At 43.4% G+C, this 72,089-nt stretch overlaps 2 protein-coding genes across 2 annotated transcripts in view; both read right to left on the reverse strand.

Moving 5' to 3' along the window:
• Positions 1 to 22,968: 22,968 nt before the first annotated feature.
• Positions 22,969 to 52,000, reverse strand: KCNA5 (potassium voltage-gated channel subfamily A member 5). The gene is made up of 3 exons (XM_075901710.1): positions 48,499 to 52,000; positions 26,561 to 26,692; positions 22,969 to 24,681 (listed from the first exon to the last, which is right to left on the reverse strand). Exon 1 carries the CDS (start codon positions 51,745 to 51,747, stop codon positions 49,936 to 49,938), a length of 1,812 nt encoding a protein of 603 aa, XP_075757825.1. The 5' UTR covers positions 51,748 to 52,000; the 3' UTR covers positions 22,969 to 24,681; positions 26,561 to 26,692; positions 48,499 to 49,935.
• A 16,216-nt stretch (positions 52,001 to 68,216) lies between these two features.
• LOC102463304 (very long chain fatty acid elongase 4-like) overlaps positions 68,217 to 72,089 on the reverse strand; it is a 12,927-nt gene continuing 9,054 nt past the window's right edge. Inside the window, exons 6-8 of the mRNA XM_014570270.3 lie at positions 71,764 to 71,878; positions 70,468 to 70,595; positions 68,217 to 68,635 (exon numbers count right to left, since the gene is read on the reverse strand). Coding sequence (XP_014425756.2) covers positions 68,465 to 68,635; positions 70,468 to 70,595; positions 71,764 to 71,878 — 414 coding nt within the window. The 3' untranslated portion in view covers positions 68,217 to 68,464. The remainder of the gene's footprint in view (positions 68,636 to 70,467; positions 70,596 to 71,763; positions 71,879 to 72,089) is intronic.

Consider the following 72,089-nt stretch of genomic DNA (forward strand, 5'->3'; position numbering starts at 1 on the left):
TCATATGTGTATTTTCTAGAAAGGGAGAATACTGTACAAAATCTCTGGCACATCTTTTCATCCTTTCCATCACAAGATAGAGTACTGTAAATCTTTAATTTTATGGCCCTTGGCTCCAGAATATCAGAGCAATTCACAAACAACATATTTAGCCTCACAAAGAAAGTCTGTATGGATCCAGGACCTGATTTGACTCCCGTTCATGTCATATGGTCTCTGGGCTGGTAAAAACCCTGGATCACATTTCACCTAAAGCTCCCACAGTTTGGGATAGGGAAGGGAGTCAAATAAATGTCTCTGGTTTTGGCTCATCTCCAGTTTTGTGATTGTTTCACCACTATGATGAAGATCTGTGGATAAATAATTCACAAAGAAGGATAACAAGACTGAAGTTTAATGAGCACCCCGGCCAGGTTTACAGACCCCATTCAGATGCCAACGCTAGCTTTCATCTTTCAGATAATACATATTCCATTTCATTTGCCAGCCTGTTATGTGACATAGGAGCTACGGGTTACATTGAAGTTAATTTATTAAATCACTTAGCTGAAATCCAACACCAGCATTTGGCTTGTACCTCTCCAGGATTAGCCAACTGTATCATGTATCTCTCCAAATGCATTTAGTCAGAAACAGCAGTAATAATTGAGTACCGAGCAATACAAAGGGTTGATTTTAGGATCTGGAAGGATGCCAGTGAAGTTTATTTTAAAGGCCTTAAAACCATGTTGTACTATCACAAAGAGAAATCACCAGTCACCACATTGACATCTTTATATTATGCCCTAGCTTCAAGATCATGCCGCTGCTGCCTCATCCCATAATATATTAATGAAACATGATCAGATTACAATGCCGCATCATAACAATGTCATATCAGAGGGTGCATCTAAACTGGCAAGATTTTGTGGAAAAGCAGCCACTTTTGCTCAAAAACTTGCCAGCTGTCTACACTGGCCGCTTGAATTTGCGCAAGAGCACTGACTTTGTAATGTACAAAATCAGTGCTTCTTCCTCAAATAGTTTCCTGCTCCCGCTCGGGAAAAAGCCCTTTTGCACAAGAATACTTGCTCAAGAGGGCCAGTGTAGACAGGGAAGAATTGTTTTGCTCAAAAAAACCCCCGATGGCTAAAATGGCGATCGGGGCTTTCTTGCGCAAAATCGCGTCTAGACTGGCCACAAATGCTTTTGTGCAAAAGCAGATCTTTTGTGCAAAGGCACTTGCCAATCTAGATGCGCTTTTGCGGAAATACTTTTAACAGAAAAACTTTTCCGTTAAAAGTATTTCTGCAAAATCATGCCAGTCTAGACGCAGTCACAGTGTCTGAATTTACCATTGCCTTTTCTCTCTCACTTTCACTAAGAGTGGGAGGGCATGATTTTTAGATGGAGTTTCTCACCTCACCCTTCAGGATCACTACATACTGAAACTAAATTTGCACGGGTTCACTGCAATTGGCAAGGTATAAATACACAGATTTTTTTTTAAATAACTACACATTGCCATAAAAGCATATACTTCCTCAGAATTCTCTTATGTTACAACTAAAACAAACCTACATAACCCTAGTGTAAAAAAAATAAAATAAAAAGGAACATGACAAAATATATTGGATCTAGCTCATTATCGGGGCAGGGAGCGAGGAGAGGAGGGAAGGGTGTTTTTCCAAGCAAAAACTTTGGTATATTTCAGTATGGTGAGTAACCATGGGTTTCCAATATTTAACTGTAATTTTCCATTCTTTATGTGGAATTTGTTCAAAAATTTTCCCTTCTTTTTCAATATTTCCTATAGCCTATACATTGTTAAGTTCCTATAGCACTATGCTTTTCTAGAAAGGAACAATCCATGCCAAGGAGCAAAAAATGACTTTCCTTTTCATTCTTCTATTGGGTAGGTTGTCTCCTCCAGAAAGAGGCTGAAGTCATGTCTTAACTATAAAAAGTACATTTTTATAGTAAAATAACTAATCGTATTAGTATGTCCACTTGAAAATCTTAGTGGAGAAAAGGCACAGGTAGTTTTTATTGTGATGTAGGAAGATGAGTCAGCATCCACAGGTCAAGAGTATAGTGTAGACTTTGCCCAATGACATTGTGAGACAAACTAGCTAAACCTTATTTCCACTGGAGTTTGCAGCAGCAGAATAGCTAATGTGTGTAACAACAAACCAAACCAGCAGACCCCCCTTTTTGAAAACCAAAGCCCTAGAGTCTCACCCCTACAAATATGCAGCTCCAATAAGGTCCAGGCAAACTCTCCATGATGTGTGAGAGGCAAGATGAGTCTCTGCCAAAGTCATTAGTTTCCTCTCTGCTGCTTTACAGCTCTGGGCAGTACAGCTGCTTCTGCTCAGGAGACATGATCTCCACAGTACCGATGTAGACATTGTTTCACTGAAAAGAGCGAAGCTGAATACAAGTGTCATGTTCCTGGGTGTCTCACCACTTGTCCCATAACCTTGGGTGTCTCACAATATTTCTGTGCTATAAGCCCCAGCAAGGGCCACTCACAAATAGCTGCATCCAGGGTATGACTTGCATGTCTACATATAGCTGCATACCTGATCCAGGAACGCTAACCCCCGCAGCCTGCCAAATATAATGCAACTCTAACTCAGGTGGTGGGAAAAGAAAAGGAATAAGAATAAATCCAACTCATTAGATAAAAATGTGTTTCCCTTGCCCCAAAATGAAGAACATTTGGCACCAAAACACAATAGACCTTGCTGGTTATTTGGAAGCCAAGAGAAGTTGCTTGGACACATTGGCTGTGTCTAGACTACACCTCTCTGTCAACAGAGAGATGTAGATTAGGCATGTCGAAATTGCTAATGAAACAGGGCTTTAAATATCCCATGCTTCATTTGTATAAACATGGCCGCCGCTTTTTTTCAAAATGGAGCTTTTTCGAAAAAAATGGCAGTCTAGACGCGGCTCTGTTGAAAATAAAGCCTTTTTCAACAGATCCTGTATTCCTCAAAAAATGAGGTTTACAGGATCTGTCGAAAAACGGTTTATTTTCAACAGATCCGTGTCTAGACTGCCGTTTTTTTTAAAAGCTCCGTTTCGAAAAAAAGGGCAGCCATGTTCATGCTAATGAAGCGCGGGATACTTAAATCCCTGCTTCATTAGCAATTTCGACATGCCTAATCTTCATCTCTCTGTCGACAGAGAGGTGTAGTCTAGGCACAGCCATTGTGGTGTCCCATCTGAAAGCAGGAACAGCATGAGAGGGGAGGGATGTGAAGAGGCTGCGTTGTAGAGAGCTATTGAAACAAGCTGTTAATTGTCTGGAAAATTGGGCAACATGCCTGTGGCTTCTAACCCATAACAATCCAAAGCAATTTTGCTTTATGTTGTTTTAAGTAATTTTTCTGTGTCATTTCTCCGTTGAGAGAAAAAAGCAAAACAAAACACCCAAACCTTAATTTTCTGGAGTGTACGGGAAGATTAGTGCATAAAGGAGAGAACATCTGTTTTCCTTCATCAGTAAACTAACGATGGCTTTCACTTCAGAGAAGATTGAAACCTTTATGATGCTGAGCTTATGTTTGTTATTTGAATGAAGGCGAAGCCTAGCAAAATATTATTTCCCTTTAAAGTGAAGGAATGAAATCACATTGAGCTGTCTTCCCCCCAAAGGCAGTGGTTATTGTAAACCTTGACCAATTTCAGTATGAGGTCTGCTCATAGAAATCTTCTCCCGTGTGTATGATCAACAGTCTCCAGATTTAATATTGATGGTTTCTTTTTTTTAAACACATTGTATCTTGGATCAGATCACAACCTTGATATTTTTCTAGTCCATGACCATATCAATGCACCTATCTCTAGGACCCGCCTATTTATAAGCAGGTGGCACTCGCACCTTGCTCCTATAAAAAATGTCTACACACACTGCATATTATCAGATCACTCCCTGCTTGGGTTTTGGCTTTGTTAACAAGGTAGTTCATAACAATAATTGGCTCGTCTAAGCAGATATCAAAGCACATTATTATCACTACCACAGGGAGATAGGGAAATATTATTCCTATTTCACAGATGAGTAATTGAGGTACAAAGAGGCCAAGTGAGTTGCCCACAGTCACAGAGGATGTTTGTGACAGAGTTTAAAACTGAACCCTTATCTCTGAAGTCCTGGACTAGTGCCCTAGCAGCTGACTTCCTTCTATACAAATGCAAGACCAGATCTCACTTTGGTTTTTTGGTTCTTGTGTGTTAGGGTTCCAAATTCTAAAAAATAAAACAAAATTCCAGGAAAATATTTTGTTTTTCAATCTACCTTCTCTGTGGGTATGACATAAACATGATGCTCCTGAAGTCTGAATTTTCCTAGGGTTCACAGTAATTATCAATCCAAGCATTCAAAAATCACTAGATTAGCTTAAAAATAATGCATTTGAGGATGGGGGGAGGGGCTGCCTTATGTTTGAGCCTTTAAGGTGCACTCTGGATCTATTTTCAAGCTTTCTTCTACAATTATGAGAGCTTCATAGTATTTGGGCTAGCAACCTAGAGCAAAATAGGACTCATGGAAAGGTCCCTGCTCCTCTACTAGAATGTCTAGCTTTTTGGACAAAGTGCTTTCCTTTCTATTGAACTTTGTTATCAGACTCTAGTGCACTAACCACATAGTCAGGGTGATCCACTTTTTGCAAGGCCTATCCTGCACAATGCTCAAGCCCTACTATTTATACACTAAAAACATATGCATGGTATCCGGAGCAATAGAACTTCACCAGAGGAATTATGGGTAAGCAACATTATAGATAGTTCATGTAAGCAAATCTGGCTTGACCTGGCTTTTCCTTTTCTTCCCTGTAGAGAAAGCAGGGGATTTCCATCCCTCAAAATCTTCTGTCTCTGGAGTTTACATCAGATTGTACTGCATTAGCAATTACAGGACTCAGGGTATGTCTACACTACCCCGCTAGTTCGAACTAGCGGGGTAATGTATGCATACCGCACTTGCTAATGAAGCCCGGGATTTGAATTTCCCGGGCTTCATTAGCATAAGCGGGGAGCCGCCATTTTTAAAACCCCGCTGCTTCGAACCCCGTGCAACGCGGCTACACGGGGCTCTAACTAGGTAGTTCGGACTAGGTTCCTATTCCAAACTACCGTTACTCCTCGTGAAATTCAAATCCCGGGCTTCATTAGCAAGTGTGGTATGCATACATTACCCCGCTAGTTCGAACTAGCGGGGTAGTGTAGACATACCCTCAGAGAGTAATCCTTATTCAGGACTGAAACCAGTATTTGTTCTATTTCCCTCCCTTCACATCATAAAAGCTGGGAACAAGTTCTTCTGAAGAAGAAAAAAAGTGGGGATGTAATTTAAAAAACAGTGCCCAGTGAACAATCAAATGTACATTCCTAGCTTCTCTATCTAGACTCTAATCCAGCTTCTTTGGAAGTGACTTTACATTTCAGCATTCCCCTGTGGCATGAGAATTGCAGTTTTAGTTCTTTACGTTCCATACAATCTCTTCTCTGAGGCTTCGTCTATACTGCAGGGTTTTTTCACAAGAAGCCTTTTGCAGAAGAGATCTTCCACAAAAGCTGCTTGCACAAAAGCTCATCCAGACCTCAAAGCGCATCGCAAAAGTGATATGCTTCTGCCCAAGAGAGCATCCACACTGCATGGACACTCTTGCACAAGAAAGCACTGATGGCCATTCACAGAATGGCCATCAGAGCACCTGTGCTTTTGCTGATAGGGGTTTCTTGCACAAAAACACCTCCCGAGTGTCCACAGCTGCCTTTTTGCGCAAGAGCAGTAGTGCAAAAAGGGGTTATTCCTCGTGGGGAGAGGAATAACTCTACCAGCAAAAGCCATCTGTTCTGCTGATTTACTTGCGGAAAAATGCATTTGAGGCGTAGATGCTCCACGGGTTTTTGGCCAAAAACCTTGCAGTGTAGACATAGTCTGAGGGTACGTCTACACTGCAACACTATTTCAGAGTATACCGAAATAGCTATCCCGCATCTTCACAGCAAACCCATTATTTCGGGCTCGCTATGCCGACATCCCTGTAAACCTCATTCCATGATGTTTCAGAATAGCACTTTATTTCAAAATTTATGACAAAATAAGCTGTTTTGAAATAGCATCAAAATAGCTAAAATTGCATATCTTATTTTGAATTATGGTGCACCCTGATTAACTGATGTAGTGCATCCCAGGACTTCAATGTATCACATGAGGGCTACGTCTACATTGGCATCCCTTTCCGGAAAAGGGATGCTAATGAGACGAGTCGGAATTGCAAATCCACGGGGAATTTAAATATCCCCCGCGGCATTTGCATTTACATGGCTGCCGCTTTTTTCCGGCTTGGGGATAAGCTGGAGAAAAGCGCCAGTCTAGACGCGATTCTCCGGAAAATAAAGCCCTTTTCCGGAGGATTTCTTATTCCTACTTTCAAGTAGGGCTTATTTTCCGGAGAATCGCGTCTAGACTGGCACTTTTCTCCGGCTTATCCCCAAGCCAGAAAAAAGCGGCAGCCATGTAAATGCAAATGCCGCGGGGGATATTTAAATCCCCCGCGGATTTGCAATTCCGAAGTGTCTAATCTGCATCCCTTTTCCAGAAAAGGGATACAGTGTAGACACAGCCCAGATGTAACCCAGCTGCAGAGAACAGCACACAGACAAGAATGGGGGCACGAGGTACCTGAACTACAATTCCCATGAGAAACAACTGACCGTTCATAAGAACACAGATGAATATTGAACCAATCAAAACACTGACATTTCTGAATTGATTTTTTTCCCCCACGGGATGTCCCAGTAAGGGTCAATTTTGAAATACAGTATTGGAATTTCATGAAGGATGGAATTTTGACTGTTGACCAGCTCTCGTTACAATGATTGAGTTCCTTTCTACAAGTGACAGCCTTCAACATCTCACATAAACAAGAGAAACCTAATGAGTCATGCCTATTACAACAGAAAGTAATGTACCATAACATTCACCTATGTAGTCACCCTTCCCCTAGGCCAGGGGTGTCCAAACTTTTTTCAAAGAGGGCCAGATTTGAAGAAGTGAACATGCGTGAGGGCCGTCCCCGCACTCTCAGCCCCAAGGCGGAGGGCCCGCAGGGTCGGAGGCAGGCGGAGAGCGCAGGGCACGCCGGCCTCACGGCGGCCCGGGGGCAGGGCGAACCCGCAGCCGAGCAAGGGAACGGGGCTGCGGACGTGCCCTACAGGGCAGGCTCTAGGACCACGAAGGCCATGGGCGGTGGCGGCGCGGCCGGAAGCGGCGCGCTGGGCGTGCCAGTTCAAAAGAGCGCCGGGGAGCCAGGAGAGGGGAAGGAAGCAGGGGCCGTATTAAATCGGAACACGGGCCGCAATTGGCCCGCGGGCCGGACTTTGGACATGCCTGCCCTAGGCTGTAGAGCTGTATGGAAAACATCACAGCAGTTCAACACAGAAAAGGCACATCCAGTAGCATAGTGGGTCTTCAGGTGTGAAATTTAATTGATTCTACTTAAGAGAGCAGATGAGCCTTTAATATACTGTTCTCCTCCCAAGTCCATATTGTAAGGCAAACCAATGGGCTTCACAGGATGAAATTTTTTTGGAGCATGAGGAAAGAAAGAATTTGGGAGAGGTGCCAAATTATCTTCCATAGTAAATGAATTCTTCTATTATCTCTACAAGTAGAGCAGCAATAAGAGATTTCCCCATGCTCTTCTACAGTAAGGTATTGCACCTTGGCACGAGAGTCAGGCCGACACTGTAATTTAGACATAGGTTTCCCTTATGGTTGCAGGTCTTTTAAATGGAAGTGTTTCGAAAATCTGAAGACAGGAGGGACACCCATAAAATATGTCTGCATTCTTTATATCTGTGGCTTCCAAACTGTGATTCATTGCGTTTTCTACTCACATCATGTCAGGTCATCTTCCATGGCAGATTGAATTAAAAGAAGCTAATATCACTTTTCCATGCTAAGCAACCACTAATGTTTCCCCAGGCATGTTAATATAATTGCAAATGTGGGTATATGCAATTACAAAGAGCAGGAATGGAGTTAACAGGATGAGAGAAGATTGAAAAGTTGTCAGTGTAACAGTTTTCCATCAGAAAATGCTGCTTTGTTAAAACTGAAATGTTTCCTGGGAACATACTGATTTTATGAAAATGGTAGATGGAAAAAAAATAGAACAATTTAAATCTAATTGGTGTGTTGCTTTGCAACTCATATTTGTGTTACAATGATACAAATATTAAGCATACCAAATATTGTATTATGTTAAATATTAAAGTTGACATTTCAATCAGTTCATTTTAATGTCTCCAAAGTGAAATATTTCAGAGTTACTGCTGTGAGAAATGTCAAGATTAAGGTTGACTCAGGACAAAAAATAGCACAGTCAACATGTCCTAAGGCAGATCAGCTGTGATGCAGCTCAACTAATGAAAAAAAATCTCAGTATCTTAATATTAGTGTGCGGCTGGCCTCATTTCTAATCTCTTGCTTAAAAGATGGCTCCATTAATAACGGGGTAGCCCCACGCACACTTGGAGACCAGTTCTTGATGACATCTTTTGGATGAAATCACAAAAAAGCCCTGGATAAGGTGGTTGCTTATCCACTTCAGGGAATGGAGAAAAGGAAACTTCCCGTGTCTGAATACCACTTTTTCCCTTGAGAGATTATCAGGAGAGTCTAGTTAAAAAACACAGATCGGGGTAAGGAACCTTTTTTGGGCTGGAGATCTTTGACTCACAGAAAAATCAATCATGGGCCGCACACAAATGAGAGGCGCAAAAAAACAAAACAAAAACAAAACAAAAAAACCCCCTACAAACTCTGACATGGCCTCCAACTGAGAAAGAGAAAGACACTCCTCACATTCCCCTCACACACCAGAGCCTAGGGGGGCCCAGGCTAGTAGATCTTGTGTGCTCCAGCCTCACAGGGAGATAGCGAGGGGTGGAGCCACAACACGGGCTCCCTAATGCTGGGGATCCAGATCCAGGCAAGCTGGGGGTCAGATGTGGCCCCCAGGCCTTAGGTACCCCACCCCTGACACAGATACTTGGCCTACCTGTGAGAAAGAATAAGCTGATAAAATCTGCCCATCTCGTGTTAAAAAGATAAAGCTGCATCAGTTTTAGCCCCTGAATTTACAGAGATTAATTTATTGCCTGCCACTTTTCTCCTGACAGCTGTTACTTCAAACCATTCTAGGATTTATTTTCTTTTAGCTAATGGCTCCCTGTCTGCCCCTTCCTCACTGGAGTCCTCTCCATTGGGTAAATCTACAGGGGCCATGCACCCATACTTATCAAGTGGGAAGAAACCTAGCCTTTTCCTTGCAGCAGACTCATAAGATTTTCATCTGAAATGAACTCCCCCCTCTTTTTTATTTCTCCTAAACACATCTGGTCCCATTGGTAGAATTAGTGGCATTGTTATGATATTTGGAGATATACCTATCTCCTAGAATTGGAAGGGACCTTGAGAAGTCATTGAGACCAGTCCCCTGCCTTCACAGCAGGACCAAATTCCATCCCTGAAAGATTTACCCCAGATCCCTAATGGCCCCCTTCAAGGATTGAGCTCACAACCCTAGGTTTAGCAGGCCAATGCGCAAACCACTGAGCTATCCCTCCCCCAAAAACTAGAGATCTGTGAGTGTAGCTCATGTTTACTAGCTTTTTACAATGACTTCAGCTGCTGCATGCAACTGAGAATGTATTCCCTAGTCCAGCAATTGGATCCATTCAGGCAGACCTTGTACCTATTTGGCAGAGGTTCTGCTCAAGGGGCTCCCATTTCAGATCAGCTCTTTGGACCTAATATTAAAAAACGTAATGTGAATAATTCACTGGAAAAAAAACATATTTTCCATTCCAGCTATTCGTACTGGGCACCTATTAGTGAGATTATTGTTTAAAACTTAAGAACAAAAGACACCTAAGAAATTAAAAAGAGATATATAGAGATTCAATTTTTCATTATAGATTCCTTTCCCACACTCAACCTGAATCTCTCAGGGTATGTCTACACTACCCCGCTAGTTCGAACTAGGGTGGTAATGTAGGCATACCGCACTTGCAAATGAAGCCCGGGATTTGAATTTCCCGGGCTTCATTTGCATAAGCCGGCCGGCGCCATTTTTAAATGCCGGCTTGTTCGAACCCCGTGCCGCGCGGCTACACGCGGCACGGGCTAGATAGTTCGAACGAGGCGTTCAGATAGTTCAGAATGGCTTGCTAGTTCGAACTATCTAGCCCGTGCCGCGTGTAGCCGCGCGGCACGGGGTTCGAACAAGCCGGCATTTAAAAATGGCGCCGGCCGGCCGGCTTATGCAAATGAAGCCCGGGAAATTCAAATCCCGGGCTTCATTTGCAAGTGCGGTATGCCTACATTACCACCCTAGTTCGAACTAGCGGGGTAGTGTAGACATACCCTCATTTACAGCCTAGACCAAGAATAATAACTCAGATAAGGGCTGATAGCTAAATTAGAATAACAAGTTTCATATCATTTTCAAATGAATTATTCAAGATTAAAAAATATTCTTCCTGCCCTAGTTAACGAATGACAATAGGAGACTGGCCGAAGAGGTCAGTGAATAGGAAGCTTTCAATGTACCTTGTATCTTTTGTGTGAAGAAAGAGGGCTTTAGAGTCTCTAGGGCAGTCTGTCTAGTTGGCTTCCATAGGGGAAATTCTCTGGAACTCATGGGGCCCACCTCTATTCCCTCATTGATTCATGCATCGTACCATAGTTCTTCTGGGTAGTGTCCACTGACTCCTTAGGTTCCCTTTGAGGAGAAGCAGGTACTGTCTGGAGTCCCTTGCTTCGTGTTCACTGGTTTCAAAATGGACACATTTCACTGGTTTTTCATTAGCTGTCATGTTATCTGTTTTTAAAATCCTGTAAACCCACTCCTTCAGTTAGGGGAACAGCCAATGGTCCCTGCTCACCCTTCTCAGAATTCAGAAACTTGTTTGTACCCTTGGGACAGTGTGGGGGTCGAATTCTCTGTGACATCAGGGCCCTTAAGGATACCATAGGAATAGTAAAAACCCAAATGTAGTATCACTATTACATGCCACTGTGTTTTGGACCAGTATTCCAGAGCAGAATTGTATTTTTTCTTAAGGGAAAAATGCTAGAAATCTTAAAGGAGCTAGATCCTCTGCTGGTGGAGTTAGCAGCACTGAAGTTACTGAAGCTAGGCTGGGTTATACCATCTGGTCCTCCCTTTCCAGTGCATTGAAATAATCAGAGAAAGAGGGCCTGATTACCAACTGCGCTGCATCTTGTGCAGTCATTTACACATGTGCGGAATGAGAGCAAATGTTTACTATCGTTACTCTATCTGCACAGTTATAAGTACACGGAGTGCACAGTAATGAAGAATCCAGTGGTTGGGATTATTCTGTGGAAAGCTTTCTTTGATGGAAAATTCCGTTTCTAAAATAAAACTCTGAGAAAAATCAAAATGAATTTTCTAATTTTGATGTGACTGTATCCTTGCTGCTGTTTTTCCCCCCGCTCCCTCAGCAGGGATTCGAGGCAGCACCACAACCCCTTGGCTGGCCCAGCTAACTTGCATGTGCCTTTTGAAGTTGTTAGGATGAACCGAGAGTTACATGAGGCCGGTTACTAACAGGGACTTGTCCCCCTAGTCACCATGAACCAAGTTCCATAGGAACAATATTGGAAATTTGACATTGGATGTGTGTTTTTCTGCAGCACTCCTGCTACCACAGCCCCATACTTGTCAGGTGCAAATACCTGAGCATGCTTCTGCACCAGGATGAACCTGTCCAATAGTCAAACAATGGCTGAGGTATAGTTGTTACTACTACTAAAAGCATGTGCACTAGGATTAGCATTTTCAGAGTGTGAGCAGGCATCTACACTCAATAAATGAGGCACATGTGTTTGAGCAAACCTGTAGGTGCTCATTACACATGAAAGCCCAGGAGAGGCACTTTTGAAAGTATAGGGTTGCACTTCTACAAACCGAAACTCTCTGGTCCTTCTGGACCATGGATGTTCCAGGATCCTGGTGCTATGTGGGGGAAGGGTGACACATGGCACAGCTGGACTGAGGGGGTGAGGAGATGGGAGCCAGTGTGTGGCTCAACTGGAATGTGGTGGGGGGGGGGGGGGGAGGAAGCTGGCGCCCAGCTCAGCTGGGCTGTGGGGTCTGGGAGGCTATTCATGGGACTGCGGGGAAAGCCAGGAAGCCATGGGGGGGGGAGGGGAACAAGAGGGGCAGCAACAGGGGGGCCAAAAATGACCTTCCCTGGTCTGGAAAAATCCCTCATGCGACACCAGTCAGATCCCGAGGGTGTTGGACCAGGGAGGTCCAACTGGTATATCCCTTTAAGTCTTGGAACACTTAGACACCCATGACATCCTAAATAAATTCCAAGTTTTATTTCCAAGCTTGGTGTTGAGGAGCAGATCTTCTGTATGTTTCTGAGCTCAGTTTTAGTTGGGTATGCTCTTCTATGAGTAATAATGGGCCAGATTCTCAGGTGGAATAAATCAGTGAGGATCCCTTTAACTCTGTGGAGTTGCTCTAATTTACACCATGATTATGCCTACACAGAAGCTGGGCGGTGTAATTTCTAGCTCACGTTGACATACACATGCTAGCTGTGCTTGTACTCCTATGTCAAAAAACAATAGCGTAGCTGCGGCAGCATGGACTAGCTGCCCAAGTACATACCTCGAATCTTGGACACATTTGCACTTGGACAGCTAACCCATCACATTGCACATGACATTTCAGCCACACTGCTATTTTTAATCCACTAGCTTAATCTGTGCTAGCTACCCAGGCTCAAAGATACACCTGCCAGCTACAGTGTAGATGTACCCTTAAGGGAGACGCTGACCCAATGTGTTTCATGGCAGTGATAATTAGAGGCAATGTGATGCGTAATGTAGATTAAAATAGATATGTGATACAAAATGTGTAATAACATCCCCAGAGGGTTTGAACTTGCAACCTTCAAGCCACAAGACAGATGTATGCACCAAACAGAATATGTCAAAAAAAAAAATAACACTCAGTTTTTTCAAGTAAAAACATCAAACCACCAGAGGGAGTTCATTCCATCCTATGACTGTGCCAAGGATATTGAACTACGGTGGAACAATGAATAGAGAATGAAAAAGTTCAGTGTGTTCACCAGTTCTTTTCAAGTTCTGCTTGTACACAAAGCTAGTGGGGGGAAAACACAGAGTTGTTTGTTTTTTGTGCGGGTTTTCTTGTTGGTTTTATTTGTTTTTGCCTCTTTGACATCACAATTAGAGTTTCCTTCCTTTTGTTGTTGTTGTTGTTCTTGTTGTTGGAAGTGTTGGTTTTCCAAAACAGGTCTTGTATCAGATTCAGCTATAATTTCTGGAGAAATGTCCAGGATGGACTTTCTGGTCAAAACTAGAGACATAGATGCACCCCAAAAGGCCAGGATACCCAACCAGGAGGTAGGAGAACCAGGCTCAACCTATGTCTACATTACACTCATGTATTGGAAAAAGGTACGCACATTGTGCCCCCACAATTTGTGTACTTTTTTCCGATATTTTTTTCAGAAGAGGCTTTCCAAAATTTGACCCATCTACACTGGGCCAAATTTCAGAAAAGCCTTCTCTTTCAGAAGAGCCCTTCTTCCTCATGGAAGGAGGAAGACAGAGCTCCAGAAAGAGCACGTCTGCTCTTCTGCAAAAAAAAGCGGAAGAGCAGACATGTTCCCTGTATGCAGTGGTTTTTTTCTGGAAAAACCCCATAGTGTAGACATAGCCCCAAATCATTGCTCTACCTGATTCAGGAATTTGAAGCTGGGTGTTCCAAATCTTAGATAAATGATCTAATCACTGGGATATAGGCTATTATGAGTGCTCTCTCACTTGCTTTTAAGGCTTTTCTTCACTATGGGCTGGATCAACAGTCAGTGATTGATCCATCAGGGAACAATTTATCACATAACATATAGATCCACAAGGAATCCATTTTGAAGCACTTGGAAGAGAGAAAAGTGACCAGGAATAGTCAACATGGATTCATTGAGGACAAGACATTCCCAACCAACCTTATTTCCTTCTATGACCAGGTAACTGGCTCTGTGGACATGGGGAAGATGGCAGATGTTGAGATACCTTGACTTTAGCAAAGCTTTTGATACGGTCCCCCACACTGTTCTTGCCAGCAAGCTAAAGAAGCATGGATTGGATAAATGGACTGTAAGGTGGAGAGAAAGCTGGCTAGATCGTTGGGCTCAACTGGTAGAGATTAATGACTCAATGTCTGGTTGGCGGTTGGTGTGGAGTGTTCCAAGGGTTCATTCTGGAGCTGGTTTTGTTCACCATCTTTATTAATGATCTGGATGAGGGGATGGGCTGCACCCCCTGAAAAACAAAAACAAAACACTGAAGGGTAGGAATGGGGTTCAGAGTGACCTAGACAAATTGGAGGTTTGGGCCAAATCTGATGAGGTTTACAAGGACAACTGCAGAGCCCTGCACTTGGGATGGAAGAATCCCAAACATTGTTACAGGCTGGGTACTGACTGGCTAAACAGAAGTTTAGCAGCAAAGGACCTGGGGATTACAGTGGCTGAGAAACTGGATATGAGTTAGCAGTGCACCCTTGTGGCCAAGAAGACTAATGGCATATTGGGGTGCATTGGTGAGGCCACATCTGGAGTATTGTGTCTAATTCAGGGCCCACCATTACAGAAGGGATGTGGATGCATTGGAGAGGATCCGGGGAGGGCAACAAAAATGATGAGGGGGCTGGAGCACATGACCTACGAGGAAAGGTGAAGGAATTTGGGCTTATTTAGTCTTCAGAAGAGGAGAGTGACGGGGGATTTGATAGCAGCCTTTAACTACTTGAAGGTGGGTGGCAGGAACGCAGGCTCTGGACATGAGGCTTGAGGCTTTAGGCTCCAGCCCTGGGCTCTTGATACACAGTGGCAGTCCCCATGCTCCGTTCATGGGGCTTTGGGTTCTGGTTGTGCGGCTTTGGCCTCTGGTCCCCCTGTCTCTCCTGGTCTCCCATGCCAGGCTCAGTTTATCCCCTGGCTTGGAGGGCTGAGTAAGTCTGCTGTGAAAAATGATATTTGTATGTTTGTTAATGTCACTTTTCCCAACTAGCTCACAATAAGTAAATTATGATGATTTGGATGTGTGTGCATATTTATTTGGTTTTCCTAAAGCTAATTAAGGAGTTTAGGAAAAAGTGTGAGAGTGATCACCAGCAAGAGTTGGTGGCTGCACTCTGAGGCCACCAAAAAATGTGTCCTGAGAACCACTGCACTAAACAGTGAGTGCCAGATTGAACCTGCATTCTTCATTCTAAAGAAATAGAGACAAGTAGGAGAAAATTTGATCCTCGTTATCTAGATGTATTTGCTTGTTACCCTCCATATTTAGTTAGCAAATTTCAATAGGGAGAAAAAGGCTTTTAGTGTGCTGATGAAATAATAGCAAGAGTGCAGAGAAACCATGTAAACAGTAAGCAACACAGTAGTTCCCACAGGACTGGCACTGAACCTGGGAATTCTCTACCTGCACAATCAGGCACTGCTGAGAAGGCTCAGGTGTGCACTGTATGGGAAGAAGAATGTGACACTGTGAGGCTGTTAAAGCTGATATGCTGCCATGTTTTTAATCTGGAATTAAAAGCTTTGGTATTATACATTTTTTTAATATGTGCCAGAAAAATAGAGAAGGAAGAGAAAGCTATAAAAGAGCAGAGAGTGGAGAATTTGTTCCAGCAAACAATTTAAATAAGAAATGTAACCTCATTTTCTAAGAGTTATAATCAGATTTTTAACAGTTTGTTGTGACTTGTAACTTTTGATGTGAGATCCATACAAATATATTTCAGCCTAAAGTGACTAAGTGATTCACTATGTGTAATTGTTGTTAAGAGCAGCTAGTAGTTGTAATTCAGTGTTCAAATTATGTGCAGCCATCTAAGTCTCATGGTAGCATTGCCACTCTGATTGGAGGACTCCTAAATCCTCAAATACCTTTTGGGAGTTCATAGTCACAAATTGTCGCAACCTTTACTCTGTCTACTCAATTTGAGTCACACAAATGTTCATGAAAAGAAAATTAGAAGAGAGTAAAAATGAATTGCTGGGACATTTTTCCCTTCCATACTTTCCATAATGGCTATATGACCATGTTTGGCAGCATTGAGGGAACAAGGGGTGTTCAGCGCAAGAAGAGATGAGCATTCTAGACAGGTTAGATAGCGAATTAATATGCTTGCAGAAATTAGCTCGGCTCTTTCCTTTCATGAGTTGCTGTGTTCATTTCAGCTGTGATGGTGGTCTGACACTATACCCCAGTATCGAAAGTAAGCATCTTTATCTGGACATGTTTCAAAAGGCATTTCCCATCTTTCAAGATCTTAGAGGCCAGCTCCTCCATATGATGTGGTCATATCACATCTCATTTTCTCAAAGTAGCCTCTTGTTTAAAAGAAGCCCATTTACTAGATAGTCTTCTATGGCTCCATAACCTCTACACAGAGGAGGAATTATGCCTTTGATCCAATTAACAAAAAGCTATCAGCTAACCCTCTTGTGACTGCTACCCCTACAGCCCATAAAATCTGTAAGTGAGATTCTGCTCTCCCTTGGGCTCATTTTCTTCTGACCTCCCTGGAATTACTCCTCAGTTAACCAGTGAGACAGACAGCAGAATTAGGCCTGATGTTTCATGGAACAGGAAAATTTATGAACCCACTTCTCAGACTGGGAGAGTGTGATTCTAGAGATGACAAAGCACAAAAACAGTAACCCGTCTGTCCTTTAAAAACGCAGCCTGGGAAGTAACGATTCATGTTTTACTAACTGCTGGAGCATACACCATTTTTAATGGAGGGAGATAAAGGCAAATCATGCATACTTCGAATAGGTACTACATTTCAGAGCATTCTGTCTCTGCACTGCAATGGGTTATGACAGATTTCAGTGCAGAAGAATGTGATTACACTGAGAAATTCACTGTCATATTTTTTTCAATTTAAAAATAACCCCCAAACTATTGACACATTAAGGGGCAGCTCTGATGTCCAGGATCTGGATGTTCCAGGGGCCAGGAAGTGAAATCTGGTCAGAGGAAAGGCCTTGGATCCAGCAGCTTGAAGCTCTTTGGGGGTTGTTTGCTCTTGGCAGCACCTGCTGAAGAACATGGATGGGAGAAAAGTGTTTATTAGCGGTCCCACCCTCCTCTTCATTAGCATAGGCTCTTGTGGAAGAGGGAAGCGGTGTAGACATAGCCTAAGAGAAAACCAAAGAGCGTTCTCCTGAGCTCTCTACAGCACTCTGTATTCTCCCACATAGGCAGAGTTTCTCCAGGCCTGCCTGAGCTGCACGCTCCCTGCAGTGTGGATAATGTGCTTAGTAGCACCATTTCAGCCTAGTAATCTTGTTTACTCATGTCTTTGCTATGTTTTGTTTTCTACATGCCTGTGCTGTAATCTTGTTTTCTCACGATTTCATCCCAAATGGTAAAACAATTGATGAACTTAAAGGAATGTGTTTACCTCTCACGTTGACAACACTATGTTGTTTGACTGCTGCCCATCCCCAGAGCCTCTTAGCATTCCCTTAAGTCCACAATTTTTTTTCAAATGGGCAGAAAAGAGTAACAGGATTTGTCGTGCAACAGTGGAAAAATACAGTTACCTGACACAAATGTCAGAATAACAGCGATGGCTTTGCAGTGTTTGGCAAGACTTCCACCTACACTTGCATGTGTGTGTAATGTACTGTATACCTGCAGCTGCCCTTCTCTAGCCCCATCTGTTGGAAATTGGTGCTCCTTTTGCTCATGTTGCCTTCTTAAAACATGAATTTAGTGTTCAGTAGATAGAGCTGGCAGTGATTTTATTCAGGCTCATTGTGGACATGAGCCATGCAAGCTTTCTTTACCACAAACACACACAGGCCTGTGAATTATAACCCCAAATTACAACATCCCTTGATATTCAAGCCCTGGCATCACACAGAGCTCTGCCAGTGTACATCATTCCTTACTGAAGCATCCCCTTCTATTCAGACTCTAAGCTAATACACAGTACTGTCAGTACACTTACTCCCCATTCCTGACCTGCGTCCCTTCCCCAACCCAACTTTCAAGCTTTTTGAGCCTACACACAACACTACTGATTACAGCCAATTGAGAATTTACCGATAACGTATTTTCTCATCTGGAAATGACAACGTATTTTCTCATTTGGTCAAAACCAAAACTGATCACTAGAAAGGTTCAGTTTCAATGAATTTCCTGTTATCCTTACTTCCTCCTGTTATCCTTAATTCCCTCCAAAGTTGTGAATGAATCTCATTCTGACATTTTCAAAAAAAAAAAATTCAACTTTTTGGGATAAAATGATTTGTTTTAAAAATTAATGAAATATAGTTTAAAAAAAGAGTAACAGATACTAAAATCAAAACCAGAAGCAATCCGTTGTTTTCAGTGGAGGGAAAATTTGTAATTTTTTGTCCAAATTTGGGAAAGGAAAGGTTTTTGAAATCTCAAAAACTCTCCAGGAATAGGAAAACCCATTTCCTCCTAAGCTCTGTGAATAATGCTGTTTTATCCTGATTTGCAATACCACCATAATTTCAATCCCAACACATAAATCTCTGTCTTTCTTTGTTCATTGCTCCTACTGCTACAATGTACCCTACCCTGCTCAGTTTGCAACTGCTCAAAAATAGCTGCTTTTCTTCTTGTCCTCTGCAGTATGCTGGAACCAATCATTGCCATAAGGGATTCAAAGTATGCTGGATTCTGCTCTAGTTTTGGATTAATATCCAGTGTGTGCTTTGATTTCTTTATTGCATCTATAATGGGTTGAAAGTCCTTGGTTTTAATTGAACAATATTATGCAGTTGCATGCATTTGTCAGGAGTCTACAAAAGTTGCAGTAGCAAATTAATTATGAAGAAAAGTGTCCTCTTTGGATTGCTCAAGAGTACATGAGATGGCAGTTGGGTTCACAGCATGCATTAGATTAAAGGAAATATAAAGGAATCAAGATGCCGGTAGCAGTGCCTAATAATAGCAGTTTGTTAAGAGGAGCAAGTTCATGGGGAAGCCAGAATGGCTTTCTGCTCTCTAATAATTATGATCAGTTAGAAAGGGGAAATGGCAATAGAGAAATGAGTTCATCCAAACCAAAGAACTCATCATATAATGGTAATTCTAATTAAAGTAAACTGCCCCAACTACTTGTTTACATGGATGCCTCAAGCTACGTATTGGACATTTCTAGAGATGTGTGTTCTCAATGTGCAAAACTCCATGGGAGTCAAGTAGTCGCCATACAGGCCGAAGTAGATTAAAATATATTGGGGCCTTGGGGTTGCCATGCCCCTAGCTCCTCCCCCTGCTCCAAGTCCCTGCCTTGGGTTACCAGGCAACCAGTTTATGACTTGAACACCCAGTCGAAAAGGGATGCTAATGGCTCCAGTCAGCAACAATGACCAGGACATTAAAGTCTGGTCGGTCCCAGGCAGACTGGAACATTGGAGCAGGAGGGTTGGGGTGTGGACTTGGGGCAGTGCTCACCTCAGGCATCTCCTGGAAGGCAGCAACATGTATTTGTGGCTTCTAGGCACAGGGGTGGTCAGGGAGGCTTTTATTGCTGCCCGTGAGTGTGGTCTCTGTCCCCACAGCTCCCTTGGCTGCAGTTCTGGGCAAGAGTATTTGGTTTTCTGTAAATAGAAAGTTGGCAACCCTAGACCTGCCTCTTGGCCTGACCAGAAGCTAGGTCATGATAAGAGTTGTCTGGGGAGTATGGACCACTGTGGGGAACCCCTCAAGACCCTCCATCTGCCTGGTGTGGAGCACCCTGGGGGGTTGGGACAAGGTCTGGAAGCTGCTCAGATACACCTCCTCCCTTGCCCCCCCATCCAGAGCCAGCGCTCCCCACAGCTGCTCAGTGTCCATGGGCAGCTCTTACCACAGCTTAGCACAATGATCCCCAGGCTGTGGGGCACATACTCCTAGGGGGCACTGAGGACTGTTTGGGGTGCACAGCAGGACCCATTCCTGCATCCGGCTCCACCCCAGCACAGACCCCTCTCCCAGCTGTGGCTCTGCCAAGCGACTGGGCAGCTAAAAGTCCAGTTGGTCACATCCAGAGCTGACAATGTGAGAAGAGGTGCGGGGGAGGGGGAAGAGGCGACAGAAAGGTCACATGCCATGCCCCAAACATTGGAGGCAGGGAAGGGCCCAGGAGGGAAGAGGTGGAGCCAGAGCATCTCCTCTGCCAGGCACTCTCTCAGCCTAGGCAGCCTCCAGCCCACGCTGCTGCAGGAGTGACTTACTGGAGCCTCATACCAGGGGGACTGGATGGAACCAGCAGCAGACCAGGACAGAGTGCCCCCCTGCTGGGTAATATAGTATTGGGAGGGGACAGGGAGAGCATGGGGGCCCTGGAGAAGGGGGGCAAAAGTCACATGGGGCGGCCATGCAGGAGGACTACATCGCCCACCCCTTTAGCTGGTGTCCCCTCTGTGTCCCTCCCCATTAATCACCACAGTGGCCAGCTCTGCATGGCTCTCAGAAGCAGCTGGATCCTAGGCACAAGGGTGACCCGCCAGAGAGGTTCTGCATGCTGCCCACACCCAAAGTGCTGGCTCCACAGCTCCCATTTAGTAGGAACTGCTGCCAAAAGGAGCTGTGGAGACAGCACCTGTGGATAGGGGTAGCGTACAGAGCCCCCCGGCTACTCAGCCAGGGGGTGGCTGAGGTAAGCATCACCCAAAGCCTGTGCCCCAAACCCCTCATCTCTGGGACCACCGCAGACACCACATGCCCAGCCCTGGGCCCTCTCCCACATCCAAACTTCTCATCCCTGGCCCCACCATAGAGCCTGTATCTCCTCCTAACCCCAACCCTCTGCCTCAGGCCTGAGCCCCTTTGGATACCCCTCAGTGCCTCTGCCAAGCCCATAGCCACCTCCCACACCCAAAACCCTCATCCCCATCCCTGCCCCAAAGGCCACATCCCCAGCCTGCCTTTTTCCAGTACCGCAGAAGACTATATTCAATTCAAAAAGCAACACAGAGTTAACTGAAGAAAAATATTGTACTCGCCCAAGCTTTTCAGAATCATCCATCCATTAAAACCTTTCTTGTATCTTCTTCTCTAGCTCCTCTCCCGGTGAGTAGCATGCCTTTGGACAGAACAGAAGCAACCCACTCTCTCTGAGCAGAGGCTAGGAGGCTAAGTCTTTTTTCATCCCACAGTAACAAAAGAGTTCTCTGCTTCTAATTTAAAGTGGATGCATCTTGTTAATGCCCTGCTGGTGTCCTTTGTTCCCCATATTTGTATTTTAGATATCTAGGTAGGTATTTATATGGCTCCCATTACAGTAGCCTCTGATCATCTCACAATCCTTAATGTCTTTTTCTCATAACATTCTTGTGAGCTAGAGAACTACTATTGTCCCCATTGTACAGAGAGGGAAATCTGACTTGCCCATGGTCATACAATAGGTCTCCAGCAGAGAAAGGATCTAAGCCTACTCTTCCAATTCACTGACTACTGCCTTATCCACTAGACCATCCTTCTTCTCTTCTGAGGGAGGCTGTGGTATAGTAGTAGCCCAAAAAGTTTCCTCCTAAGATCTCTGAACGACATGTACAGCCTCAAGAGCAGGACAAATGATTTTTTGTAGTTGTATAGTCAGGGCTGTGCCCAGGACCCTAAGCTACGGGGAGCCCTGCAAAAAGATTTCCCTTCTGCTAAAAATCCAGTGGCACAGCACAGGGGACAAGAAGTCTGCCTGCGTGCTGTGGCCCTACACTGTTCCCAGAAATGGCTGGTTGCTGGCATGTCTCTGCAACCCCTACTGGAGGGGAGGGAGGGAGATGGCTTCACAGGCTGCAATTATCCCTGGTTGGGCTGGATCTGGGAGCGCTGGCTTGTGATCAGGGAAGTTCCAGTGCTGACCTCACCTGCAGGTGCTGCCCCCACAGCTCCATTGGTCAGGAATTGTCGCTAATGGGAACTGTGGGGGTGGCATCTGCAGGCAAGGGCAGCATGTGAAGCCACCTGCCTGCCCCTCACCCCCACCCCGAGGTTGCAGCCAGGTTTACGCTGGCAGCTTCTGAGAGTTGTGTGGGGCCAAGGAAGGCAGGGATTCTGCCTCGTACTGTTGTACTATGAAATAGGAGCTGCCTGAGGTAAGTGCCCCACACTCCAAGTCTCAGCCCTGAGCCTTCCTCCTGCATCCTAATTCCCTCCCATACCCTGCACCCCAACCCCCTGCCCCAGCCCTGAGCCTATCTCAACATCCTAACTCCTGCCCAAACTCTACACCCAACCTCCTGCCCAGAGCCACCTCCTGCAATCCAAACCCCTTATCCTCAGCCCCATCCCAGAGCCTGCACCATCACCCCCAAAACACCAATCTTCTACCCAGCTTGGAGCCCCCTCCCACACGCTGAATCCCTCATATTTGTGTCCACCCCAGAGCACAGGGGAAGACCTGAAGCTGTGCCTCCCCCTACATGTGATTATAGGAGAAAGAGTTGTGGGGGGGGGGGCACAAAATCTGATAGTTCTAGGCCTCCAGCAGAGTTAATCTGGCCCAGTATATATTCACCACTGCGCTGGAATAACATATGATATACACATGAGGCCAAATTAGACTTAGGGTAAATGGGCTCAACACCATTGATTTGCATCTGCTTATATTAGCTCTGAATATAGCCCGTGGTGTACAATATTTTAAGAAACAGATGCCTTTGAAAAAATCTTTTCAACATAAGCAATATGATATAGTTATTGTTGTAGGAATTAATTTACCCCTTCACTGATATAGTTGCACCCTCTCAAATACCACATCAGAAGAACACCTACTCATGGCAGATATATTCAGTGCGCACCTACAAAGATTTTGTTTCTATACTATGTAAATAACATACTTCTGAGGAAAACATTTTTTATTGAATTACGAGATGGGACAAAAGGCAGAAGAAATACAGGCAGTGCATATTTCCCAAAATACCAATATTAACAGAAAGAAAGTTGGGAATGTATTCAAGTCAAAGCCACACAAAAACTAAGACTACCCTTCAGATGGGTACTAGACCTGTATGCACAGTATTTTGAGCTAAGATTTAACATAGTAAACCCAGAGACTTCACATCTTAAAAATACAAAATAACAGAAAATGAATGTCAAAAAAGGCAGAAATAAATGATACTTCAATAATCTCCCTACACTATGCAAGACTTTGACAAAGAACAGCACTAGTGGAAGGAAAACAAAGAATTAGAGACAATCATTCACATATTTCCATACAAAATCCAAAATAGCAGTCACTGACGTGTTTCTCTATATCTGAGAATGAGATCAAAAGTGGCTCTTCAGACTCCTGTCTTCTTCTAATGCAGAAAAGCTTCTCTGTAAGAGCACGTCTACATGGAAGAGCTAAATTTATTTCAACTTTTGGCGCTTATTTAGACTTTTGTCTACACTGCAGTTATTTCGAGAAAAAGCACTCTTCCCCCAACTTCACTTACTCCTCTTACAACGAGGTTACAGGGGTCAGAGTAAGCAGCCCTCCAGCTTAAAATGATTTAGACATTATATACGAAATAACTGCTTATGTGTAGACACCGACTATATTATTTTGGAATAATGTCAGTTATTCTGAAATAATGCTGCTGTGTAGACATAGCCTAAGAGAATCTCCCCTGCACGCCAATAGAACAGATTTCCAAACATCTGAGTTGAGGAATACAACCAATGAGAACACATCTATATAAGCGGAGTAAGGAAGGGAGTACATAAATAAAGCTGGGCAACTCCAAAGCAATGTATGCAGGGGAAAAGCTTCCAACAGAGTTTCGTATCCAAAGAGGGTATGAGAACAAGAAGCAAAGGGGTCTGGCTACCTGCATTTCTCTGAATTTCTTCCCAATGTCCTTTTACTGCAGCATGACACCAGGAGAAAAGCAGCCAGTCCTCTACCAAGCAACTACAGTTTCAGTCTTTAGGATGCATACCAGACACAGAGATATGGCTTAGATCAGGAGTGGCAGAATCACAGATTATAATATTCCATTATTTTGCTGTCCTTTAAGAGCAAATCAATAATGTATCAGTGCCTCCAGAAACCATTCCTGACTTTCCTGTTGGATAATTCTTTTAATTCAGTACAGTTGCATAGACAGATTTCACAGAAGAAAGAAATTACTTTTGTCTCCTATACTAGTAAGTTAGATTTCTAGGGTAACATTTTAGAAAAGTAGATAGATCATTTGCAGGACTGTATGCTCAATTACATGCCTACATTTGTGCATGCAATGAATACAGCTACCTCTGCATTTACAAATCACCAGTTGTCTTGGCCAAATTACCATTTATAATGAACTGATTTCCACTGACTTTAAGGGCAGTTGTACATTTTCCTACCTCCAATCTTTGTTCCAAAGATGTCAAATCAGAATTACAATTACTTCCTTTTTTCCCCTCACATAAATATGAATAAAAAATTAATGATTGTTTTACAAATTTTGAAATAAAAATAAATAATATGCCAAAAATGATGAGCTAAGCAGGTGTCAGTATAAATTAAAAAGAACAACTCAAGATCAGTCAAAAATATTATAAAAAGATGTCCTAAATAGCTTCTCATTCAGCCTCTGAAAAAGAAAATAGAAATAGAAAGGATTATTCAGGAAGGTTTCTTCTTAGTGCAACCACATAAGTCATATGTAAAAAGATTAGAAGGGAAGAAAAATATTTTGCTCACAAACATAAACCTGGTCCTGGCAACACAGGCACACAAGCTTCACATTAAGCACGTGCATCAGTGTTTGCAAGACAAGGGTCACTCTCTCCCTGTCTAAATTTCAGCAACCCAAGAGGCTGGGTACATGTCCTATCTCATCAGGAAGCTAAGAGAAGGGGAGGAAGAGGAGAATATTTACAGACAGGTAAATTTACATTTTCAATAATGTAGCATTGTGAATGGTAAGTAGAGCATTCATAATTAGAGGAAGTGATGGATAAGAATACAGAGTCTTGCCTTATAAACCCCAGATTTCACTAGCCTCTCACTTTTGCAAGTCTTCGCTGTTTTTGCTGAAAATTTCCACATTCCCATTAGAGCCCAGAGGAAAATTATGTTAAGAAAGTTGACGAAAAATACACTTTTGTTCATTTTGAATTTACTCCACATAAAATAAAAAATATCCTTTCTTCCTGTTAAAAAAAATGAAGCCCCACCAACCGGGTTAATTCAAAATGGCTGAACTTCAAATCCAGGACCTGTCTATTTGGTAGCAAAGATGACCGTGGGTGTGAATCTATGCTCATTGAAGCCAATGCCAAAGTTCCCATTGACTTTAATGATGCAGAATCAGGGCCTGATTTCCTGACTAAACTGTAGTGGACCGCCATTAATCCTTCCTGCGAGGTTTTGAGGAGGAAATCCCCATGAGGACCTTCTTCCCGATACCCCATTGTCCTTTCAAGGAAGTGAGAAGCATTCTTGCAGTATAGAAAAGGCCAACATTTTGTTATTCAACTGAGGGGCAACTATGCCACACAACCAAAAATGCTAATATAGCACAAGGACTTCATACAAAGACCATTCAAGTCAATGGGCATTTTCCCATTAACTTCAGTAAGATTTAGTCCAGCCAGAAGAATCAGATTTACAAAGGCCCCTAAAGATGTAGATAAGCACCTAGACACCTAGCTCCCATTGAAACCAACGGGTGTAAGGCATGTAGGGACAATTTTTCAAGGATATTTAGACACCTAAAGTCCATTGATTTAATCAAAAGTACAGAATATTTTGGGCATTTTTTCAAGCAAACAGTGGGTTTTCACTATCATTCAGTGCTGGCCTAACCCCCGTCCCGAAATCTGATTTGGACTCTAACTCCCATTGATTTAATTGGGAGTCAGGCACTTCAACATCTTTTAAAATCTGGCACTTAGTGCCTATATGCAGTGGCCTTTAAGTTTTCTATCGGTGTTTATCTTGGCAAGAACATAAAAGTAAATCTGGCCATTTATTTACCCCTAGAAAAGGGAGAGAAAAGAAGGAGGAAGGGGTAAAAAAAAAAAGGGAAATGAAAATATTTCATTTTCATTCTTCTCAGTTCAAATTGTAATGATTTTTTTTTTTTTTGCATTTCAAATTATTTTGTCCAAAATCTGGAAATCTTGAATGATGCAAAAAATTCATACAGAAATATCCAAACTGTTTGAAAAAGCATTTTCCATTGGAAAAAAAATATTTTTTTCAATCAGCCCTAAAAACAGGTATTATGGGGAACTGCCCAATCTGGCATCCTAACCCATATATTTTCAGAATAGTAAATAACAATCTGTGTTATGCACAGCAGTGCTCAGTAGTATTGTGGCTAATACGAGCAAAGATAATCATAGAATCATAGAATCCTAGGGCTGGAAGAGACCTCAGGAGGTCATTATAATTCAACATAACAGATTAACATTCAACATCATACTGCATTCCGTTATTTTTATCCTGCTGTCTCTTTCACTCACCAGCTCATGATTCACACCCTCCCCAGACTGGTGTTTCCATCCCAGTACTGTGTCTCATTGGGTGTGCCATGGATTGCTGTGCCCTGGGAAGCCTTCTCAAAGACAGCACCACAGTGTCTGCTCCAGGTTTCTCTAGAGAACAAAAAAATGCAAGGTCACCTATAACATGGCATCACAATTACTGTGGCTGGAGCAGTCTGTTTAGCAAGCTGTTGTCAGCATTCACTGGGGATATGACACTAATTAAGTTTATTAGCTAGGTGCCCACACGTAGGAACATAGATGATAGCAATGCCTACGGCAGGAAGATAATACAACTACAGAAAGACCATCACATGGGTAACCTACATTTCAGAAGCCTTGTGCAATAGGAAAATTAAATTCAGTGGATAAATGCAAAATAATGTACACTGGAAGGGAAAACTTAAATGGCTCATAAACTTTATAAGCTTCTAAATTAGCTGTATCAGCTTAAGACAGCAATCTGGGTGTCAAGTGTAGACAGCTCAGTGAAGAGCTGTGCTTAAAAAAAGCTACCATTATGTATAAAGAATGAGATGAGAATCATAAACTGGAAATATTATAATGCTGAATATAAATCAATGATACCACCTGGTCTGGAATAGCATGTGTAGTATTAGTAACCCCTTCTCAGTCCATACATGGCTTCTTCCTCTCTTGTCTCTCTTGGAGCCAGATTGTAGTCCAACCTTCCATGGCTACACTGGGGCATAAAACCTCCTCCACGCTTCCCTCCAACCCACATTGCTGCTTGTGATGGAATGGGAAAGCAAGCTCCATATGGCCACTGTTCCCACTGCAGTCATGTGGGTGGGGTGGGAGCAAAGAGGGACAGGAAGACATAGAAGCCTTGGCTCCACTCCCTGCATGGCATGAACCGGTGGAACGTAAATGACTCTGGAGCTGGTATCGACAGGAAGTCATCTGCCTCTGTTATGGAGCTCTGGAATAGGAAGTAACTTAGCCCTGAAGCAAGGGGTATCAAGAGAGGCTATGGGATTCTCTGAGTTGCAATTCCTTTTCTGCGCTGCTGCTGAGGTGGCACAGATATGCACCAGTCTGTGCTAATTGCTTCATCCTTCCAGTGCTCCCAGTCAGATCCCTTGAGTCTCTGTTCTCTCTCAATCTTTCATGCCTGTTCTCACAGACACCCACAAAAACCTTCTTGAGGAGAGGCCAAAGCACATTGTGCTACCATGAAAGTTACATTCTGTTCTCTGCACATCCATTAGTCTTCTAGCAAGTGTAATTTCCTGTCAGCTCAATTTTCAGCAGGCCCTTCTAGGTGCCCTGATGATGGTGAATTAGACAGTCAGACAGCAGTACCAAGCAGTCTGCGCTGCCAGAGACACTTTACTGCTCTACATGCTGATGCTACCTCAGGCCACCCGTTCTGTCCCCCCATTCTACTCCCTCACCCAGCCCAAAGCCAGTGTATGACTGAGTGGCTAGGGGGAGTGGGCGTGCACACGAGGGAAAGAAGACTGAAGGCTTACTCATACTCCCCACATTCAAATGTCAGGGTCGTCCTTCAGTCCAAATAATAGGGCATCTTGAATGCAGAAGCGTATCCTCTGCACACCAGTCATGTCTCTGCCTCCCACCATTTTCCCCAGTTGCAGAAAGCCTGAAGCAGACACTGGAAGAGGTTGTGGTTACTGACCTGAAATGAAACCTGTTGCCATTTTAAAGACTGGTTTTGTTTTGTTTTGTTTGTTTTGTTTTGTTTTGCGGGAAAGCTAATGGGAATCGAAGGGTTCCCCCAGAAGGGGCAGAGCTGTCAAAGCAGCACAACATCCTGCTGTCAGTGCCTGTGAATGTTCAGTCCCAGCTGCAGCAGGACAGTATCTGGATATGACTGGATCAAATCAGAAACAGGCTGTATTTGTTGAACCCCGGTCAGAGACACTATTCAGCAATAGTGAGCTTCAACCTCTTGCCTTGAGCCTATGTTGTCCCTGAGCTTGTAGCTCATTTGTTTTGAAGTGGTATATTTTAACTCAGTTGGTCTGGAGTCTGTGCAATTTGAGTGGGACTCGGACAATATCTTGCTAAATCCTCCTAAGCACCCCAGCCTCTTCCCACCATCCGAGACGTGCAAAAGGGCTGCAGAGCAGCCACTCTGGCCACTGCTGTGAATTCGCCTGGCAAGGGGGTGTCTTTCAGCTGTCACAGAGCTGTGTACTGAGACCTTGTGCTAGACCCATCCCATCCACTCAACCACAGTGTAGGAAGAGGGAGGCAGCATGGGCAAAATATACTGTACTCCATCTCTGATTCTACTGATGCATGGACCATTAGGGAACATAGCCATCTGGCAACAGCTGGAGCGGCCCTAGATTGTTTTCACCTGTGCCAGGGTGTCATCTATCAGCGCCAAGAATCAGGGAGCCATAATCAGTTTCCTATTCCCCCTACCCTTTTGCTGAGTCATATGAAAGTGCAATGAAGTTGAGGCATCAGGGCCTGACAATAAATTATTGTGAGTCATAATAATGTGTTTCTTAAGGACCGTTCCTATTTTAGGTCAGTCCTAGAGGTAGTTCTCTCACTCCTAGTTTTGGTACCAAAGATGTTTCTCTGTCTACTAACTGGTTTGTCTTTCTCATTTGAAAGGAGGTTTTAAATAGGCAGCTTAGGAAAGATGTAACTAGGATGTCATTCCTTAGGTGTTAAGGCAAACCTAAAGGGTCTTGACTCTTAGCCCAGACTCAGTTGCTATCTCTCATTGGCCAGTTTTGACCAAGTCATTTGACATCCATATATCATACAATGGCAATTTCATGGTACATGAAGGACCACAGCAGAGTATATTTGTTGGTTACAGAGGGAAAACCAACAGTCTTTCTTACAGGTTTCCAACAAGAGTCAGGGTATGTCTACACTAGCCCCCTAGTTCGAACTAGGCTAATGAGGGCGACTGAAATTGCACATGAAGCGTGAGATTTAAATATCCCGCGCTTCATTAGGATGTTCCCAGGCGGTCGCCATTTTTGGAAATTGACTAGCCCTGAAGAACTGCCTGCATCTATACGCGGCAGAGAAGGGTGATTCTGAAATAAACCCCTTACTTTGAATTACCAGTTAAACCTCATTCCATTCCATGAAGTTTAACTGGTAATTCGAACTAAGGGGTTTATTTCGGAATCACCCTTCTCTGCCGCGTGTAGACGCGGGCAGTTCTCCCAGGCTAGTCAGTTTCCAAAAATGGCAACCGCCTGGGAACATCCTAATGAAGTGAGGGATATTTAAATCCCGGGCTTCATTTGCAACTTCTAATGCCTACATTAGCCTCCCTAGTTCGAACTAGGGGGCTAGTGTAGACATACCCTAATTCATCAACTATATCACCAAAACCTGAGGCCTTGTCTACACTGGCAAGTTTTGTAACCAAAAACCGCCTTTCAACTTCCAGGCATGGAGGAGAACTAGATTGAGTAGATCTGACCTAGCACTCTGGGGGTACGTCTAAACTACATGCCTCTGTCGACGGAGGCATGTAGATTAGACAGATCGGCAGAGGGAAATGAAGCCTCGATTAAAATAATCGTGGCTTCATTTAAATTTAAAGGGCTGCCCCGCTCTGCCGATCAGCTGTTTGTCGGCAGATCTGGGCAGTCTGGACGTGCCGCGTCGACAAAGAAGCCTTTCTTGATCGGCACAGGAAAACCTGGTTTCACGAGGCATACTTGTGCCGATCAAGAAAGGCTTCTTTGTCGACGCGGCGCGTCCAGACTGCCCAGATCTGCCAACAAACAGCTGATCGGCAGAGCGGGGCAGCCATTTAAATTTAAAGGAAGCCGCGATTATTTTAATCGAGGCTTCATTTCCCTCTGCCGATCTGTCTAATCTACATGCCTCTGCCGACAGAGGCATGTAGTCTAGACACAGCCTGGGAGATGGGAGTAATAGTTCTGTGACATCATCTCTCCCTGGTCCTGAGGAAACTCCATAGTGAAGGGAGCATCAGAATCGGGTGCTGTGTCTGTGAATCAGGAACCAAAACTGGAACATCACTCTGTCAGAAAATGCAGGGATTACCCATGTAAAATAATACTGATCCTGTCAACACAAAGTGTTAGGTCCTCCACCATGCATGGCCCAGGCCACCGCTTCCAGCAGCTCCCTTTGGCTGAAAACAGTGAATTGGAGCCAATGGGAGCTGTGAGGCTCCGTGGCTACAGAGCCTTTAGATAAAAAAGACTCACTTCGGGAAAAACCGGTCAGATAAATGGTTAACAAGGCTAACATGTCGGAGAGAAAAGCTTCAGAGGGGTAGCCGAGTTAATCTGTAAAAGGAAAAACTTTAAAAACAAGAAATAGTCTAGTAGCACCTACATATTTTGTTAGTCTTTAAGGTGCTGCTAGACTATCTGTTGTTTTTTAAAGTTTTTCCTAAATAAAGTAGATTGGAAGCTTCCGCTATCTCTGTCTTATAACATAAGAACACAAGAACAAGGGGAGATTCAATCAAAATAAAAGGTGTAAAACTCAAAATCAATGAAAGGAAATACTTGTTCATACAAAGGAGAATAAATCTGTGGAACTCACTGCCACAAGGAGTAGTTAAGGCCAAGAATGTGACAAAGTTCAAAAAGGGATTGACTATTTATATGGATACTATGAATGCCCAGAATTATCAAAATCAATGTTAAAACATTTGGAAGGGATATAAAATTTTGTTCTTTCGGGCTTATGCTATTCTCTGGCTATTAGAGTACAAGAGGAGACTAAGTCTAGGTCTACACTGCAAAGATAAATTAGAAAAAGAAATGCAATTTGCAGTACGCAAATTGTGTATTTTTTTTCACTTTACTGTCAAAAGAGACTTTTCCAAAATTTGGCATGACTACATGGCGCCAAATTTTGGAAAAAAGTCCTTTTTCAACACATCCTTTCTTCCTCATAAAATGAGGTTTACAGGGATGGTGAAAGAGCATGTCCACTTTTTCAAAAAAAATTGTGAAAAAGCAGATGCACTCCTTGGATGCGGTATCCTGGAAAAGCACTGCAGTCTAGACATAGACTTACTGGCTATTGTCAGAGATAGAGTTCTGGGTTAGATGGGTTAGATTGTCCACTGGACTGACCCAGTATGATATGTCCTATGTTCCACATGAGGCACTCTGCTACCCTATATTTTATATTGAATGAAATCTAATAGCCAGAGAATTGAACCTTTTTAATAATCCATTGTCTCAAACAAACATGAGAGCACCCCGTGAATTAGACATGGATGAGTTGTTTTTCAATTTTGGTGTCATTTGCAAATTGGATCATGGTTGACTGTACACCAAAGAAATACTCGACAAAATGAGATGTGATGCAACCATGCTGTGTGCATAGATGGGCATTTATTTATTATTGATTACTATTATTATTGCTGTTCAAAAAGCATCATGAAACCCTACAAGTCTTGGAAGGATCTAAAAATAGCAGGGCACATCACTGAAGACTGATAGACACAGCTCTACATTTTTCCAACTATATTAAAAGAAAAGTTAAGGAGGAACAAAGAGAGAATATCTGAGTCTTGCTACTTTTGGGAGGAGAACATCGACAAAATGTATGAATTCCCTGTACAGCCTCCAGTGCCTGCACTTTTGCTTCATCCCTGTGATATAGACAATCACTGTAAAAACAAGAATGAAGAAAATGTTTAGGATGAAATCTTCAAAAGCTTTCAGCATTAGCCTAACTGCACCCACTGAAATCAATGAACTTCTGCTGGCTTCAGGGGAGCACACTTATGCCAATATAAAGTGCCTTTAAAAATCCCAGCCTTCTTGTTTGATACAGTGAGTTCATTTCGAATGAATGTATCTGAACTGACATGTTTGCTCCTATAGTTATTTCTGGTACCCTTCAAAATACTTCTTAACATCCTCTTATACTGTGGTATTATGGTGCACTGCAATATCAAATCATTTCCGATAAGCTTTCAGATTCACTTCATAAGGAAAGTACAAAGCACCACTTGACTTAGAACTCCTTGTGCAGTTCTATTTTCCAGGTTAAACATTATGCACTGGCAGTGACATCAGGCCTTATATAATAATTTCATGTGATGTCTTTCTAGACAGTGTAGATACAGACTGAATCACAACTTTGCTTTAGAGTTGACAATGAATAATAATTATATTGCCTCCAGCCTTTTCCAAAATGCTCTCTCATCTTGCAGCTAGTTCAGAGGCATGCTGAGGCCCTGTCTGGCTCTCACAGAAGTCAATGGGAAAACAACAGTTGAAATATTCATACCTTCAAAGATTGGTTTTACTTGCCAGTCAATGTTTGCCTATAGAGCCCGTGATCTTTGATGACAGCTATCGTATGTTTGCACATCAAGCACTATAATGCAACCCTAACAGCACTACTTTAAAAAGTGAACTAGGAAACTATTAGTGAGCAATAGCAGGGTCTACATGGACCAATTATTGAAGAACTGTTCAGGTACAAGTTGAACCTCTCAAGTCTGGCACTCTCGGGACCTGACCAGAGAATTTGCCAGAGCATGAGAGGTTTATATTTTCTAGCAGCATTACCAATTGGGGCTGTAAAAAAAAACTATAAGCAACCATGGGAAAATTGGCCACACCCATGATAAGTGGACATCAGGCTAATTAAAATCATACCAGACCATGGATGTTGTCAGACCATAAAGTGCCGGATCAGAGAGATTCAACCTGGCTACGTCTACACTGGCCCCTTTTCCGAAAGGGGCATGCTAATTTTACAGGTCGTAATAGGGAAATCCGCGGGGGATTTAAATATCCCCCGCGGCATTTAAATAAAAATGTCTGCCGCTTTTTTCCGGCTTTTAGAAAAGCCGGAAAAGAGCGTCTACACTGGCCCCGATCCTCCGGAAAAAAGCCCTTTTCCGGAGGATCTTTTATTCCTACTTCAAAGGAATAAGAGATCCTCCGGAAAAGGGCTTTTTTCCGGAGGATCGGGGCCAGTGTAGACGCTCTTTTCCGGCTTTTCTAAAAGCCGGAAAAAAGCGGCGGATATTTTTATTTAAATGCCGCGGGGGATATTTAAATCCCCCACGGATTTCCCTATTACGACCTGTAAAATTAGCATGCCCCTTTCGGAAAAGGGGCCAGTGTAGACATAGCCCCTGTGTTTCAATTCCAGTATAATTATACTAGATTAGTAAAACCGTATTAAGCCCTGTGTGAACACACACAGTTCGAAAAAGTAGCCTTAATTAGGTTTAATTTAATTCAATTCCAAAGCACATTAAACTAAACTGAATTAAATCCACTTTTATTTCAAATGAGAATATCAACGTAGGATTTTAATCCAGTTTAACATATTTAGTTAAAATTCACATTTTTGGTTAATTCAGATTAACTCTCCTAAGTGTTCCCATCTACACTTAGAACCTTAGGCTCTTAAGGCTTTTGAAAATGTTACACCCAATGCCGAGATTTCATCTCTATGATGGAAGTTGTTGTAGCATACAGATAGGAAACTCTAAATGGATAATAGTAATGCAACACACTGAGTCCATACTGCACATCTATCTAATCTAATCTATGTATTTTTTAAGAATATTTCTGATAGCACTCACCACCATAGTGCATAAGGTCTGACATCGAAATTCAAAGGTGGATTCTTTGGATTATGGCAATGACCAAAATACATTTCCAGCTCCAATTATTTCATTGCATATCAACTCTGGGAATAAGGCCCATTTGGCAGAACATTGACATACACATCTCTGGCTTTTAGCCTGTGTGCTTACTGCATTATTTTTAAAAGCTATTTATTAGCCAGTCCTAAGCATCTACCAATAATTGGTAGGTAGCTCTGAGTAAATTGTGAAGGCTCTGTGTGCAAGCTTATTATGTAAACTGACCTGGATCATTCAGGTCTGACTGTTCTGTGAGTATTATACCAGACAGAGGGCAAAATTATTGTTTCCAAAAGGTCAAAGGGCAATGATTAATACTGCAGGGCTGATACTTTGCCCTGTTCTGGAACATAATTTGAATATATCCCCAAAGTGGGAGTGTGGACACAGAGAAAGCATATCTGGCTCCCAGAAACAAGTTAGAGCAATGCCTGGGTTGCTCTAACCTGCTCTAGGATTCAAAGAGTTGTAACTAGTTATTGATTCTCCTCTTCTGTTTAGTTCTCCTTTCTCCTGAGTTGCCCTAGGTGGCTGTTTTTGAGGAAGGCGGGAGAAGAAAGGGAAGCCATCCTTTGTCATGTGCTCCCTTACGCTTAAGCAGAGCCAGTCAGCCCCCAGCCCTCTCCCTGGAGTGCCCCATTGTTCAGCATGGAAGACTCCATCCCCTCCCCCTAGTGGTAAGTCTGATGCCAACATTTCTATTTAATATCAGAGGGTGTGGCTCAAAGAATGCCTTTTCAATTATCATTTTTTCTTTTTAAGGCAGTCACCTTTGAGAGTAATAATTTATAACCCTGAGGGCTGCAAGTGGTTCCCAGTACACACATGAAACACCGTGGCTGCGTCCAAATGCATTCTGGTATATAGTATGTAAATTGACTGTATAAATGAGGCATGTGTGAATGCATTGTTTTCACTGTAGTTACTCAAGGAAACAATGGTATTTTTTCCAGAAACAAAAAAAACATGTATCAAAATTTTCAAGATATATAACCAGAGGATTAAGCAGAGCATGAAGGTACAAAGAAAGACCATGGGCAGATATTTTCCCCCTATTTATGTAATCAAGATCCAGATATGAAACAATCAGACTACTCATTGTTTTTAAAGTTACAGACTAACACTGCTACCACTCTGAGAATCTCTTATTCAGTTAAGCCCACATAACAAAGGTACATAGGTACCTAGACCTCAAAGTTAGGTATGTAAAGCCTTTTTACACTCCAATGAGATTCTCAAAACTCACACCAAACCCTGAAGGCATCTAAACTCACTCTGTGGCTAAGTTTTTGCAATGAAAGTTCCCAACGTATCTACGTTTCTGCCTCTGGCTATATGCAATGCTGCCTCACTCCAGGTGCCTGGGGACCTATCTTCCACCTACACCCAGAGTATGTCTACACTGCATGGCTATTTTGGGATATCAAAGGTATCCCAAAATAGCTACCCCACGTCTTCACAAGCTGCTCACTATTTCAAAATATATAACGGGCATGCTATTTCGGCATCCTGGTAAACGTTGTCGTACAAGGGATGGCTCGAAATAGAGTGTTATTTCAAAATTTGGCACTGTGTAGATGAACCAAATTTCAAAATAAGCTATTTTGAAATAGTTTCGAGATAAGATACGTACACTAGGGGATAAATTCAAATAAAAGAACACAATGGCAGCTACATTCATTGCGTAGCTGAAGTCGAAGTATCTTAATTCGAATTTTGGCACCATCCGCGCTGCAGGGAGTCAAAGGGAGAACACTTTCCCTTTGACTTCTCTTGCTCCTTGTGAAAGCAGGACCACTGGCACCAACAGGAATGCCCTCTCAGTTCAAATTAACATGTCTTCATTAGACCCATTAACTCAATCCCTAGAAGATTGACTGCGGCTGCTTCGATCTTATCTGTATTGTGGATATGACCTGAATGTTTGTAAAAGGCTCTGGAATCACTGGAGGGAAGGAACTATCTTAATGCAGCATTATTATTTTCCAGTATTATACCCTATTTCCCATTGGTACTTTGTAACCTTCCTCTAATCAGTGTTTGTTGCATTGCAAAAGAGAAATGGGAAAGAAAAATCAGCAGGAGCTCTATTTGATTCCCTATGATTGTTTTCTGGAACGCCAACATGATGTTTTTCACTGTTACTCTGCAATGCTACCTATAGGAGTGAGATCACAAGTCATTAGCATATGCTAATGGTGGGCCAAAATCCGGTCTCAGGATGCCCCAGTACAAATCCCTTGAACTGAGTTCTGTGCTGACTTACTCCATGTGCAACCCCATTAATTCTGATTGGGTGTCATGTCTGTCATTGACAGCAGAATTTTGCCTGCTCAGTGTAAAATGCTGCTGTATGGTAACTCCATAGTTGATTTAATAGGGTAATTAAAAGAGCACACTGGGAAGCCTATAAAATTTGTTAACATGCCCAATACTATTAATTAGCCACATTCATTCGTATAATTCTAGTTTTCCCTTGAATAATAAAAGGCCATGGACCTGATTTCTTCTGTGCTAGGCCTGTTTTATGCTGGTGTTCTCCAATTACACCAGCATAAAACTGGAGTAATGCAATGGTGAATTAGATACAAGAACAGTATTAACCATTTTTTTCACTGACATCAGGGTTAAACCTTAAAAAATTCTATTTTCACTATAGTCCTTTACAGCACACGTATTTTTTTCTCCTTCTGGGAAGTAAATGCAAGGTTGGTTGCTTATCCTTTGGGAAGAAAAAGGAATTGAATGTATCCTTATTAATATACCAGATATTCCAGAATTCATTTCACTCTTTCCCTAAATAAAGAAGGCAAGAACTACATACACGTGAGTGAAACAACTTCATTAGCGGGATTCCTTTTCAGAAAATGTACCTATATCATGTTTTCTATTCATGGGAGACTAAAACTTCACAGAATGTTATTGGCAGCTCTCACAGGATATTTTCCATTTGCACATATTTCTAAAAATGTCAACCTCACTGTAACTATTCTCATGCAGGAAGTCTAACATCAGATGTACATTAGATTGAAAAAAATCACAAACTGCTTTTAAAAAGGAAAACAAATTTAAAGTATGTTATACTGGCTCATGTCTATCAGCTCTTTTCCAATAATACCGAGAAATCATATTTTTGGACCTTACGATGACACAGTCGTGGCAATGCAGTTTGAAAACCTGCAACAAGAACTCTGAGGTTTTAATTTACGAACAACGGATTTTATGTGAGCCCTTTATTAAGGCCTGATTTCTCCACGTGGATGTGTATTACTGAATATAGGGAAAAACCGTGTATGAGGCATCAAGACCCAGTCCTGGAATTAAAAATAGACAGCTAAGCAAGTGTGCCTCTGGCTGGAGGAGTCCTCACCAAAAAGGGGAGAAGTGCAATGCCATGGCATGTATACTGTGCACCAATCATCTCTCCTAGTATGTCTACACTACCACCCTAGTTCGAACTAGGGTGGTTAATGTAGGCAACCGGAGTTGCAAATGAAGCCCGGGATTTGAATTTCCTGGGCTTCATTTGCATATTGCCGGGCGCCACCATTTTTAAACGTCCGCTAGTTCAGACTCCGTGCCCGCAGCTACACGCGGCACGAACTAGGTAGTTCGGATTAGGCTTCCTATTCCGAACTACCATTACTCCTCGTGGAAAAATGGCAGCACCTGGCAATATGCAAATGAAGCCTGGGAAATTCAAATCCCGGGCTTCATTTGCAACTCCGGTTGCCTACATTAACCACCCTAGTTTGAACTAGGGTGGTAGTGTAGACATACCCCTAGATGATTACGTTGACTAATTTGGGACCCCACTGGATATAATTGCTTTGGAACTAATCCTCTTGTAACTTTTGCTCAGGGCATGAAATAAATATGGAAACATGAAATATCTGCTCTCTAGACATTTTGCATGTCAAGCATGTGGAATACACAGGCTTTGGTCACTACACACCCTCCTCCCCACACTAACACATCCACTCTTCCTATTAGCCATCTAAGGGTGTGTCTACACAGCAAAGTTATTTCGGAATAATAGTTGTTATTCCAAAATAACTATGCAAGAGTCTACACAGCAATTCCATTATTTCGAAATAATTTCGAAATAACAGACGGCTTGTTCCAGTTTCTGTAAACCACATTCTAAAAAGAATAACTCCTATTCCAAAATACCTATTTCGAAATAAAGTGTGTGTAGATGCTCCACTTTTGTTTTTTTGAAATAGCCCCTCCCCAGAGCCATTCTAAGTTATTCCATCTGGGGCTCTAAATCGAAATAGCAAGTCTACATTAGACTAATTTTGAGGCTCGGACTAATTTTGAGGCCGGCCTCGGACTAATTTTGAGGCTTCCCTGCAGTATTGACGTGAGCCATTAGTTAGTTTGAGCACCCTATTGAAATCCGTCAGGCTTCTAGGCCTTTCTGTAGGATTTCTCTGCTCACTTCTGAGCCAACCACTTTTGATCCTACTATACCTTTGCTATTATTACATTTCCCCTGCACATCTCCTATACCTTTTTTCCTGTCCGTTCCCCTCCATATAGTAGCTGCTTTATAAAGTTTTAATTCAATGGCAAAGGGTTCAGTGGCCAACATTTAAGTAAAACCAAAATCAGACCATGTAAATAACCAGTCAAGTTCATTCTACATTAACTATATGTAAAAAGCAACAGAATAATCTGAAAAAAAACAAACAACCACAGCTACTAATAATATGTAACATTTGTGAATTCAACAATAGCACTTACATGGCACTTTACCCATTGCCAGTAAAGATTGGTGAACCAGTGCCACCTCACAACACTCCAGAGAGATACATTGGTCAATATAACTAAATATGGGGAAACTGAGCAAGAAATTCAAAGGGTCTTGCCCATGGCCACAAAATGAAGCAGTGGCAGAGTTGGAATTCAGGGCCTGCTAGTTTCCAACCATAAGCTCATTTCTCCAGACCATCCTCCCTTAGCCGAAATTGTGCTGCCGCTCTGTGTCTCCATTTCCCCATCTGTAAAAAGGTGATTGTGATATTGGCCTCCTTTGCAAAAGTCTTTTTGAGATATATAGATGAAAAGTGCTATGCAAAAACTGGGTGATTATTAATTATTATTATTGTCATAATTATTATTAATCTCTTTTCAGACTGATCATGTTTTTCTAAATAATCATTTATTATTGAATTAATCATTTGGCAAGCAGTCTGAAAATTCCACAATTTCACTGTTTAATAATAAACAATTTTCAAATTAACTTTCCTCATCTTTAAATAACCCTTCTATGCCTTGAAAAATTAGTGTTTTCTAAAGAAAAAACCACCATAAATTCATTCCCATTACAAATTTGCTGCAATTACTCCCCCTCAGATTTCCAAAACATTTAACAAGAGCGAGAAATTACAAGGCTACGCTGTTTCAATAATGCAAATCTCTTTTCAGCTGTCCACAAAAATCACATGCATTTCTAGCTATGGGAAGGGATATGCAGATTCACTTGGGAGTAGAGGGAGGAGGGAGAGACATAAAGGTGCCTTGAGCTTGCTCAAGAGAGTTAAGTAGAGCAGAATCTCACTAATCCCTTCTAACTCTGCAGAGGGCAAAGAGAACCTTGGTGCGGATTTGTGGGGTCTGAGGATTACCAAATGATGAGCCACTAGTGTAGGTAATTAAATTTTACTGGTCATACAGCCTGGAACGTCACCACTGCTGGGCCTGCTTCCAGCACTGATGCAGAATCTCAGTTTTCTGCACTATTGTCTGCCTAGCCACCATATTTGTAATGCCCCCATCAACGTTGTTATAGCTGAGTGCAAGCAAACTGCAAACCTGGTAATGGGGATTTGCCATTGTACTGGTTGTTGAAGGCTGGAGCATCAAGATTATATTGTATATGTGTTATCTGTATGGAATATATCGTATTGTAATGGGCCTCCCTGCCCTTTCCTCTTTCCCTCCCACTGCTGGATTACAGGTGGGTGTGGATTGAGGGAGATGTGAGGTAAAGTTTTGTGGTAAAGAAGAGGGCCTTCGGATTGGTACACATTAGTTCTCTGGGGCTATGTCTATATTGCATGCTTATTTTAAAATAACTCATGGTATTTTGAAATAAAGTGCACGTCTACACAGCAAACCTGTTATTTCAAAATAATGGGCTTCTTACTGTGACTCATGATAATTCTTATTTCACTAGCCAATAGCCCATCATAAGATGGGATTTTTGGGTCTTACTCCTCCATGTCCGTCTCTCTCTCTCTCTTTCTCTTCTCCTCTCCCTTCTGCCTCTTATTCGGGGGTCTGCGGAGCCCAAATGGCCACTTGAGCCGCTTGCTCCCCCGCAGTGGCCGGGCTTAGCGGCGCAGTTGTCAGCCGAGCGCCACGGTGGGAGGTGAATGACGTGACTCAGGCAACAGCGCCGCCCAGAGGGAACAGCCAGCATTTCAGCGTTACAGAGTCACAGACATTGGGCTACTATATATATGATGAGGAGTAAGGGAAGTCGAAAGAAGAGTGTTTTTCCTTCGACTTCCTGCTGGGTAGACAGCACTTAAAGCTGAGTTAAGCTATTTCGACTTAAGCCAAGCAATTGACATAGCTGAAGCCACATAGCTTAATTCGACTTTAGCCCTGCAGTGCAGACGTGCCTTAAGGAAGGTGCCCTCAGGAGGTAAGGGAGAGGAGGGGAGGCACAGTCAGGGCAGTCAACATCCAACTTCTTGAGATAAGCATCTGCCACTAATGGGAAAACTAAAGTTTGAGTTGCTCAAAATGTAGGAAGGGACAGAAGCATGTGATGCAAATGTCAGTGGAGCCAAATGTACATCAAGACACCTGAGCATAGGATATAAAACAGCACAAAATTTGGCCCTGCTTTCTGCAGGGCAGCAAATGACATTCTTCATGCCCTGTTGCAGCCAAAACACAGAAATGTGATTTTGTCTTTCACTTCACCCTCCATGCCATCAAATATTACAACCTTTTTTACCTTCTTTGGGTACCTAATTTCATGGTGATACTAAACCAAAGCCTGCAGATGATACCCCAGAGGAGTTCCAAGATTTATATTGTGATAATTTGACATTTTTGGTAAACTTCCTTTAGGTTAATCCATTGCATTTATTCATTGGATTATCTATATTGAGACCCACCCCCACCGCCCGCCACACACAGCAGTCTTTAAACTAAAACAGAAATCTTCTTCAGATAATGCAGCGTTTGCCTGTTACGAAGATAATTAATCCACTGCCAGATAAGGGAATTTCAAAAGTTATTCTACCCTTGCACTGCCAAAAATGCAGAGCAACAGCATCCCAGTGAAGTCATGGGACCTGATTTTGATCTCATTTACATTGCTGTAAATCCAGCATAACTTCATAAACTAACAGTATCATATTTATGTAAAAACAGTGTTAGTGAGATCAGTGGATTTCAGTTGTGCTTCTTTGGATTTTGGTAGTATAAAGCAAAGTTTGCGCAATTATGTTGAACAACAAATGCTTAAATAAACCCAAAGATGGACTAGCTATCAACTGGAGTGTTCTGGAGTGCCGCTGGGCAAACTTTTTGAACCACCAGATACTGTTGTAATTTGGCAGTAACTCCACTGCAGTAAGTGACTTGCAAAGCAGATGTGAATGAAGATCAAGTCCTATGCATTTATGACAGTAGGGAATTTCATAAAGTTATGCATTCCTGTTTCTGTCTGCACAGATCTGCTGAAAGTCTGGAATTATTGGAAATCAGAAGCTCTGCTGGTGTAAAATCAGTGCAGCCCCATTGTTTATTCTATTTCTAGGAGAATTCTAATTACCTCTACTTATGATTGATTGTCAGAGATTTGTAAGGGATTTTGCAATACAAGATATGGCTAAATCCTCTGACCAATGGACTGATACTGCAAACACTTGCTAGAGCAAGGGTGGCCAACACATGGCTCTTGAGCCACATGCAGCTTTTTGCTCAAAGAAATGTGGCTCTTGCTAGTTCAGAGCCACGCGTCTGGACTACTCACAGCCGCTCTGCGCACGTACGCCAGCACCTGGAGCAAGAAGCACATGGCTGCAGCGGCAGTGGCTCCAGTGAGACCCAGGTATTGGGTTAGAACGGGGGGGCGGGGGCTGGGAGTGTCTGGTTACGGGGGAGTGGGATTGGGTTAGAGCAGAGGAGCTGGGGGTGCCTAGCTCTGGGGGAGAAGAGGGAGAATGGGTTAGAGTGGGGGAGCTGGGAGTGCCTGGTTATGAGAGAGGGGGATTGGGTCAAAGCAGGAGAGAATGGGGGTGCCTAGCTCTGGGGGATGTGTGGGTGCATTGGGTTAGAGCAGCAGGGCTGGGGGTGACTGGCTCTGCAGGATGGGTAGGTGCATTGGGTTAGAGTGGAGGGGCTGAACTCAAAATCTTCATGGATGCAGAATAAGGCAACCAACACAGATTTCATATTTAAATTCCAGGGTGGAAAAGAATCATCATGTACCTGGTTTACACTGTGTTTCTTTAAAGAAAATTCAAAGGCCACTGTTTGCCAGGCTGAAGCAACTATTCTGAGATATGAGTCTCTTCCTTATTTATTTTTAAACCTCTCATAGTTGCAGTCTGAGACAGACCTGAATTTTTAGAGCTATAAAAAAGCCATAATTTTCATAAGCAAAAAAAAATGAGGAAATCATTCCAGAGATCAACACGCTGGAGTGAAATAGGCACTTCAAATTGTGCTAATTTACTTCAGTTTAATTTTTTAAAACTCACAGGACATAATAGGGCAGTAGTGTTACATTTAAAATACATGGTGGGGATGCTTATTTTTATTGTGAGAGTATTACTGTATTTTCAAAGGTATTTTAATTTGATGTTTGTTCCTTGTCAAGTTCTCTGAAGATCTATGGACTGGCCATGATTTTTTGAAGAGACTAGAGACTTTTTTATTGGTTTGTGTCCAAAATGTCCTGTAATTTTATTTTTATCACTACAGTTTGTGTACTATATCTAATCTAATCTATCTATCTATGTGAGTCACACAATACTTAACAGAATGATTTTGCCCAGTGATTTTGATGGTTTGCAATCTATAATAGAGTATATTTCTTTTTTCAATTTTAAAAAAATGTAGCTGTATTAAGTGAGGTGGGCAGGTTGGTCCTCATGAAAATAAGGGGTAGAAAAAAAATCTAAAGCAGATGGGGCAAGCAGATGCTAGTAACGCTTTCTATCACATTTTCCACCAAAGCACCTCAACTCTGACCTGAATCAACCCTATTATTACAGCCTGAGGTCTTTCTAAAGCACAAATTACCAAACGTGCCAAACGATATTCAAAATCCATCTTTTGGGTGAGTTGCGAAACCAATGTCCTGAATAGCACCTTAAAGATCCATACTCTAGAGCTCATGAATCATGATAGGGAACAGCCTGAGGCTATGTCTACACATTAGTCCAAAATAACATAGTGCACATCTACATGCAAGCCTTTATTTCAACATAATGTCAAGCAGAAGGGCTTCTTACTCTGACTCCTGTAACCCTCATTTCACGAGGAGTAAGGGAAGTTGAAGGAAGACTGTTCTTCCTTCGATTTCCTGCTGTGTAGACAGCGCCCAAAGTCGAATTGAGTATTTTGACTTAAGCTACATGATTGCTGTAGCTGAAGTTGCATAGCTTAATTTGAGTTTTGCCCTGCTGTGTAGATGTACCCTGAGAGAATGGGGTGGGGAGGCGAAGTCACGTAATATATCCCTTACTCATAGCCCAAAAATCATACAAAAGGAGGTTTTGTTAATGCTGTTGGAAGCAGCGTTAACTGTCCCTATGTGTTTGGCGTGCTCGGGTAGATCCATCCAATGATGGCGAGGTCACCGAGCATAAATGCTGACTCAGAGCCAATGGCTGCACTTCCCCCAGCCACAATGCCTGAGGCTGCTGTGTGCAAGGGCAGGACAGCAGAAGGGAACGGGAAGACTGAGCTGCTCCATCTCTGTGGGGGTTGGTCTAGGGATCCCTAGGTTATATATCATATTGGGCACTGTCCAGTAGCACTGATGCAGCACTAGTGGCCCAGTGCAGAAGAGCAGCTGTCTTGCAAACACTGCTTCCTTTCTCCCTGGCCATTCTCAGGAAGTGTTATTGCCCCTTTTGCTGTGGGCAAAGTACTCTGGGGCTACGTCTAGACTGGCATGATTTTCCGCAAATGCTTTTAATTGAAAAGTTTTCTGTTAAAAGCATTTGCGGAAAAGAGCGTCTAGATTGGCACGGATGCTTTTCCGCAAAAGCACTTTTGCGGAAAAGCGTCCGTGCCAATCTAGATGCACTTTTCCGCAAAAAAGTCCCGATCGCCATTTTTGCAATTGGGGCTTTTTTGTGCAAAACAAATCTGAGCTGTCTACACTGGTCCTTTTGCGTAAAAGCTTTGCACAAAAGGACTTTTGCCTGAACGGGAGCAGCATAGTATTTCCGCAATAAGCACTGATTTGAGACAGTAGGAAGTCAGTGTTCTTGTGGAAATTCAAGCAGCCAGTGTAGAGAGCTGGCAAGTTTTTCCGCAAAAGCAGCTGCTTTTGTGGAAAAACTTACCAGTCTAGACACAGCCAGGGACTAAATGGGGTTCTAGAACTGGTACTGTATTATCATTTGCAGGGGGACAGGTTTTAGGTGTTCCTAAATGTCCGTTAGTGACCAGACTGAGCACTGGTTACCCAAAGGATGATTCAAACCAGCACCTTAAAAATGGAAGTCAAATGTTTTTCAATATCATCCTGTTCCAAACAGCAAGTCATTAATAACAATTCTAGTGACTAGAGCAGAACATTGATACTGGGTCCTCCCATAAGGCATTACATTATCCATAAGTCCTGACCAACAACCACTATTATTTTCCAACTTTGATTGAATTCCTTTTGAATGAAGCTTTTACATTTTGCGGGTTGGATTGGTCTAAAGAGGTTTTAGTTTGTGTTTTACTTTCCAGGTCAGCTAACATAAAACCAGTAAGGATCTGGTACAGATTTTCTTCCTGAAATGATTGGTAAACGGGTGAAAGCAGTATGAACTTTCTCCATTTGTCATTTAAATGCATGACCTTTGTAATTTTGGATTTTTGGGTAGAATAATAGCAGTTTGTTCCTTCTCATACGTCTTCAGCACTGCATGTAGGAGTGGGTCAATGCCAGAGCCTGCTCCCAGTGAAGTCAATGAGAATTTTGCCAGTAAAGTCAATGGAAGCAGAAGCAGGCTCTCGCTACTGGAAATGATTTATAGATATTCTCAGTCGCAGCCTAACTTTGAAACCCTAATTAGTCCCCATTAGTGTGGTTAGCATTGCTGACTTTAATGATAGGGTCTGAGTGAGGAAGGATCACACTCAGGAGCAAGGGTCACAAGTTCTCATTTATAATAAGAATAGTGGAAAATAATAGGGAAAGTAGAAACTTGAGGTATAATCCTGGTGCACAACACATGGCTTCAGGTCCAGTCTTCAAGGTGTGAAGCACCTTCTGAAAATGATTAAAATTCTCAATTCTTCATCTTCAAGTCAATGGGAACTAAGGGCTGTCAGTCCCCATTTGGGCACATGCTTAGCTTTAAGCAGCTGAGTAAGTACTGAATACAATGCTTAAGTTACTTAAGCACATACTTAAATGTTTTGGTGAACCAGGGCCTAAGCACTTCTTAAATTCCAATTCTCGGCACCTTGTAAGCTCTACCTCTTTCTGCCTCATCAGCCTTCAGCAATCTCTTCTCCCTGAAAAGCTTTCAACCCTGAGTTCAAAATGCAGGCTTGACCATTTAAAAAAGACAAGCCAAACAAATATTTTCAATCATAGCTGAAGAATAATGTTTGACAACTTTTCCCTTTTACCGTGGAAAACCTCAGCATGTGAAATAGTGATAGAAATGTAGCCGTGTTAGTCTGGTGTAGCTGAAACAAAATACAGGACTATGTAGCACTTTAAAGACTAACAAGATGGTTTATTAGGTGATGAGCTTTTGTGGGCCAGACCCACTTCCTCAGATCAAATAGTGGAAGAAAATTGTCACAACCATATATACCAAAGGATACAATTAAAAGAATGAACACATATGAAAAGGACAAATCAAATTTCAGAACAGAAGAGGGATGGGGGGGAGGTAAATGTCTGTGAGCTAATGATATTAGAGGTGATAATTGGGGAAGCTATCTTTGTAATGGGTAAGATAATTAATGTCTTTGTTTAGACCTAGGCGTAAAGTGTCGAATTTAAGCATGAATGACAGTTGAGAGGATTCTCTTTCAAGTGTAGTCTTAAAAGGTCTTTGAAGCAGGATGCAGGTAATCAAGTCGATGAGACAACGTCCTTTCTGGTTGAAATGGCAAGAAACTGTTTTTTCTATGTATTCCTGCGCCTCCAGAAATATAATCTATGCTATCATGCGCCGAAAGTGTCCGTCTGCTATGTACATTGGACAAACGTCTCAGACACTTCGCCAAAGAATCAATGCCCACAAAACAGATATTAGACAGGATCACAAAGAAAAAACAGTTGCTTGCCATTTCAACCAGAAAGGACACTGTCTCAATGACCTACTCACCTGCATCCTACTTCAGAAGACATTCAAATCTGCACTTGAAAGGGAATCCTCTGAACTGGCATTCATGCTAAAATTCGACACTCTCCGCGGGGGACTGAACAAAGATCCCAGCTATCTTACCCATTACAAAGATAGCTTCCCCAATTATCACCTCTAATACTATTAACTCACAGACATCTACCCTTCCCCACCTCTAATATCATTAACTCACAGGCATTCACCTTCCTTTCCCCCCCCCCCCCCGCATCCCCCTTCTGTTCTGAAATGTGATTTGTCCTTTTCATATGTGTTCATTTTTTTAATTGTATCCTTTGGCATATATGGCTGTGACTATTTTCTTCCACTATTTGATCTGAGGAAGTGGGTCTGGCCCACGAAAGCTCATCATCTAATAAACCATCTTGTTAGTCTTTAAAGTGCTACATAGTCCTGTTTTTTGCTTCAGCTACATCAGACTAACACGGCTACATTTCTATCAAATTTCAAAATAATCTACTTCAAAATTACTTCAAAAAAAGCTATGCAATTTGTGTAGAACAAATTACGTAGCTTATTTCAAGGTAAGAGTGCAGTGTAGATGCACCCTTAGGCTGTGTCTACATTGGCACCCCTTTCTGGAAAAGGGATGCTAATGTAGACTTCGGAATTGCAAATTCTGCGGGGGATTTAAATATCCCCCGCGGCATTTGCATTTACATGGCTGCCGCTTTTTTCCGGATTGGGGATAACCCAGAGAAAAGCGCCAGTCTAGACGTGATTCTCCGGAAAATAAGCCCTTTTCCGGAGGATTTCTTATTCCTACTTTTCCGGAAAGGGGTGCCAATGTAGACACAGCCTTAGTGTCCAGAGAACCAAAAGAGGATTAGGACACTAATCCTCTTCTACAGGCACTGTAGAAGCATTCAGGTCCTTCCCCAAAAAGCTTACAATCTAACCTGAGAACAAGAGACAAGTGGGAGAACAAATAATGGAGAACATGAGGGAGAAAGGACCAGGGTATCAGCCTTAGGGTTACAAAGTCAAAGTCTGATCTTGCAAGCCTTAGTCAGATGTCTCAAAAAGGGTCTAACCAAAGTCAAAGGGACTATTTGCCTGTAAAGGCAAATACTAGAAGATCCTATATTCTAGAGTCCTTAAAAACTGCAGCAGGCAGACTGTGCCACCTCTCCTTTTAAAACATTTTTGCTGAACCTCACCATAGGCCTAATCCCACACTTTTCATGTAAGCAGAACCCTCATTGAAACAAAAGAAAACTTTGCCTTTATCAGGACTCTGGTAAGATCAGGCCCTTTATTTGTAAGTTTTGTTGTGAATGATTTCTAAACAGACTACACTGCAGCATCACATCAAACCCAAAAGACAAAGATCTAATGCCAGTGGGAAGAATCCGGCACTCTTCCCTTCCGCAAATTCTCCCTGGTTTGGGGTTGAGCCTTATGTGATATTTCTTTATGCCATCTTGAAAAAATTCTACTTGCCAGTTGACCTGGCATTAGTCATATTTTTTTAAACAAGAGGGAAAATATCACTTTGTTTTCATTATCATCAGTCATCAAAGTAAAGGAAGGATGAATAGGTGCTAGATATTGTGCATGGGCTATGGATCATTAAAGGAAATTTTTGCATGGTTAATTTGCACTAACCTCAGTGCATACAGTTTACTGTCTTGCATAAAATGTAGTCTTCTCTTAAGTAAAGTAAGTGCATTGAAAATTTGATTTAAAAAACCCCAAACCTTGAGTGTTGACAAGCAAGACTTCTTTTCCATGATCTGCTAATCTTACATCCTTCAGCAGTGAAACAGACGTTTGCAAAAAATGTGTAAGTTCTTTGCAACATAAATGTTAAGGTAGTGCTTTGATTTGAAGTAACGAATCAACTTCATTTCTGTGTTCACTAAGATCGCTCCACAGTGCCATGTCATCAAAATGAAGATGATCTGTCATTGTCATTCAGGAATATTTAAATTGTAAAATCCATAACATTGTGAGGGTTTTGCTTTGAAATAACAGAAAAAGAAAACATGTTGATGAAAGATGGTTCTTTTCTCCTCAGTCCAAGATATAAGCCACGTGATGGTTACTTAAGTAGCACTCTGTGCCATGTCAGACTCTAAGTGCCATCCCTTTTTTAAAAAATGTGATCATTATAAACAGCAAGCCATTCAGACAAATGGCATGGATACCCATTTGTGACTGATTCATATGCTAAAGAATGTTGGAGTGTAAACCCAAAAAAAAAAAAAAAAAAAAAAAAAAAAAACTTTGCAGATACTGCACATATGAATAGCTTTCAACTTGTTTCCCCCAGTTCCCACTGTTTATGATCTGTTGTGCACTTGGATAAAAACCAGTAACAGCAGACAATAGCCTATAAAAATCTTCAAATTATATCACTGATAGAAAAACAAACAAAAAACTGCACATTTTTTCTGGGATAAAAAGCACAGGGCTGAGTTATTAGAAATTTTGAAACAGTAAGATTGTTAATAAAAAGTACTTATAAAGAAATATATCTACAATACTTAATAATTTAAGGCTCACAAAAACCAATATATTCTCAATAACAAAACTAAAGTTTTCTGCTCTAGGTTAAAAGCACCAGTTTCACTTCACATACTAGACAACCAGATCTGTACGGATCACAAGTGGAGAAGTCTGAAAGTGTTTCTTAGCTAATGTTTCTAGTGTTTTAATGAAGTCATGTCTCACAGGAAAAGAAATACCCCTTTTGCTCCTAAATACACATATATAAAATATATTGGAATAATTTCAGTTTGAAACTACATTACAAAAAAATCCATTCATCCTCCACTCACAACCCCTCCAACCTTTTAATACTAAACTCTGAGTAAGTGAATTAGTTACAAATGACCCATTTAAAAATCACAGTTTGCTAAAGCAAATGTCTACAAGTAACACCAGTTTGCACTCTACAAATTTTCCTGCTCCTGCATGGTGGAGTGCATCTTATTCTTAGTCTGTTTTAAAAATTGGTGGCCCTTTGTGCTGTTGGGAAAAGAACATAAAAACATGTCCTCCTGGAGGTCTGTTCAATTATAAAATATAGGCTGACTTAAAATACTGTCTAAGTGATACAAAAATTATATATATATATATTTTCCAACATCCACAAACCCTGCTTTCTCTCGGAACCCATATGCACTCCATCCTTACAGGTCTGTTTCCCTGCTGGTGTCCAGACAGAGCGCATACAGGGATTTTCTGAGATCTAGGTTGCTTTTAGCTTTGATATTGGTTTTCTCTAAGGAGCCAGTGCCATTGTTGATCCCCTCGCTGTTTTCCAAGTGCACAACAGATTTGTCCAGAGAGTTTCTACTGCGGCTTCTCTTCAGCTCCCCCGCAGCGGAGCTGCCCTGAGCGCTGCTCGGCTCCTCCTTGAGGATGGCCTGCTCCTCGTTGTCCGTCTCTCGGTGGTAGAAGTAGTTGAAGTTGGACACGATGACAGGCACGGGCAGAGCTATGGTCAGCACGCCAGCGATGGCGCACAGGGAGCCCACAATCTTGCCCCCTACGGTGACCGGCCTCATATCCCCATAGCCCACCGTGGTCATGGTCACCACCGCCCACCAGAAAGCGTCGGGGATGCTGGAGAAATGGGAGTCGGGGTCATCCGCCTCGGCAAAGTACACGGCGCTGGAGAAGAGGATCACCCCGATGAAAAGGAAGAAGATGAGGAGGCCCAGCTCCCGCATGCTGGCTTTCAGCGTCTGCCCCAGGATCTGCAGCCCCTTGGAGTGTCTGGAGAGCTTGAAGATCCTGAAGACCCTGACCAGGCGGATGACCCTGAGGATGGCCAGGGACATGGCTTGCTGCTGGCCCCCGTTGTTGCTGCTGGCGGAGCTGGGGGCCCCGGGCTGCTGCTGCTCGTGAGCCAGCTCGGTGCCTAGGGTGATGAAGTAGGGGATGATGGCCACGATGTCGATGATGTTCATGATGTTGCGGGAGAACTCGGGCTTGCTGGGGCAGGCGAAGAAGCGCACCAGCAGCTCGAAGGTGAACCAGATCACGCACGTGGTCTCGACGATGAAGAAAGGGTCGGAAAGGCTGCTGGGGTGCTGGAACTGGGGGGCCTCCCCGGCGGTGCCGTTCAGGGGCGGAGGCGGGGGGGTCTGCAGCTCCCTCTCGTCCCGGAACTCGGGCAAGGTCTCCAGGCAGAAAGTGATGATGGAGATGAGGATCACCAGCACCGAGACGATGGCGATGCCGCGGGCGGAGCTGGAGCTCTCGGGGTACTCGAAGATGAGCCACACTTGCCGCTGGAACTCGTTGCGGGGCAGCGGCTTCTCCTCCTCCTTGAGGAAGCCCTCGTCCTCCCGGAACCGCTCCATGGCCTCCTCGCCCAGCTGGTAGAAGCGGATCTCGTCGGCGAAGACGTCGATGGAGACGTTGACCGGGCGGCGCAGCTTGCCGCCGGACTGGTAGAAGTAGAGGATCCCGTCGAAGCTGGGCCGGTTGCGGTCGAAGAAGTACTCGTTGCGCAGCGGGTCGAAGTACCGCATGCGCTTGGCCGGGTCCCCCAGCAGCGTGTCCGGGAACTGGCTGAGGGTGCCCAGCTGCGTCTCGAAGCGCAGCCCGGAGATGTTGATCAGCACCCGCTGGCGGAGCAGGGCGCGCTGGCTCTCGTCCTCCTCCTCGGCCGCCGCGGCCATGGCCATGCCCAGCCGGTGCCCGCCTTCCTCCGGCAGCACCAGCGCCTCCTCCTCGCCGGGCCAGGCCCGGGGCGCGGCGGGCGGCGGCGGCGGCGAGGCTCCCTGGGCGACGGGCACCTTGCGGCTGGGGCTGCCGCCGCTCTCGCTCCCGCCGCCGCTGCCGTCGCTCAGCCAAGCGGGGGCGGCGGCGGAGCTGGGGCCGTGCAGCAGGTCCCCCCGCCGCCGCGCCCGGCCGCCGCCGCCCTCAGCATCCTCGCCGCCCCCGATGGCCGTGGCGCCCCCGTTCTCCAGAGTCACCAGCGCGATCTCCATGGGCAGCGGCGGGAGGGCGGCGCAGGGCAGGCGGCGGGCATGCTGCGCTCCCCTCCCTGCCTGCCTGCGCGCCGCCCGCCCCCGGAGCGCTAGCGCGCCGCGACTGGCAGCCCGGCAGAGCCCCGGGAGCCGCGCGGGGACCCGGATATGAACGAGCGAGCGGGAGGCTTGACGTCAACGAGGATCCCTTCGTCCCCGCAACCCCCCGAGGCGCCCAACCCGCCGCCTCCCCGTTACCAGGCGGCCCCCTCCCCGCCTGGCACGCACGCCCGGCCCGGCCCCTCGCGCCCCGGGGAGAAGGGGATGCTCCCGCCGCCAGCCCTGGGAACGCACGGGAGGCTGGGGAGCTACGGCGGCGACGGATGGCGGGGAGGTTGTCCCCTCGGATCCCAGGCACGCTGGAGCACAGCCGGGGAAATCAGTGTCGCTACTCCGGATTCACGCTGGTTTCACTGGGAACTGAATCGGATCGGGAGTGGGGGGAAGGGGAGGCAGGGAGACCTGGGGGAAGAAGTGCAAATATGACACAACAGGGAACCCTTCCCGCGCTCCTGCCTCGGTAAAATCCCCCCTAAGCGCCCCACAGCGGGTCTCCTTCCAGTGCCAGACCGCGCCGCTCGCGCGCAGCAGTGTGACAGGAGACACAGGCTGCTGAGCAGGTTGACTGGACAGGACCCAGCTCCCTGGAATAATGCGCTGCGAGGAAGGACGCGGCAAACTGGCTCTCGCCCTTCGCGGAATACAGGAGCGATTGAAGTTACACAATGAAGCCTGCGTAGACATCACATCCACTCCAACTCACGCTCCCTCGCACACACACGTGCCTGCACACACAAGCACTTCAGGCTGAAACAAAGGATTACACTGCCTGGCCTCATTCATGGATTATTCCTTAAAAGGATTTTATACAGTCTCCCCTGCCACAAAACCCCATTTACACACGATGACAATCATAATCAGACCAACACACTTTGGGGATTCTTTCGATTTTTCCCCCTAAATTCAGACAGATCAAAAAAATGGGACGTTGCAGCCTATCCTGAGTTTGTTCAGCCTGCAGAATGCATGAGCTGTTGTTTGTTTCAAAGTTCTCGGGGAAAGAAAAATTATTTTCACCCGAATACATTTCTATTTAGGATTTCAGTATATCGGTACCACTGGTCATGCTTTCCTTTGACACACATTCTTAAGCCACATCAAAACTTCGTACATTTCAATAGATGCAAATGTATTAGGACAACGGGTTGAATCTGTTTGAAGTTGCCACTTAAATTATGCTACACTGAGTAAAATCCATGCTAAAATATTATTTGTTTGCCATCTTCAGCACATCTACTCATTTTCTACGTGGGCATATAATAAATATGTATTAGAATCCTACTACATTTAATATTTTAAAACTTGTGTTGCACCTATTTTTAACTGCTGCAGATTTCTGAAAGAATCAGAAGTAAAATAGTTCTGAAGTGGAAAACCATTTTCCTTCCCCTCCTATGCACCACTGCAATAACATTATTCATCACTGCATCCTTTTGTTATATTCATGTGGCTGCATAATGATTTACCTAGTTTCATGGGGATTAATTCATTTGCACTTAATGCAAAATGTTACCTCTGTACACAACATATGCCCACACATATTAACTATTCCTGAAATAGAAAAATATAATTATATTAAATGGTTGTCATTAGTGATTATTTCCCATTGATATGGTCCTGTTCTATAATTTGCCTTCCAGATCTTACACAATATCAGTAACGTGTAAAGCAATGCAGCTGTACCCTAGGATCCAATCCTGCAAACACAAGCAACTTTACTTGTAAGAGCAGTTCCCTTTGAATTCAATAGGACTACTTGCCCAAGAGCAAAATTATGTGTGTATTTGCAACATGGGACCCTTAGTTTGCAGCCCCAGTGATTTAGATAATAAATCAGATTTGCAAAAGGTTTTGTAATACTCTCTGGGGTATTTATTGCTGTGTTTGCCTTCAGAAAGACCTGCACATTATCACCCGATTGGTAACACAAATACCTGTCCAGCCTCCCTCTGAGAGAAGAATAGTCCCATTTCCATAGAACACATTAGCCCAGACCCCTCTGAGTTAGCCCCAGTCCAACTATCAGATCACAGTGGAAGAAAGAAATCTCCACTGTTTCCATGTGTGTGCCATGGAACTAGCAGGCATGCTCCAGAAAAGAGATCTGTAACCTGGTCATCACTGTATACACTTTCTCCACCCACTCACCCATCTCTCCCCTTCAAAAATGCACTCAGACACACCCACAGACACATATCCCTGCCTGCTCCCATCCATCCCACTGCTACACCCATCCACAGGTGCATGTAAATCTCCAAACACATACTGAATTGCCTGTGTACACCCACCCAGACCCAGACACATCCACCTATTTACTGCATTTACATGAACACATAAATCCACTACACCTCTGCACTTGCCCACTCATAGGGGTGTCCTCATGAACTTTCCCACACAACTGCACACCATCTCCCCTTCACACAGTTCCACCATGTTGCACCCACAATAATCCAACCATGGCAGGAGGTACACCTTGACAAATGCCCCAAAGACATCCCAGAATGCCAACCCCTGGCCCTCCCTACACATCACAGATTCCCACTCATGGGAGTGAGAACTGCAGATCTTTCTGGAGGTGAATGTATGTGGCTACAGTGTATACAGCTCAGTGCGTACTCCTGAAGCATCCACCTACACTCACCCCCAGAAACACCATCTGCAATTCTCTCTCCTCTCTCATCTCTCCCCCCCCCCCCCCCCCCACACACACACACATGGCAAACACAGTGCTGGGTTAGGATGGAGATCACAGCCTTTCCTGGCACAGCATCTAGGAGCTGATGCTATTGTTTCTTTTGCCAGGGTAGAATACAGTGGGGGAAGGACTGGCAGATTTCTGCCTTCCAGAGTGTTCCATTCTAGCCCCAATAGGGGTGGGAGTGAGCCCGCACTCTGTGCTATACCATACCAGCATTTCTCTGGTGCCCATGGGAGTTTCAGCAGAATTTAAGCTTTCATTGGAAATAAAGGTCCGAGCCCTTACGGCTGTGAAGGGAACCTTCTGAAGGTGAAGTGCTGTGGTGCCATTTCCCTGTTTTTGCAGGCAAATGAGGATTATAGCAGTAGAAGAGAGCTGAGTCGTCTTAATTTAGCTCAGACAGATGATTAACTCTGAAACCTAATGAAGGACATTAAAACGGAAACATCCTTATCTCTCCTCATGCTGATTGTTTCAGCAGAAACATCCCTCTCCTCTGGGACTGTGGACAGTGTTTGAGGAGAATACCACAATTTCTTTCTCTCTCTCTCCATCACCCCCTTCCAATGCCCTTCCAGTTTGACCATCCTGAGAACTCTTACCTCCATGTACCATTGTGTCTGGATCCCTTTCCTTTACAGAGGGCAGGTTATCAGGGTGTGTGTTTGTGGCATTGCATGTGCCAGAGGGACATGGTGGGAAAGCAAAGAGAAGACTGGAAGGAGAGAGAGCGGTTCATGTTCAGGACCTCCCCCCCCCCCCTTTCTCAGTGAAGTGGCTGTGTGGCTGATGCTTACTTGGAGGTTAATAGCGTCAATAGAAATCCCACTGGCATTTGATAGGGAGGGAGGAATGGAAACTGGGCTGACAAATAGATAGTGCTGCCAATATTTTAACAAGGGGCTTTCTCAGAAATGTTCCACTTCACTCAGTGGCACGTGTGACATTATTCGAATAGCATAAGCCAAACCACTCCCATCCTCATACATACCAGAACATTCCAGTCTTTCCCACTCCATCCATGTGTCAAAGGAATCAACACTTCCACTCTCAATTTATCCTATTTCCTAGTATCTTGGGAGGTGCTTCTCCATGGCCCTCTTACCTGCTACTCATGGCAGGAGCAGGTGGATTGGCTTGTGGCCTGGGTAAGTGACCTCCTCTGGTGGTTGGCTGGCTGGTAAATAGGATTCCTCTACCAGAGGTAACCCGAAAGAGCTATTCCACGACTTTGAACATGTCCGCTATTTCAAAATATAGTGGATGTGCTATTTTGCCATCCCCGTAAATCTCATTGTATGAGGAGTAAGGGATGGCTAGAAATAGCGCTGTTCAGACAGCGCCAAATGATGAAATAAGCATTTTGAAATAGACTCAAAATAATCTTATTTTGAGTGCTCCGTAGAGGCACCCTAGGTGGGCTGGCTCCTTCAGACTGCTGCTAATTTCCTGTGGCCAGGGGTTTCCTCCTTTGCTGAGGAGAGAGAAATGGCTACTTTTCTCTGGTTCCCTAGGGTGTGTCTACACTGCACCCTTAGCTCGAAATAATCTACACAATTTGAGCCACACAAATTGCTTAGCTTATTTTGAGTATATTTTGAAATAGCTTACTTTGTTATTTGGCACTGTCCACACAGTGCCAAATTTTGAAAAAAAAACACTACAGGCAGTCCCCGGGTTACGTACAAGATAGGGACTGTAGTTTTGTTCTTAAGTTGAATTTGTATGTAAGTCGGAACTGGTACATATTGTAGGGGAAACTCTAGCCAAACATTTCTCCAGAGCTCAGTTTTATTCTCCCACACCTCACTTCCCTCAGTCCTTTATTCTCAAGCTGAGGTGTCTGCTGAGAAAAGCCGCTCTGCATCTCTCTGGTCTGCTGGGGGAGGGGGAGCGCTAGCTTCGTGTCTCCCTGGTCTGCTGGCGGAAAGCAGCTAGTGCGGGGTTGCCTCACCCCGTTTGTAAGTAGGGATCCAATGTAAGTCGGATCCATGTAACCGGGGGACTGCCTGTATTCTTAAATTTCCCTTAAATCTCGTGGAATGAGGTTTACAAGGACATCGGATCAGCGAGCCCAATGTTTCAAAATATCTTTCAAAATAAGGGTGTGCCATCAAGACGTGGAATAGCTATTTTGAGATACTGGAAGTATCCCGAAATAGTGCCACAGTGTAGACATACCCATAGAGTGCTAGTCTCCTGGAGCACTGGCTTCCATTGTCTTGTGAGATGAGGACTCCCTATGAAGGAGAATCTGAAATGTGGACAGGAACAGGAGCTAGTGCCTGGCTGAGACTCCCATCCTTTTGTACCAGTGCCTGAGAAAGGGAGTGGGGAAGGTATCCATAGCTGTGACTCCTCTATCTCAGGGGTCTCCAACCTTTTTAAGCACAAGATCAGTTTTTGAATTTAAGTCAGTCCAGGATGTTCCTCAAACCCAAATACCCCTGCCCCACCCCTTCACTGAGGCCCCGCCCTCCTCACTCTGTGAAGATGGGGTACAGAAGAGGGGGACAGACATCAGTTCCCCCCTGCTGCTGTCTCCCCTACCCTGCACAACGAGCAGGTAGCTCCCAGGGGCAGCTCTGAGGCTCTGGGCAGGAGCAATATGGCAGTGCAAGGAAGGGCAGCTGAAACGCTGGCACTTGATAGCCTCTTGGCCAAACCCGTCAGGATCATCTGTCAGAGGCTCTACGATCTACTGGTAGTTCCCAATCTACTGGTTGGTGACCACTGCTCTATCTGCATTCTAAGACAGCCCTATACCCATCCCATTGTCATCCTGTACTCATACACACATCCCTCTGCCAGGTCCCTGTCCCAGGCACAGATAAATAATATAATCATATACAGATTTACCATCAAACCTCTATTTTGAAAGGTCTATACATTTTCTGAAATGCGAAGAATTGCATAATGTTCCATGGAAGGATCCCCAAAGCCTCTATCTTTATTTGTGTTTCAGTCTGTCCAGATTCTCCTCCCTGGCCCCATTCTCCATCTGGATAGAAATGGGGATGGGAAAAATCAGTAATGTGTTAGCTTCACTGGCTCTGCCACCTAACACTGGGCAAATCTTCTGTCCAAAGACTTTTCCAGTGAAAATGCATATTTGACCATACCGAAACATTTGTCATGTCACCAGATTGTTTGTGCTTGTGTCTACTGTTTGTTCAGAAATTCCCTTCCCTTTTCTTAATTAAAAATTCTCTAAATCTAAATGAAATGGTATTATCCCAAATATATGCATACTGATAATTGTGAAAAGTGGTTTTGGATCAACCCAAACTGTTTTTTTTTAATTTTCAGAATTTCCAGTTAACCAACCCCCACCAACCCCCTCACCAAAAAAAAAAAAAACACACCGAAAACCCCCAAACCCATCCTTTCATACAGCTCAGATGCCCCCTGCCCAGTACTACATACTGGTCACCCACACAAGTAATTTTGGGGGGCTATAAATCTTCTTGGGGAGACTTGCTGCTTCAGTTACCTTTACTTGTGTGGCCATGTGTCTCCCCTTAGAGCCTCCCATCCTTTTAGATGCTGCTAAAGTATATCACCCAGAATATATATATATATATAGACACTGAGATGTAACTACACCTGATGAGTTATCTCTTGATATTGATCAGCTTTTATCATTGACCTGAGCTGGTGTAGGGGTTGGAGTGGGAGAATGGACCTCCTTTGGTAGGTGGGGTGGGGGTGCAGGGTCAACTGTGGAAGTGAGGATCTACTATACATTCCCCTGGGTTTCCTCTCCACTCATGCCATAGTTGACCTGTGAACAGTATGTCTCTCCTGATCAACCAGGTAAGGAATCCATTTGAAGCAGAGAAGCTGCTGAAGGGGTTAAATGCAAATCCATGCCCTCTCTTTGCTAATCCTCCAGCAGCTTGATCCTATGTTGTGATGATTCAGGCCAGAGAGACAGAGAGAATTTCTGCCTAAACTGCCATGTCCCTCAGGGATATCCCCACATGGATTCTTATTTCCTGTTCAGGAGGATTAAGTACAATGCCATTGATAAATCACAGTGAACATCTGTATGTGAGCACTCTCTCCAACAAGGCCTAATCCCAAAAGAAATTCATTAATGAATTCAAGACATTCACACTGTTCTATCTATAGTGTCTGGCTGATCTATTTTAATGACAGCTTTGCAGATGTGTATTTCTGCACCACTGATTTTTTTATTTATTTCATGTGACAATCTACTAAATTACCCCCTTTGTTCAATGAGCTGCAGAAAACTGCTGTGTACATGCATGATGATGTCTCTGCTTTTGGACTGTAGACTGCACCACCTATACTGATATTAGCTGAAAAGATGTAAGAATGATAACAAAGCCAGCTGATGTTCCTAGCTTTTATATTTCCCTAGAATGAATACATCTGGTCGGTAGCACCTCACCATCATCTGTTACAGTATATGGAAAAGATTTAAAATCCAGGTTTATTTTTTATATTTTGTTCTGATTAAAATTAAAATCCCTCAGGGATATGTTCTGTCTTAAACTGAACATTAGGCTATTTCTTTCTTTACTGTGGTGCATTGTGCTCAAACATTTCAAATTCAGACAGTTTTTAGGCACACCAAAATAAAAAACCCAATTTTCAGAAGTGCTAAGCCTCAGCTCTCCCCTTGACTTGAAGAGCAGTCGTGAGTGCCCAGCACTTATGGAAATCAGGCCTCTTATACACACTCATAGAGGGTACAGTCTACATTGCTTTCCTTCTTTGACAGAGGAATGCAAATGCAGACAAGCGAAATTGCAACTGAAGCGTGGATTTGAATTTCCCACACTTCATTTGCAAAATTGCAGATGGCCGCTTTTCCGAAATAGCGTATTTCGGGAAAACAAACACAGTCTACACGGGTTATTTTGAGAAAAAACCTTTCCTTTGAAATAACCCTTACTCCTTAAAAAATGAGGTTTAAGGGTTATTTCAAAGGAAGGCTTTTTTCTTGATATAACCCCGCATGGACGGCGTTTTTCTCGAAATATGCTATTTTGGAAAAGCATCCATCCGCTATTATGCAAATGAAGTGCAGGAAATTCAAATCTGCGCTTCATTTGCAATTTTGCTTGTCTGCATTTGCATTCCTCTCTCAAAGGAAGAATGCAATGTAGACACACCCATAATGATTTTCATCCAGAGAGCTCAAGGTGCTATTTGAAAAAAAGGTCTAATGAGCCCCATTTACAAATGGGAAAATGGAGGTACTGAGATATAATGTGATTTGTCCAATATCACACAAAAAGTCAGTGATAGCTGGGAACAGAATGCAAATTTTCTGATCCAGCATCTTGCACACTGGAGTACTCTAATTCTGACAAAAAAAAAAAAAAAAAAAAAAAAAAGAGGGGGGGAGGGAATAGACAAAAAAAAAAAAAAAATCAGGCCATCTATTAGACCAGAGTGGTGCTTTTAGCTACTGTGCACTGTATAAGCCATACTTGAATATCATCCTGCTCACATGGAAGTCAATGAGAGCTTTGTCACTGATGTTAGAAAGATCAGAATTGGACCCAGGAACTATTACAAATCCAGATGTTACAGGGTATTTTCCAATCCACTCTCAAAGCTTTGGCCTCCACTAGAGAACATTCTGACTTGCAAACATGTGCCTGATTTTTTTAATCTCCAATCTTTTGCTACTAAGAGTATATTACTGTGATGTAGTCTTTAACTCTAGGGACATTTAGCTACAAAGGGATCTCACAAAACTGGGCAACTGGGCAACAAAAAGGTAGATGAAATTCAATGTTGCTAAATGCAAAGTAGTGCACATTGGAAAAGATAAACCCAACTATACATATAAAATGATAGGGACTACATAAGCTCAAAAGAGAGATCTCAGAGTCATTGTGAATAGTTCTCTGAAAACATCCACTCAATGTGTAGCAGCAGCCAAAAAAACTATCAGAATGCTGGGAACTATTAAGAAAGGGATATATATTGTCAGGAAAATGTCATATTGCCTCTATATAACTTCCTGGTATGCTCACATCTCAAATACTGCCTGCAGATGTGGTCATCCCATCTCAAAAAGACATATTAGAATTAGAAAAGATTCAGAAAAGAGCAATAAAATAATTAGGGTCATAGAACATCTCCCGTATCAAGAGAGATTGATTAGATTGGAACTTTTCAGCTTGAAAAAGAGAGGACTATGGGAGGATATGATGTCTCACTTTGGTGCCTCCCATCCTTTTACATTCTGCAAAAGTATATCACTCAGAAATATATATATATACACACACACTGAGATGTAACTATACCTGATGAATTCTCTCTTGATGTTGATCAGCTTTTATCATTGACCTCAGCTGACCTATGAAATGATGACTAATGTGGAGAAAGTAAATAAGGAAGTGTTATTTACTCCTTCTCTTAACACAGGTACTGGGGGAGTGGGAAGTCACCAAATGAAAGTAATAGACAGCTGACAGAAAACAAACAAAAGGAAGTACTTCTTCACACAACACACTGTCAGCCTGCGGAACTCTTTAGTAGAGAATGCTGTGAAGGCCAAGACTATAACAGGGTTCAAAAAAGAACTAGATAAATTCATAACAGATAGGTCCGTCAATGGCTCTTAGCCAGGATGGGCAGAGATGGTGTCCCTAGCCCAGCGTTTCTTAAATGGTGTTCCGTGGCACACCGGTGTGCTGCAAGGCAGTCGGAGGTGTGCCGTGGAGAACAACAGAATTCAAAATGGCCACCCTTAAAGGGGCAGGTGACCTTTTTTTTTTTCCAATAACGTTCCCTCGACCCTTTTTCCCCCCGACTTTTTGTTGTTGTTCAACAAAAAATCCTTAGTGTCCCCCCCCCAAAAAAATTATTGTTTGGTGTTCCTCGGTATAAAAAAGTTTAAGAAACACTGCCCTAGCTTCTGTTTGTGAGTAGATGGGAATGGGTGATAGGAAATGGATCACTCTCTCTGGGGCACCTGGTGTTGGCCACTGTCAGAAGACAGGATACTGCGCTAGATAGATCTTTCATCTGACCTAGTATGTCAGTTCTTATGTTCTTATTAAATGAGTTCTGAACAGCTGTATGGCCATGTCTGCTCCCCTTTTTCTTTACTGGCACTGCAAACTGACTCACAAATGTGTTTTGATTGCACTGTTGTTCACAGAATGTTCTTCAGATGAATACCTACGTGTGCATACAAACAAGGGTATTTCTATGCAAACAAGATTGTCCAGCATTGCTAATTGTCCTGTTGAAAATACTTCACTATCATTGAAGGTTTGACCATGGACTTAAAAACTGTGGGACAGCTTCCATTGATTCTCACCAAACTGAGTGATTGGGCAACAAAATGGCAAATGAAATTTAATGTGGATAAGTGTAAAGTAATGCACTTTGGAAAAAATAACCCCAAATATACATACAGTATGATGGGGGCTAATTTGACTATGACAAATCAGGAAAGAAAAAAAGAAATCTTGGAGTTATCGTGGATAGTTCTCTGAAAACCTCCACACAGTGTGCAGCGGTGGTCAAAAAGGCAAATAGGATGTTAGGAATTATTAAGAAAGAGATAGAAAATAAGACAGAATATCTTACTGACCCTGTACAAAACTATGGTTCTCCCACATCTTGAATACTGTGTACAGATGTGGTCTCCTCCCCTCAAAAATATATTTTGGCCTTAGAAAGGGTTCAGAAAAAGGCAACTAAAATGATTAGGGGCTTGGAACGGGTCCCATATGAAGAGAGGTTAAAGTGACTGGGACTTTTCAGTTTACAAAAGAGGAGACTAAAGGGGGATATTATAGAGGTATATAAAATCATGAGTGGTGTAGAGAGGGTGAATAAAGAAAAGTTATTTATTAGTTCCTATAATAGAAGAACAAGAGGACACCAAATGAAGTTAATGGGTAGCAGGTTTAAAACTAATAAAAGAAAGTTCTTCTTCACACAGCATGTAGTCAACCTGTGGAACTCCTTGCCAGAGGAGTCTGTGAAGGCTAGGACTATAACAGAGTTTAAAGAGAAGCTAGATAATTTCATGGAGGTTAGGTCCATAAAAGGCTATTAGCCAGGAGATAGAAATGGTGTCCCTGGCCTCCGTTTGTCAGAGGCTGGAGAAGAATGGCAGGAGACTAATCACTTGATCATTGTCTTCGGTCCACTCCCTCTGGGGCACCTGGTGCTGGCCACTGTCGGCAGACAGGCTACTGGGCTGATGGACCTTTGGTCTGACCCACTACGGCCATTCTTATGTTCTTATGTAATGGTGCATGCACAAGCCATAAAACAGGGAGTAGAAACAGTATAATTTGACTTAATTTATCAATCGCACACCCCAAATAGTAATACTGTTGTCATTTTCATTGTCTTACTGTGTAGGCATCCAGGACCCCATTGTGCTAGGGCCTGTAATACTTAGACTCATAGTTGGTTGCACAAAGTGCCTAAAAAGTTGTTTGAAATTTTTAGAATTTTAAATGTGAATGTTGATTTCACTTTCTATCCAAACTCTAGTCTGAGTGATTCTGAATAGAGAATAAATTAGTAAAACAGCAAAGTCCTGATTCTCCTCTAGTGAATTAGGAGTAACTCCATTGAAGTCAGTGAACTTGAATGGCAAAAGTGGTGTGAGAGGTGAGAGAGGCCAAGTTGTTCATGACTGGTTCACATACAGAGGAAAATGGGCCAAATTCATTAGATAATTTGTTTACAACACAAATAATTCAGCTGCAGGCAGAGATTCCTCTATGCTATATATCAGAAAGAGTGAGACAAATTTATTGATGACTTAAGCAGTGGCATAGGCAGAAGTGAGTCATTAAGTGGACAGGAACTGTAAGGCTGTGTAGTTTTCACCAACTTGGTGTTCAGTGGGTGGCTATGCAAATTAGTGCAACTTACACATCAAATATGTGCAAAGGCATTTGATAAGAAAAGCAGCTAAAAAAGGTGGGTGTCAGATAAACTGTTCAGGCTTAGATGTCTTCATAAATACTCAAATTAATGGAATTATGCTTGTGAAAAAAAAATCCAAGCTTGTCTTCATATATAGAGCTACAGCTATGCAGCTGTATCTCGATAGACAGGAAAGCTTCTCCCATTGGCATAGTTAACCCAGCCCCCTAAAAGGTGATAACTATGTTAATGGGAGAAGCTCTTCTGTCAGCACAGTGCTGCCTACAGAGGGGATAGGTTGGTATAACTAGATCACTCAGGGGGTGTAGATTTTTTTACCCCAAACCACACAGATATCCAGCTATAAGCCTGTAGAACAGATTCTGCCCCTCTATTCACAAATAAACCCTTTCTGAGGAAAATTGCTTTCTCTTTCACCTTCTCACTAACTGCTATTCTCTCTTCCTCCTGCTCCCGCCCCTTGCTGTGTAGATTACATTAGTTTTGTGCAGTCACTACTTATTAAATCGGTGCACATTGCACTGCTTTGTAGTTTATGCCTTTTTCTAGCCCCATTTATACCCTTTGGCTGTGTCTAGACTGCATCCCTTTTCCGTAAAAGGGATGCAAATTAGACACATCGCTATTGCAAAAGAAGCGGGGATTTAAATCCCCACCGCTTCATTTGCATAAACATGGCTGCCGCTTTTTTCCAGCTCAGAGCTTTGCCAGAAAAAAGCACCGGTCTAGACGCGGATCTTTTGGAAAATAAAGCCTTTTCTGAAAGATCCCAAGTAATATGGGATCTTTCAGAAAAGGCTTTATTTTCCGAAAGATTCGCGTCTAGACCGGTGCTTTTTTCCGGCAAAGCTCCGAGCCGGAAAAAAGCGGCAGCCATGTTTATGCAAATGAAGCGGGGGGATTTAAATCCCCACTTCATTTGCAATTGCGATGTGTCTAATTTGCATCCCTTTTACGGAAAAGGGATGCAGTCTAGACACAGCCTATGTGTTACTTGCTCCACCATTTACATTACCAATACATCTATCCTAGACTTTTCCATCTGAGTAGTACCTGCATGTTATTCATTATTATTACTACTACTATGATCTGGCCATAGCACCTAGTTACATCAGGGATGTATTTGGTCCAGCATTGATACGGGTATGTCACCAAGCTGATTAGAAAATTCACATTTGAGAGATCTAAGAGTCAGCAATGAAGAATTAACCCTGGGCAAAAACACTCAATACAAGTTTTTAACAAGAAAATTAGAGTGCACTGAATACAGGTGGGTGGTTTATGAGTTCGATGTGGGATTTCCAGAAGTGTCTAACTTCCATTTAAACGACTTTCAGTTAAGCACCTAGATGCTTTGAAAATCCCACTAGACACCTTAAGTGTTTAAATATCTTTTGAAATGACTTAGGAGCACTGAAGAGTCATGCAGGCTTTTTAGAACACATGGCACACCACCAACATGGCACATGGATCTGTGCTAATTTACATTTTGGATCCAGAGTTATATGGGATTTTATAGTACGTGGTTACCGATTGCTATCTACAGCCTCAAAAACAACTCTGACATTATAATCAAAGAGGCTGACAAAAAAGGCACTGTTGTCATTATGAATAGGTCAGATTACTCATAGGAGGCTGCCAGGCAACTCAACACCACACTCCACAGGCCGCTATCTCAGATCCTACTGAGGAATACAAACAAACAAACAAACAAAAACCCAAAACCCTACACCATCTGCTCAAGAATCTCCTTGCAATAGCATGTGACCAAATTTACACAGACACACCTTTAGAGCCCCAACCAGGGGTATTCTGCTACCCAATATCAATAAACCTGGAAATCCTGTATATACCATCACCTCAAGCATTGGCACTCTCACAGAAAGGTTTTCCAGCAATGTGGACTATCTCCTCAGACTCTATGCAACCAGCAATCCTAGCTATCTTTGAGACACCACTAACTTCCAGAGGAAACTAGAGTGCATCAGGGTATGTCTACACTACCACCCTAGTTCGAACTAGGGTGGTAATGTAGGCAACCAGAGTTGCAAATGAAGCCTGGGATTTGAATTTCCCGGGCTTCATTTGCATCTTGCCGGGCGGCGCCATTTTTAAAGGTCTGCTAGTGAGGACTCCGTGCCGCGCGGCTACACGCAGCACGGACTAGGTAGTTCGGACTAGGCTTTCTATTCTGAACTACCATTACTCCTCAAAACTACCGTTACTCCTTAAAAATGGTGCCGTCCAGCAAGATGCAAATGAAGCCCGGGAAATTCAAATCCCGGGCTTCATTTGCAACTCCGGTTGCCTACATTACCACCCTAGTTCGAACTAGGGTGGTAGTGTAGACATACCCTCAGTGATCTTCCCCATCCTGGCCACCATGAATATAATAGCTCTTTACACCAATATTCCACATGAGGATGAACTATTAGCTGTCAAGAATACTATCTCCAATCACACAGCAGTGCACCTGGCGACTGGGCTTTGTGACCTCAACCACAACTATTTCCAATTTTGCAACAATTTATACCTTCAAGTCAATGGCACAGCTATGGGCACCCTCTTGGCCCCACAATATGCCAACATTTTTATGGCCAACCTAGGACTGTTTTTCAAAGTGGGCTGTGGGGGCCATATCACTTCCCACAGCTTCCCTTATCTGGAAATGGTGAACCACAGATGATGGGAGCTATGAGGCTCCGTGGTTACGGACATTTTAGATAAACAAAGCAGCGAGGCCCGCCAGTAGTGTATCCAAGTGGGCCTATGACCCATCTTGAGAAACACTGTCCCAGAACAACACTTCCTCAGTTCCTGTCCTCTAGCAGGCCTCCTCTGCTTGCACTACATTGATGACAACTTCATCATCTGGACTCACAGGAAGGAGGCCTATGAAAAATTCCACCAGGATTTCAACCATTTCCACCCTATCATCAATCTCAGCCTGGACCAGTCTATACAAGAGATCCACTTTGTGGACACTATAGTACAAATAAATGATGATCACATAAACACCACCCTATACCAGAAATCTATGGATCTCTATTCTTACCTACATGCTGCTAGCTTCCACCCAGGATACATCATACGATCCATTGTCTGAAGCCAAGCCCTAAGATACAACTGTATCAGTTCTAATTCCTCAGACAGAGATAAACAGCTACAAGTTCGTTATCAGGCATTCGTAAATCTAAAATTCCCACCTGGAGAAGTGAATTGACAGAGGCGGACAAGTACCCAGAAATCACCTACTACAGGACAGGCCCAACAAAGAAAATAACGGAACACCAGTGATCATCACCTACAGCCCCCAGCTTAAACCCTTCCAGTGCATCATTGACAATCTTCAACCTGTCCTGAAAAATGATCCCTCACTCTCACAGACCTTGGGAGACAGACCAGGCCTTGCCTGCAGACAGCCCCCCAACCCAAAGCAAATATTCACCAGCAGCCCCACACCACAGTATATAGACACTAACCAAGGAACCTATCCCTGCAACAAATCCCATTGCCAACTCTGTCCACACATCTATACAAATGACACCATCACAGGACCTAACCACATAAGCCACCGCATCAGGGCCTCATCCACCTGCACATCCACTAATGTGATCTATGTCATCGAGTCCCAGCAATGCCCCTCTGCCATGGATATTGGCCATACTAGACAGTCACTACAACAAAGAATAAATGGACACAAATCAGACATCAAGAAAGGTAACATACAAACAGTAGTAGAACACTGCCTAGACACTCAGTAATGGATTTAAAAGTAGTCATCCTTCTACAAAAAAACCTTCAAAACCAAGAGACACAGCAGAGCTGCAGTTCATCTGCAAACTGAATACAATCAAATTAGGACTGAATACGGATTTAGACTGGTTATCTCACTACAAATACCCTTTTCTTGGTATTCACACCTCCCCATCAGCTGTTGGGAGTAAGGCAAATCCACCCTGGCTGAATTGGCCTAATTAACACTGGTTCTACACTTGATAAGTAACTCCCTTCTTTTGATATAGTAATATATATATATATATCCTTGCCTTTCTAATTTCCACTCAAATGCACCTGATAAAGTGGTTTTTAACCACAAAAGCTTATGCCCAAATAAATCTGTTAGTCTTTAAGATGCCACAGAACTCCTCATTATGGTTATCAGTATTAGTCAAAATGTCTTCCACTTCTGAGTGGAAAAATAAGTAACAGTAATTATCACCAGTTAAAAACATATACATGAGGAAAGAACTGACAGGAGCAATGCCAAGTGGGTTGCACTGCTAAAAAGTATTTTAGTGTCACAGAAATCAAAAGAGAAATGCATGGCACAAACTGGTATGTTAATAGGTTCCACTCATCGTGTTAATTTCTTACTTAGGGTGACTATTAGTTCTGGATTGACAATTATGCAGGGTGGTGCCGTAGGCTGAGTCACTAAGCAGGTGCAGCAGAAGAGCAAGTTTCCCATAGTTAGTACCTGATTCTCCTTGTACTTACCCTGATGTAAACTGAAGTCTGTGGGGTTACACCCGTGTGAACGAGAGAGCAGGATGAAGTCCACTCTCTGCTAGTGTGCTCCTGGTGGGGAAGAATAGAAAAGGGAAATAGACTATGCGCTCCCTGATAAGGAGAGAAGACAAGCTAATACATTCTCCACTCCCAATGGTTCTTCCTTTACAGGTTACAAATGAGCCAGATATGCTTTGCACACGTATCCACTAGTCTTGGACCCGAGAAAAGCAATTTCACACAGGTCACCAAATGTTGATAACGGTCATTTTCTATTAAGTTTGCTTACATTTGCACCAATATTCAATATACAAACACCTCAGTATTCATCTTCTGAGCCCGCTAGTCTCATTTCCCTTCCCAACTGATAACGATAAGGCAACCAAGAATTGGCTTGTATGTTCCTCTCTCCGTCTCTCCAAATGCATCTTCCGCATGAAATCACAGTAAAGGCAGTGAGTGTATGTGAATTCCAGCCATGGCCTCAAACTGTGCCCCCCCTCAGGTTAGTTTCTCCCGCTTTCCCCCGAGGTAGGTCCAGTAGTAGAAGTTTAGGAAGAGAACAATGAGGCTGAGGATGTAGAGGAAGACTGCCAAGTTGAAGCCATCTGGGAATGGGCACTCTGTGAAGAGGTTATAGGCGGAGTGAACAGCGATGGCCACAAACTGGCACTGTCGGGGAGAAAAAAACCACAGAGGCAGGGTTAGCAAGGCTGCATAACAAAACAGTCAAACTACAAGTGACTATTGGTCCATCCAGTCCAGCCTCTCTCTTCTAGCTACATCACACTTAGTTCTGAACATCATTCTTTTAGCCTGCAGCAGCCTAGCCCATCTCCCACCATTGTGGAGGAGATCATTTATTCACCAAGCCCAATATTCAGCTTCCTATCATACTGAAGGATATCCTGGGTCCAGGTAGTTCTAGAGCCTCCCCGTTGCCATGGAGGAGCAGGAAATTAGTTCATACAATTGAGTATATTGCCCCATGCCATACAAGAGCAGATCACTCAGTCTCCTTTTGTGACCCTTCGCAGTCAGGGTGTGTCTAGACTACATGCCTCCGTCGACGGAGGCATGTAGATTAGACAGATTGGCGGAGGGAAATGAAGCCGTGATTAAAATAATCGCGGCTTCATTTAAATTTAAATGGCTGCCCCGCTCTGCCGATCAGCTGTTTGTCGGCAGATCGGGGCAGTCTGGACACGCCGCGTCGACAAAGAAGCCTTTCTTGATCGGCACAGGTATGCCTCGTGAAACCAGGTTTACCTGTGCCGATCAAGAAAGGCTTCTTTATCGACGCAGCGCGTCCAGACTGCCCCGATCTGCCGACAAACAGCTGATCGGCAGAGCGGGGCAGCCATTTAAATTTAAATGAAGCCGCGATTATTTTAATCGCGGCTTCATTTCCCTCTGCCGATCTGTCTAATCTACATGCCTCCATCGACGGAGGCATGTAGTTTAGACGTACCCTTACAGTCCAGTACCTGATGTTTTGGGATAGATGTCTATAGGGTAAGGAGAATCCTTTGGTTCCCCAGGTGGTGTTACAATTACACCTTTAACCACTGCTATTGCAAGCCCTTTGAATTGTAGCTTAATGGATGTAACTGCAGCTATTACTCTTATTCATATAAGCATCAATTCATTTTTATCTTACTAAGCCATTTGCTTTAATATCTTGCAGTGTGCCGTCCTATATATTGACAGTACGTTGTGTAAACACGTATTTCTTTTGCTCTTGATTTGCATTTTTTAAATTTTTCATTCATACAATGCCTTCTTTGTCTTTGTATTATAGCACAGGGTAAATAAGAGCTCCAAATCAGGCTTCTTTACACCCTTTATTATTTTAACTTTATGGTATCTCCTCTAATTCTTCTCTAGTAACTAAATAATCCTAGACATCATAATCTCTTTTTGTACGGAATTAACTCCCTGTCTCCCTCCCTTCCTCGCCTGGCACATGGCTCTAATCATTGCCTTTCTCTGGACTATTTCTATTTATGTTGTGGCCTTCAGCAACCTGAGAAACACATGGTTGAAATGTCAGGATTTGTACTATCCTCAGAGATGAGAAAAGGAGAAAGCCAAGAGAAAACAATTTAGAAGGAACTTGTTTTGGTTTGCTTTAAAAACAACAACAACCACATGAGTGCATACAACCTAAATCTAAACCGAGGAAAAAAATAAAAATAAAAAAGTCAGATTCTGAGAGTTACTGGACAAGCATAGCTACCACAAACTCCAGTGCTCACTCAACACTTCAATACAAAAAAATGAAGCCACTTGGTTAGCACTTCATTGGTGAAAGTTGTCAAATTTTCCTGATGAGAAATTACCTTCCCCCAGAGTACTCAACCCAGACTTCTCCCTGATCCATTGCAGCAGGGTATCCAGGGAGGCAGCCATTGCAATAGGTTAAACGAGGGATGAGACAGAAAATTAATGCCACCCTGTTCCAAGGCCGGAGAGGGAGGAGGTGGATGTTTGGAATGGATTACCAGCTGCAGGAGGGTCAGATAGCGTTTCCACCACAAGTAGCGCTGCATTTGTGGTCCCAGGCTGGCCAGCCCATAATACAGGTACATGAAGATGTGCACAAAGGAGTTCAACATCCCAATGAAGAAGGCTGTAGGATAGAGAATTCAGGAAAGGACGACAAGTGAGGCACACAAGTGGTGTCTTGTGCAGATAGACACCAACCCCTAAGTGACCTGTTCAAAATGTTGTCCCCCGGTGACCCATATATATGGGACACCCTTCAGTTACTAAACTTCACCAAGAATGCCCTAGAAACATGACCCTCCATCCTAGATCATCTCTCTCCCTCAAAGTACAGCCTTATGCCACCCTGTTCCCTCTTCCTCGGCCATAACTGGTTTCTAGCAGGCACAGACCGAAGGAGGAATGCTGGATTCAGTACTGGAGACCAGTCAGATAATTAAAGCTCTTTACAAAACTGCTTCCCATACAAAAGCACTATTAATTCCTATACAAAGCGTGGCTCTGTATCTCCAGCATTGTGCTTTAGGGTGAGTTAGTGAGAGGGGCAGTCAGGCTAGACAAGAGTGGGGAATAGTCTGGGTATGAGCTGGAGAGTGAGTGGAACAATCCAGGTCTGGGCACAGCTGTATGTGGGACAAGCCCTAGCTGAACAGAGAATGAGGGCAGTCCTGCGCTGGGAAGGAAAACAAATAGGTGCAAACTTGGGTTTTAAACCTATGGTGTGTCTAGACTACAGGGTTTTGTCGACAAAAGTGGACTTTTGTCGACAAAACTAAACCTGTGTCTACACTACCGCTGAGTTCTGTCGACATAACGTCAACAGAACTCAGCAGTTTTGTCAACGCTGGTAAACCTCATTTTACGAGGAATAATGCCTTTTGTTGACAGAGTTCTGTCGACAGAAGGTGTTATTGCATCTAGGGTTGTGTCTAGACTACAGGGTTTTGTTGACAAAGCAGCTTTCTTTGTCGACAGAACTGGATGTAGTCTAGACACTCTTTGTCGACATAAGCCTGTAGTCTAGACGTACCCTTAGTTTTCTCATTTCTGTCTGGGCAGGAAATGAGGCTGTTTTGCCCTGTATGAGGCAGTGACTAGAACAGTCTAGAGGTGGACAGGACAGTGCAATAAAGCATCTAACAGGTGTCAGTCGTGATACTCTTGCCTCTCATTACCAAAGTGGGTAATGTGCAGTGAGCTTTTTGTCCACTGGCCAGTCAAGATGTAGGGTTCAAATTATCTCCAGAGCAAGAAAGAGAGAGACACAGTAGGCCCAGTGGCATGAAACTTACCCTGTCCTCCAGGCACATATTTGACACCAGCCCACCAGTTGAAGAGCATGGTGCCATGATGATACACATGCAGGAAAGTCACCTGCTCAGGCTTCTTGCGCAGAATGAAGATGACCTGAAAGAAGTCAGAAGAGGGAACACCTTTATTTCTTCCATATGTTCAGACAGGGCCTTGGAGTACAAGGAGGTAAGGAGAACCAGAGCTGCCCTGAAGCAGTCCAACTCCATTCTGCTTGCATCTTGTGACATACCACCCTTCTCTTTAGAACAGGGGTAGGCCAGAGGCTGCCTCGCTGGAACTCTTATGCAGCGAACAACTCACTCAT

This window comes from Pelodiscus sinensis, chromosome 1, assembly GCF_049634645.1.
Source record: "Pelodiscus sinensis isolate JC-2024 chromosome 1, ASM4963464v1, whole genome shotgun sequence".
Taxonomy (NCBI): Eukaryota; Metazoa; Chordata; order Testudines; family Trionychidae; genus Pelodiscus; species Pelodiscus sinensis.

Coding starts and splice junctions, on each gene's coding strand:
- KCNA5 (XM_075901710.1), bottom strand. CDS start 51,747: ATGGAGATCGCGCTGGTGACTCTGGAGAACGGGGGCGCCACGGCCATC.